This window comes from Haliotis cracherodii, unplaced genomic scaffold, assembly GCF_022045235.1.
Source record: "Haliotis cracherodii isolate W230 unplaced genomic scaffold, xgHalCrac1.p SCAF_10, whole genome shotgun sequence".
Lineage (NCBI taxonomy): Eukaryota > Metazoa > Mollusca > Gastropoda > Lepetellida > Haliotidae > Haliotis > Haliotis cracherodii.
This window is the reverse complement of record NW_027266265.1, coordinates 2,224,122-2,296,210: the sequence shown is the minus strand read 5'-3', so window position 1 is coordinate 2,296,210 and position 72,089 is coordinate 2,224,122. Positions and strand designations below refer to the sequence as shown.

Genomic DNA, 72,089 nt, shown 5'->3' with positions numbered 1-72,089 from the left:
CTTCAAGATATACACATGTGCTTGACTGTATTGATTTTGCCATTACAAGGGATCAATGTTTCAATGTTTCATCCACAAAGGATTTTTTTAATCTAAGTTCTCATTTAATAATACGTTTTGTCTAAAACAAGAAGAACTAATTGATAAATTTTGATGTATATAGTTATTTTTTTTTAAGGAATGGTACTGTATAATTATTAACCTAGATATCAGCACCTGTAGCAGTATCATGAGTTTGCCCTAATGCAGTATTTAGCTCATGAATGGAAAATACTTCATTATAACCCTCACCATTATTAGATTTAATATTAATTTTCTTTCTTTCTTCTTGTTCTTTAAATTTCTTAAATTTAGGGGTATAATTTGATGAGGGCGAATGTTTATTTAAAGTTTCTCCTAATTTGTTTGTTATATCACATTTATCGGTCAATAGTGTGAGATGATGAACATTAGATTTTGATCCTTTGCACCATATTCCACACTTTACAAATTGGTGTTCTGGGGTTGAATTTGGATAAAAAGGTCCGCCAAGAGTGGCGTTTATTTTGCTTAAATGTGCGACGAGCTTTTGCATTTAACATTTTAAATATATTTAAGTTATGGACAGTTTGGGTGGCGGCCGAAATATTTTTCTGCCTTTTTTCTAGCTTTCCTTGTTTGTTTACAATCGTTGTTGAACCATGGTTTACGAACACAGGGCTTTGTAGAGGACTTTGGAATACATTCATTGGCAATTTCATTTACAACGTCAAATAGTCTAGTAGCTAAAAGCAATTTTCAATGCCAACCTTGCATTTGAGGTCCCACAGTGTTTTATTGCTGATTTTATAAGTTAAAGATATGTAGATCAAGAAACAACTGGATGCCAACTTGGCACCCTTGAGGATTTTAATTAAAATGTGTTTTAAAATTTACCCTTGGAATCTCAAGCGCCAGCAGAGGACCGTATGGAGGCAAAACAAGTTGTTTGGTAAGTAGCCCAAAATGGAGTACTTCCTGTACAGACTGTTTACATTAGTTACTCATTTTCTACCTCATTTTCACAAATAATATGGCACAATGGTAAGTTATTTTTGTTGTCCAACTGATTTATGACATAGACATTGCAGTTATGCAGAGTAATTGAATGAGAGATAAGTGGGAAAAATAATTCAGATCAAAATGCAAACTAATGAAGTGTCGTCTGCTAGGCTAAGCATACCAATGCTATCAAAAGCTGCATTAAACTTTATTTGTTGTTGAAATTTATAACAACTATTTATATATGCATCAATATATTCATGTTTGCAAACTGTATGCAAAATATCTCATGGAAATAATGTCTCCATTCACTTGAATTGATAGTTTGATGAAAACTGTATATACTACTTTCCAAACCACTTATCATACTGCCATAGGGTCTCTATTGACTATGCAAGTAAGGAAGAGATTTTATTTTATTTTTGTCTCTAAATTGATTACTAAAATAAATTAAAAGGGTTTGATTTGTAGATACTATTTTCCTGAGAACTATTATGTTTGATATCAACCTACAAAGGACTAAAAAAAAGACGTATTTGGCAATATGAGCCCTAAAATGATTCAAATGAAATGTTACATAATTTTTATCAAATGCAGTATTGATAATTGGTACAGTCTGCACTGGAAATATGTTAAATAATTGATGTATGTCTGTCAGTGGCTACAATTTCATAAATCAATTTCATATTTATTTGAATTTTAAACTTTTTTGAAACATTATAGTTAATATTTTGCTATTCAACTACCTTTTAATATATCATTAATATTTTTGCATATTTTAAGAGAAATAATTAATCCTTTCTTTCTTCAATTTCAGTCGGGGGTTGAATGTTTATTCCAGCTGATTGGCTTTCTAATAACCCACATCAGAAGCTGACAGCTAATTCAACTAGTCAACGTATCATATCTATCATTGATGCTAGCAAGACCAGACAGGATGGCCTACATTTACTAATTGAAAAAAATAAATCTTCTTCTGATGTTAATGAATTATTTTACCACTAAAACTGTGTTTCTACTTACACATCAAAGACCCACCTTAAAAGACTTTCAAAATCTTGTTCAGATAAATGCCTGCCAGAACCATCCAAAAAGAGAAGGCGTCGTTCAGTTTCAAGCACTGACTTTAACTTTCTAAAACATTGCTTATTGTGTGGGAACCCATGTGAAATTGAAAAAGACTCTAGAAATCCTGGACGATGGAAGAGATCTCTTCTTTGCAGAACTGCAGATGATGGCCAAAGATCATTCAAGAATATAATTCTTGGGACATGCGATATACGCCAGGATAAGTGGGGAGATGAAGTTCGACTTAGAGTAGATGGTGCCATAAGTGATCTTCATGCTGCAGATGCAAGATATCATGACAAATGTAGAACAAATTTTATGGCCCCTAAATCTGTACAATTAGCTACTTCAAAACTGAAAGGAAACGAATCAATTTCAGATGAATCACTCTATTATGTGATCAGATCAATGAATGCTGATCCGAAACAAATTAGAAATTCCACAGAAGTATACAATCAGTACCTAGAGAGTGGAGGGGTCATGCTTTCAAAAAGACAGTTTATTGAAGAAATATCAAGGTGCTTTGCTGATGAACTGATTATTCTAAGAGGAAATGGAATAGCCAGTATTCTTGTTTTTCGTGAAACTGCCACAGACACCCTTAAGTTGGTTGTTGATGAAACTGAAGATGATGATTTGACTTCTTCCATGAAGAAACTTTCAAAACAAGTAAGAAAGGAAACTAAAGAAATACCACTTTCCAAAGAAGAATACCAGACAAGAATAGACTGCCAAGTTGCTGGGGAGAGTTGTAGCCCAACACTTCAGGAACTCTTGAGTAACATTCTTCAAGGTGAAGATCATGCACTACCAGTCCTGATGATTTGTAACATGATGACTGGACTACTAAGAAAGCAACCAACACCACTACAGACAACTCTTGGAGTTTTCATCAAAGCAAAAGATCTCATTCAAGAACTGAACAAGTTTGGCATTGTGTGTACTTACGATGAAGTTCTTCGATTTAAGAAGTCAGCCGCACTTGCATCCGATGATGTTACATCTAGAGGCCTGAGCTCTTCATCACAAACAGAAACTCCCCTTGTACAAGTCATAGTTGACAACTTTGATGCCAATATTTCCAGTCAGAATGGACTCCAGTCAAACACATGCTCTTGTTATGCTTCTTACTCAGACACTTGATGATGGCAAAGACACTAATGACAAAGGTACATTTCGTCGGATAAAGAAAGAGGAAATGACACAGAAAGTAGAAGATGACATCACACAAGAACGGTACACAGGTCCAAAAAAGCCACACATGCCCAAGGACTCCATCATGAAGACAGTGTTACCACTGAAAATTTTAGCCATGCAGGTAGTCTCAGCATCACGTGCAACTGTTAGGGATGTTCACTTCTTGTCTGAAGTTGTTCAAGACACATCCTGTCCAGAATGGAATGGATACAATAGTGCCCTAAACAGAAAAGAAGGTCAGACAGTGAGATCAAAAACAACATCAGTTTACACGCCTTTGATAGACATGAAACCGGCTGACCCTGACACCATTTTAACTGCTATGAAGGAAGATTAACTAAACAAGTTGGACAAGATATTGTTGTTTTCACATGTGACCAACAACTGTACAGGGTGGCAGTTCACATTTCATGGGCATACCCAGAAAGATTTCATAATTTCTTTCTGGGTCTTGGAGGAATGCATTTCCTTATGAACTTTATTGGATGTGTTGGCACACTGATGGCTGGAAGTGGATTGTCAGACATTCTTGAGAGCTCTTTCGGAAGTGTAGCAAACATGATGTCAGGAAAAAGATACCCTCAAAACTTACGAGCGTTAAGAATTCTTGTTGAAGAGCTGTTAAGAAATGTGATAACAGAAGTATCCAAGCCAGAAGACTTATTGAACAACTTGGAAGGCAGAGCAAGACATGCCAGAACAACGCGACTGTGGTTGGATATGATAATCAAACCAGTTTTGCTGATGCTACAGTTTGTCTGAGCTGAAAAAGAGGCTGACTGGCCACTCCATTTGCTTGCAGTGAAACTGATGATGCCATATTTCTTTGCTGCTGGACATCAGAACTATGCTCGTTATGGCCTCTATTATCTTAGATCAGCAGAAGATCTAAATCCAGAACTACTCCAGAAGTTTCTCAAAGGGGAACACGTCACGCGTCATACACCTGGTACTTGGAATGGAATATGGACAGACATGATGATTGAAACTACTTTCATGAAATATGGAAAGGGTCCAGATGGCATCATTGGCATCACCTTAAAGCCAAACACTCTGAAGACATTGGCCTTGCGTCTTCATATTTGCAGTGTTTTGTCTAATGATATCTATGACATGACAAACCAGGACAAATCGACAAATCAAGTTCATAAAGAAGAAATGAAAGGCCGAATTGCAGCAGATGCAAAAGATCGGGAAAACATTCGACAGAAGCTGCAAGAGTCAAGTGATCCACTAGATGTATCGCAACTCCCTACTGATAAACTTTTGCAGGTTGTGAGTGGCAGATTTGCAGACAGTACTGTGAATGTTGGCATTGGCAGTGGGTCAGAAGGAAATGGAGAAATTTGAAAGGTCATGGCCAGATGGATTTCATAGGCCCTTGTCAAAGAAGATAAAGACTATGGCTGTCTTGAAGAATCATGTTCAGATTGGATCTGCCACGTTATATGACACAAATCTGATCTACTCCAGAATCATTGGACTTCAGGCCTCAGGAAGAGACATCAACATTGCTGAGGTCTTAAAGTTTGAGTTGGCACCAGTGCCTACTTCTATGTTTACAGATGCAGGTGTCATGAGAACAGCCACAAACAAAGCTACTTTGAGGAATCAATTGCAGGTTGAATTGTCAGAAAGCCTCCCCTCGGACCATAAAAGCATTATCATTGATGTTTCTGCAATGCTATGGGTGGTTCACTGGCCGAAAGATGGAAAAGTAAAAGATTTCATTGACAATGTTGCTTCATATGTAATGAGGAAACTGAAAGACGCTGATGTGTACCTTGTATTTGACAGGTACTTTGAATACAGCATCAAAGATGTCACAAGATCATCACGGGACAAAGAAGCCAACAGACAACACAAGATTTCTCTGTCCATGCCCCTCCCACCACAGAAGATTCTACTCACAGTTACTTCAAACAAAGTTCAACTGATAGATCTAGTAGTAGATTATCTGCTAGAGATGAGAGAATCGTTGAAAGTCTGCTCACACAAGCTAGTATTAACTGGAAGTTCCTCTGTACCTGTGGAGGTCAACAATGGTTTACTGATTCATCGACAAGATCTCAAGACAACCCATGAAGAGGCTGATGTTATTATCATTCAGCAGGTGATATCTGTTGCATCTATCACAGTGGTGTGTGACGACACTGATGTGTTTGTGCTGCTACTGCATTTCTACCTATACCAACAATTAACATGTCAGCTATGCATGGAGTCAACATCATCTGTCAACAAGAAGTGCATTGACATCAAAGCCACAGTTGAGAAAATCTACTGCTGTCAAATTGTTGAAAAGTAATTGTAATCTTCATCATGTTGGGGACTTGTCTGCTTCCTCTAAAGAAATAACAGAAGAATCCATGTTATTTCTGTCATCATGTTATGGTCACACTGCATCTACAATGCATGAGCTACGTTTCAAAGTATGGAAATCAAAAGTTGGAAGAAGAAATGCTCTCTCATCTATGAAAATCATGTCATTGCCACTTACTCAGGAGACATTTGAACAGAATGCATTGAGGGCTCATCTGCAAACCTGCATCTGGAAACATGCTTTAGATGAAGACCCTCCGACTCTAGATCCTCTCAAGCATGGCTGGATGAAAGACACCCTCAACCAGACTTTGCTTCCAGTGCTGCTGCCACCAGGAACGCCATCAGCTCCTGACTACATTCTCAAACTGTTGAAATGTAGCTGTGAAAACTGCGCCTCAGCAAAGTGTGGATGTGCTGTTGCTCGACTTCCATGTACAATGTTCTGTGAATGTGAAGATTGTCATCAGGTCATAACCAGCACACCAGAACTGCACAGAATGTGTTAGATGAAAGTGACTGATGTGACTGATCTGATGTGTCAATAGACTCAAACAGACTTTGCCAATGACTCTCTCATAAATATTGTGACTCAAATTGATTCAAGAATGGGACCTGACTGATTATCCTGGATAAGGATTTGTATGATGCATGTTCTTCATCTGATAGTATTGTAAGTAATATACAATCCATAAATCAAACAATTCAGTCATGGGTTTATGTTATTTCCAACTCATGCATTATATTTATATATTCATTGAAACAATGAGTTAAAATACTTTTATGGATATTGTCAAAGCACTCCTTTATCCATACAATTTATTAGTAAACATCTGAAAGGTCTCTTAAAAAGGTTTACTTATCCTATTTCAAGATATTCAAAGTATTTCAATGTAATTATTACTTAATTCATATTAGAAATTTCAAAATCAAATAATTGTTTTTTATCTACTGTAATACATTGATATTTCACAATTCAACAGTAACATGGTATGGATTACATTTCGTCTGGATAAATGAGGTTTAGAAAATCATAAATCCCCATGTTTTAATACTTAAAAGAACTTCTACCACATGTCTGACCAAAACTTTTAAACATATATGTTGTATATCAAGTGTATTTAACATCTATATACTCTGAAAAGTTCATTATGTGTTTCTTTCTGACTACAAAAATGATGCCGAATATGAAAATTGGGCCAATTTTTTAAAAAAATCTTTTTTTTTCAAAACCCTCAAGGGTGCCAAAGTGGCATCCATTAGTTTATTCATATATAGTGTCTGAACAAATGAAATCATGCAAAAACAACTGTGGGACCTAAATTGCAAGGTCATGTCAACATTCTGCCGGACTAAACAAATTTAAATAGGATCAGCGACATCACTGAAACAATCAGGATTTATTTTGTTTATGTATAATGTTTGAAACAAAGGCCAGTTTGCCTTTGTAAATTTCCATTTCGTTGAAGGTGGAACCTCAGATGGAGTTATTGTTTTAATCATAGTTGGGAAATGGTCACTTCCACAAAGGTCATTGTGTACCGACCATTCAAATTCGTTGAGAAGGTTAGAATCAGTGACAAATCGAGAGAACAATATGTCCCAGTTGCAGGATGCAGATAAATGCTAGATTCATCATTAAAGATGCAAAGGTCATTATTGGAGGTGAAATCCTCAAGTATTTTACCTTTAGTGTTAATGTTTGTACCATAGCACCCCAGAGGAGGTTGTGGCCACTTTGATCACCCATGATTACACAGGGTTTAGGGAGTTCATCATAGAGAGCTTGAAGTTCTGAGAGGTGATGAAGGTGGAATATACAATAAGCACAGAGTACAAAAAAAGGTCAAAGTTAGTCGCATTGCAGCAGCTTGGAGGTTTGTGCTAAGCGTAATTGGACTCTGAATAACATCATTCTTAACAATGATTGAAGATCCTCGAGTGGCCCTATCATCCGGAGGAGAAAAATGTGATATGCTTGAAATTGACGTAAGTTAAAGTTATCTGTCTGCTTTAGATAAGCATCCAGTAGGCAGAATGCCAATGGTTTTAAATCCTGGACTAATAAATGGAATTCATTAAAATTAGTCCTTAATCATGTACAGTTCAACTGTATAATATTATTACAATATATAAACTATCTCTTCGGTGGATTTGATGGGGGATCTACCCCGCACTTTCTAAGAGGGCGGCAAGCTATGTGCCCAAGGATGGATGTTTTCGGACACATCCGGGCCATGTCCTCCAGGGGTCCAAACTTTGGATCGGATTTTCTGACCCCTTTGAGGCTCTGCCTCTTTGATAATTTTTAGAAGATTCTGATTTTGGTTTCGTTTTGCTTTTGAGAAGTTTCAAATCCGTTTCAGAACAAGTTTGTTGAGTAGACTGGAATGGTTATGAATTCTGAGAAGATGACTGTGAGTGAACAGCTGTGTGTTAGGACTAGATTTAGAGGTTTGAGTGGACTGTTCAGTTGCGACAATTTGTGGTGTGTCAGTTTTAACCCAAGTAAAGTCAGTTTGACAGTTTATAGACGAATTGGTTACTTTTGGGGTGGTTTCAGTAGGTGTTCTAGCGACAGAAACATAAGTTTCATCAACAAGTTATTTGGCATCAGCAAAGTTAATGTTCCTGGTGAATTTAATTTTAGTTATTTCCATTTGTTTTTTTCCCAAATTGGACATTCTTTGGAGAATGATGAATGAACAGGTTGCTCATTTTTTAATATTGCCATCACAGTTCTCTATTACATGAGAGGTCTCCCTACAGTGAGCACATGTAACGGGCTTCTTGCAGGTATTGACTCTATGGACGTACTTCTGGCATTTAAAGCATCTTAGAGGATTTGGGATATAGGTGTCAACGGTGACATTGCAGTAACCTACCTTGATTGATTTCGGAGCAGTAGGTAAGGAGAACGAAAACAGGTAAGTGTTTGTTTGAGTTGTTTCATTGTGCGGGTTGTAAATCGTTTTACATTGATAACGCCTTGATCTTTCATTTCAGATACAATGTCAAATTCACTCATATCAGCCAACAATCGACCACGGTCTCTCACAATGCCTTAACTGGTGTTCAGTGTTTGGTGCGCAGTGACAGAAACGGGACTCCAACAAGCATTTCTGTTGACATCAGGTTTGTAGCTTGCTGTTTTCTAAAGTATTCAATCAATAGAGAGCCTGAACGCAAGCGTTTAATGTTTTTGACATCACCTGCTATGCAATATATTCCCTTAGAAATTACAAAAGGGTGAGGTGAGGTGAAATTGTGTGTGTGTGTCTGCTTGTACTAGTCCGGACTGATACCGATTTTCAGTGCTAGCCCACTGAGATACCATGCCACAGTTTAACATGAATACCCCACTCAGACACAGTATACTGACTCCGAGCCGACCAGTCCTTGTTTTTAGCCCCTTAGTTCCGAGAGCCAGACAGGGTAACAACAAGTACATGTACCTTCCGCTCACCGGGCGGACGCTCTACCTCTAGGCCACGGAGGCGGTCTCCAAATCTCAAGTAAAATATAATTCTGGAATATAATGCGTGCAAATACAATTATTAATGCACAGCGTTCGGCATGACCAGCCGATTGATAGGGCCGGGCCCATCCTACCACCCGTCTAGGCGAAGTAAGGGTCAAAGTGGTGTATTGGGCAAAGGAACGCTATTCCTGGAACCTGTGCCTTCAACCACCAGACTCCCGTCCTCCGCCGACACAGGGGCGCAACCCACGGCAAACAGGTTGCCTAATTTGGTCACCTCTTACGACCAGCAATGGGGTACTGTGGAAACATTCTTCCCACACCGGGGGAACCGCTTTTGGCGTTAACCAGCACTCACCACGGGGAGGTTGCTCTTCACGAGTGCCGATTGGCAAAGTAAAAACAAGGTAATTCGGCAAAGAATCTTAACTAATGTTTCAGGTATATCGATGATATGACATCGTTCAATAACCATCAACGAGTCGAATCCCTACCATTGATTTACTGGCCTGAACAAGAAATATAGGAGACAAGTCTGTTTTATATTACAATCTTTTCATAAATATGTATAAATATGAAAAAAAGTGACAAAACACTCGCCCACAAGACTGTATGACAAGAAGGATGACTTCAACTTTCCCTTTATGTACATGTCGAGCAATATTCCTGCAGCTCCAGTCTGTGGTGTCAACTTTTCACAACTTTCGAGGTAGAATCGAGCATGCTCTTACAACAAAGATTTGATAAACACTCTTGCTGTCTGTAGAAATATTAATAACCGAAAGTGCACACTAGTCTTGAGATGTTCAATAAATGGATTGATTAGTTTATGTAAATGAAAATTCATGGCTCATTATTTACAGGCAGGTTGCCTTGTGCTGTACTATAAATATGTAACATCGATTTCAGAAGCTGACACATTTTGCCAATTTTACTCGTAAAGAGTGTACTGTATTGACCTGTCACTGGCATGTGTTTTAAGAACTGTCCTGTTACTTTGGAGATAAACAAACTGTGTTTTCATTGTAGGGCGAGGTTTGTTTTTAAATATGAACGCACTAAACGAAATTTGGAAGCAAATTTACAAATACGTAGTACATCTAGATTTCTACCATGTTTCTGCCCCAAATATATTCCAACACACATTTGGAATATATTAGAAAGCACAATTCTTGATTATTAAACCTATACATATAATTATTTGAAAATGGCTGAAGACAATGAATGAAACTTTTCTATCAATATCAGCTTCCGTGTGAATCAGATATGGTTATTGTAATTTGATACCTCTGAATCACCAATCAGAATCGAATATTTTCCGAAATCATGGTAGAATAGTATTTTAATCCTAAGCTACAAATACTGAAGTTAGTAAGTGTTAGCAAACCCAGGCCACCGATGTAAAAGTTAACATGAGAGGAAAGAGGAAGAGAAAAAGATGAGAAACATACACAATGCAACCTTTAAGCGAATAGTATTAAGATTTATATATCATACTTGTTGGTTAATATAACACGTGTGAGATTGGGTGTATTAGATGCCACATGAGAGTTCGAAGTTCAAGAATGCACGTCCGAATGTGTACAAATCCGGTAAACTACTTTGGCTCTAAAGGCAGTGTTAGTCGCGAGCTAGAAATTTCGCTTGTTGGATGGATCCAGTCCAAAGTCGAACTGAGCGAATTGACATTATCACTGAATGATTAGAATATTCCCACGAAACTGCATGTAGCATGTGTTCTGGAGCCATCGTTTGAAATATGTCTTGCAAATACCATATGATAAAAGCGCAGGGTCACACCAAACTGTATTAATTTGCAGTTTTGACACGCGGGTTTCTTCATCTTGGGTCAATAAAAAACTTTGGGGCCCGATGCATGCCTACATGCACGCTAAGATATTTCACATGCCTGACAAGAAGTCGAGGATAATTGCATTTTGTGTGGTAATAGGTAATAACAAGTACCATCTTTGGGTATGACGCAGCAGGGGATCGAAACCCCGATCTTCCGCCCTCTGGTCGGATGCTTTACTATACCAGTGTAAAATACACTCAATATTGTTCCAATATTTTCTGTAATTATTAGCGTTTTCTGATATCATTATTAGATAAATATAAATGGAATCAAAATTAAAATATTCATAAAGGTTTCATTACCAACAGTATATCTACAAACAATTAAATTTTGTAGACGTTCAACATGTCAAACTGAACACTGACAGCTACATAGCAGGCTACAGCCATGTAAGATGGACGTATCCATCAAACTCATCGCGCTGAATGGATGTACAGTTGATCATCTTGTTCGACTTGAGTCATTTGTTCGTAATGCCTTCGTAAAAAACAAAACATGCAGTTTCCTTATACTTTAATTTAGAGAAGGCCTGTGATACCACTTGGAAATATGGTATACTGAATTACCTCTATAATATGGGATTCCTTGGGCGCATGCCTGCTTTTATTTCTCAATTCCTTGACAATTGACAATTCCAGGTTCGTGTGGGATCGACTTATTCAGATATTTTTATCAAGAAATGGGCGTGCCACAGGGGAGTATTCTATCAGTTACATTGTTTAGCATTGAGATCAACTGCCTCGACAAAGTGAACACACTGATGGTTCCTTGTTTGTTGACGACTTTAATGTGTCTTGTCGCGGAACTAACATGCATACTATTGAGAGACAGCTGCATATGTGTCTCAACAAAATTCATAAGTGGTCTCAGGAGAATAGGTTTACGTTTTCACTGAACAAGACATGCTGTCTTCATTTCTGCAATAAGAGGAAAATTCATAATGATCCTGAAATATTCTTGAATACTACACCGATCAAAGTAGTTAAAGAGACATTTTTTTTATTTATTGCATTTGTCGTTTGCAAACTGTCGTTTATTCCCCAAATTAAAAATCTTAAGACCAAATGTCTAAAGGGACTTGATATTCTTAAAGTTGTGTCAAATGCTCATTGGGGTGGGATAAAGAAACACATGTGGATCTCTACAGAGCGTTAGTTCGATCTAAGCTGGACTGTGGATGTTTTATTTATGGTTCCGCCCGTCAATCATATTAACGGAAACTAGATAGTGTTCACCATCAGGGACTGAGGTTGTGCTAAGGTGCCTTCAGAACCTGTCCTTTCGAAAGTCTGTATGTTGAAGCCAAACAACCGTGTCTCAAATTAAGACGGATTAAACTTGCTCTTCAATATATCACTGAACTTAAATCGAATCTTTCTAATCCAGCCTTTGACAATGTTTATAAACCTCTGTATGTGGGTTTGTATGCCATAAAGTGTAACGCAATACCGCCATTAGGCATTCGCATGAAACCTCACATGTTAGATGCTAATTTAAATCTTACGTTTATTGCCAGGTTGCAAATGTCGGATATACCTCCATGGCAATCTATACAGATTGTAGTCAATCTCTAAGTAACAAGGCTGCTAAAGGCCAAAACAAATGCATTACAAGAAGTATTTCTAGAAGTTAGAGATGAATACCCTTCCTACACATGCATTTACACAGATGGCTCAAAAGAAGGGGAGAACGTATCTGCTGCTGCAGTTACAGCTGATGGTACGTTTTCACTTAGACTGACTAATGACAGTTCCGTGGTCACTGCAGAAGCAAGGCATTTCATCATTTTTTCTGATAGGCTATCTTGCTTGCAGGCGATAAATGGTCGAAAATCTGATCATCCTTTTTTAGCTGAAATCTTTGAACGAAACCTGAAGTGATATTGTCTTTTGGCTTCCAAGCCATTTTGGAATAAAAGGTAACAACAAAGCAGATGCAGCAGCTATTGCTGCTATTGAATAAAGAGTAACACAGAGTAATTTTTTAATTTGAAGTTTACACGATATACGGCTTTTCCATTGGACGAGAGAGCGTGTATGAACGACACAATTTGACGTTCATACGTTTTTCACGAGACCGTGTTCTTGAAATGACGTAAACACTGACGGACTACTTCCACATTCCTCGGGAAAACACACATAAGCGTTCTTTCTGATCATTTAGAACCTTTATTCTTGGTCTCAGCGTTTCAGTATACATTGAGAAATATCAGAGAGCGTGACTGCATGATTGTTCACGAATATCCTCGCTGCGGCCTATCCTAATGAACAAACGATGAAATGCACATCTAAACTATCGTAGTGTCGACTCGATCCGTGCCTAGGCTGACACTGACCGTCTCCAGCAATCTATGAATTTACCTTAGTGTCTGTTTGACGCATCTTTATTCACCTTTCAATGATCGGCCAGTTGATCAATGATGACTAACACATGTAACCGCCACACGTTCATTAACAACTTCTGAAATCTCTCCCGTCACGTTTATCGTGTCGGCCATTTTGACGTCTTGTACTTAATGTAAATGTATTACGACGCGCTGTCATTGTGACTTACTGAGGTAGTTCTTTACAGACCTTTCTCATCTAATGAGGATATGATTTGAACACACGTGCTGCTTAAGATGTTTCTGAGGAGCAAGTTGAATGTGCATCCATACGCGCATGTCACCTCTCTTTTTGAGGAACTATTTTACTCCGCGATATAGCTGATTGTTCTATGGCTGCCAGTGTAAACATGAAGTCACACATACTAAATAAAATTGTGTTTAGATCTTGGCCTACATCCTTTGAGGTAAGAAATTGTGATATAAAAATTATAAGAATTGACTCCAACGTTCATACAGTTTGGCCCTCACTCTATGAAGGTTCATACTCCAATGAACTCACACAAAGTGAAGGTCAATTCTTAACTAAATTACCTATACTGACTGTAAACCAGTTATAAGGCAATATGTTAATAAATGCTGGCAGTCAAATTGGGATACTCAATATCAAGTTACCATGAAACACATACTTTTAGACTGTGTGGATACTGATTTAATACCTGCGACATATTTTTATGTTTCTACTTTGAGACAGTTTTTAACTCAAGTTCATAGCCATACAATTATAGCATTTTTTAAAGAAATCAATCTTTATGACACAAGTAAAGGTTTTAACCCAAATAGTCAGTTTTTTCCGTTTGTCTGTGATTTATGACTGATATTGTATGTGATCTTTGATATCATGTTTTTATGGTTGCTCTTTATAAGTATATGTTTGAAATTTTAACTGGTTATCGCCGTGAATAGCTGGAAATTTGCTGATGTGGCGTAAAACAATATTCATTCATTCATTCATTCCTGTATGGGGTAATAGGCGAGATGGTCAGGCGTTTTTGTTCATTGCGTGCCATCGTACCCCAACGGCAGGGACAAGAAAATTATTATAAACATAGCTGGTTCCTTCAGAATCGCAGTGCTACTTGAAGAATGCCCATATATAACACAATGGGGAGAGACAAGATTGTCCGAGCTTGACCAGTCTAGGTCCATTGCCCTCCACACATACTAATTTAGCACTAGAACCGTGACTACCCGGGTAGAATAGGTCCTCAGCAACCCATGCCAACCGCGTGGATCGATGCTCACGATGTCAATCACGGGATTGTCTCATCCAAACTCAATTACTTACAGACTGCAGTCATATAGTCGGAATACTGCTGAGTGTGGCGTTAAAAACAATAAAAACAAAAAAAGAAAGAAATATTACATGTTATTTTGTACTCAACCAATGCAAGTATACCGAGATCAGTTTGGGAAGTGATGTCACACCACAGATTATCCCTTGTAGACTTGTGTTTAGAATGTACGTGTTGAACAAACCACAGCCATGAAACGCACTCCACACTCTCCAAACAGAGTTCAAGCTCAAATCCCATGGCACCACTCTATGTCCAACTCATATTGTGTCACGTGCCTCTGACGAGAGCACTTTAAAGAAAGCACAAGGAAGACTCCAAATGCGTTTCCAGATACTTCTGCCGAAGCATTCGAACTGTGTCATCAGCTTAAAGGAGGAATATAATGGTTGTCAATATTAAGCAATTTGTCGAAGGAGATTGTATCATTGAGACATCAACCGTCGATGCAAATGGATGTCATGTGAATTGTAGGATGTATTGTATCCTCAGCACAAAGTCCCATAGCAACCGCCGATATGCGTGTGAACAAACAAACATTGAAATGTTGTTTGATGGAATCTAATAGAATGAGGAGACGTTCTAAAAAGTAAACAAACGTGCGGTGGTGAAATGTAGAGACATGCTCGACAGCCCAGTAGACTCTTTACCTGCACACGTTGCAATTAACAAATGTGTATTTACATCAGTAAACAATATATGTTTTAAGTATATTCAGTCACTAGCTCCTTTCAGTTGCACTCAAATCTCATTTCAAAACCACGTTATGAAGGACCTTTGTGTGGTCAACCGAACACTGGGCGAGCGAGTGAGTGAGTGGAGTATGTTTGACGCCGGTCTTAACATTATTTGCAACTTGATGGGGAACGCAAGCCGACCTCAACCACTTTGGTGTAAAACATGCTGATGCATCATTAATCGACATTCTCCGAAGCCAATAGGGGCAGTCGGGTAGCCTAGTGGTTAAAGCGTTAGCTCGTCACGCCGAAGACCCGGGTTCGATTCCCGACATGGGTACAATGATATTGCTGGAATATTGCTGAAAGCGGCGTAAAACCTCACTCACTCACTCACTCCGAAGCCAATAAGGCGAACATAAGCACCACATGTAACGTTATGTATGTATTTGTGTTGTTGCCAAACTTCCCTTCAAACATCTCAGTGAGGGTATCAGGTAGTGTTAATTGTTTGTAGTACTTTTAATGAGCAAATACTTATATCGACTGACGCCAGCATAAATATTTGTCGGAACTAAAGGATATGTTTCATTGGGGTAGGTTGGTACAGGGCGCTGTTGAAGTCATCTGCATTATTTTCATTTCGAGTGAAAACTTTTCATACAACTATGAATACATCGACATTGATTTTGTGACTTGCGTACTTAACACTACATACATGTCATGTACTTCCTTCGTGTTGGAAACCGGCGCTTGTTGGAGATGTATTCTGTATTCTGTGGTTATCTATAAATTCTTATCTCCGTTAACTAAGACGGATATTTGCCATTCAATATTAAGAACGTTGTTATGAGTGAGTGAGTGAGTGAGTTTGGTTTTTCGCCGCTTTTAGCAATATTCCAGCAATATCACGGCACAAATGGGCTTCACACATTGTACCCATGTCGGGAATCGAACCCGGGTCTTCGGCGTGATGAGCGAACGATTTAACCACTTTGCTACCCGACCGCCCCAACGTTGTTATGAAGCCATAAGTAGTATTAGATTATACAAGACTATTCTCTGACGTGTCGCCTTTGTTTCGTTAAGACGTTTTACCTTTTGCTTGTAACAAGGATTATTTACAGTGACATTGTTAACCGCCAGAGTATATAGGTACATGTAAGAGGTCACCCTTCCATCGAAACAAGTTCAAAGTTTGAAATGGTTACCCAATATTAAAATCAAAAGTGTGAAGAAAGTTGAAAAGTGAGATAAATACCTGTACACAACCCCTGAGAGGGTATGTAAGAAGAATTTGAAGAATGTTTAGTCATACTACCGTTTTTAGTCTCAGTATACTTGTTTGTTTTATTTTTGCCTCAACTTGATGCTCGCCAGCAGCTAAGGGATGGTGTTAATCAGACGTGCAGGTAGCAGAAGTATTGTAAGTCCCCACGGTTCTTAGTATGGTGGCCTACCTTTGGTTCCTGGCGATCCCTAACCCCGTGTATATAATGTATTGTTATTTATTGTGATATTTTTTTTATGGTTCCATACTAGTTTTAAAATATACATCTGGAAATCTGGTTATTTTACTATCCTTTGCCGACATGTTTTATTATAAAATTGTATATATTACTGTCTAACTTGATTTAGTCACGATATGGCTGAAATATTGCCGATGTGACTATAAATACACACTACTTAAGTCTTCGACAATGCAAACCGTAACGGAATGACCCAGGTGTTCTCCACATACCCACATGTCTCCGTTGAGAGACCGACCATATGATATACGGATTTTATCGGGGAAAACATTCCCACAGAAAATGCTTGAACAAATTAATTATGCTTTAGTCTGTGGAAAAGAAGTGCCAAGCACTAAAATACACTAGTGCAAGATGCTTTTACTAAGACATCATTAGACTCATAGTTTACTCAACTCGAAAGATTGCACGGGAATCACGCACGCACGAGTACGGTGTTAGCGTTGGGCGTCTCAACGTGCGTGATTCCCGTGCACCCTTTCGAGTTGAGTTGATTGGTTCAACTTTGTCATATGGCCCTGTGACGCAGGGGTAGTATTATGCAGATGGTTGTTTCAATGAATGCTCGTTTCACCCGTGACGAACAGGTCTGGTTGTTGATGAAATATAGTGATAGCTAAATAGACAAAAAAATTATTCATGCACCGATTGTCTTTAAATGTAATATCCAGTTATGTATGACTGTTGAATAATCTTATACCAACTTTGACTGGACTATGTCCGATAGTGTTTCAGAAATTATAGTAAACGTCGGTACCTTAAATTACCTTCTAGACTATATCTGAGGCATCAAATTGCCAACATTCTAGAACAGAATAAACCACAACAAGATTACTTAAACAATGCAGAAAAGAAAAATGCAAAACACTTAAAATCACTCGCCAATACAATCGCCCCATCACGTAAAGGCAGAGCAACTGTAGTCATGGATACCACTGACTTGAACATCATCAACAACATTTCGGATGACCCATATCGACCGACAAGAGTGAGTGAGTGAGTTAAGATTTAACGTCACATCGGCAGTATTTCAGTCATATCGTGACGAGAAGTACGTTAATAATACATAGATTTATACAATATAAAAAGCTGTCAACGACGGACAGTACAATAACTAGAATACCACAGAGTCTATTTAAAACTAGTTGAGAATATATAAAAGTCATAAGTATTAGTGAACAACACAAAATGAAAATGGGCTAGAGATCGTCAGTAACTAAAGGGAGATCACCATACTAGGGACCATGGGGACTTACAGTGCCTTTGCTTCCTGCGTGGACCCCGGCAGGATTTATATCATCCCTTCAGTCACTGGCGACAGTATACCAATTAATCAAAAGATTAAAATGACGAATATTCTACGTTTAAAAGCCTGGCATGCAGAAAAACTTTCAATGATATGGGACTTACATACCCTCTTAGGGGGACAATAATTTTATGCTACTTCAACCCCCCCTCGAGGTCACAGCCACTAACAATCTAAGTTATTAATTAGCACTACCAATTTTTAAAACAATACAGTAACTACATCAAAATGCATGACTAAGTTCTATTTCTTTTAAGAAACATAGTATTAAATGAGAATAAACTTTACTACAAAGATCCTTCACTGTTTTTACACTGAGTGAGTGAGTTGGGTTTTACGCCGCTTTTAACAATATTGCAGTTATATCGCGGCGTGTCAGCTTAATGTGGGAGGAAATCCCGAAGGTCGCAGATGTTTACCGCTTCGGTGAAACCCACGAGCATGGGTATGGTGCTGACAAACCTAGAAACATAATCGGGGCGAACCGTGATTCGAACCCACAATCATAGGTTTCTGGCGTGCCCAAGGGACGCAACTCTGCACAGCGAATCGTGGCGCCTTAGACGACTGAGCCACCCGTGCCCCCGTTTTTACACTGAAATATTTATCCCTTGTGATGGAAAAATCAATACAGTCAAGCAGGACAATATTTAGTTTAATTTCATGTAATTTATTGATACCTACTTGGGTTGTTAACCAACAAAAGACGATGTCATATTGGCCAGTAGCAAGATCATTAATTAATTCGAGAATTCGGATGAAAAGTGGATGGTTCGAAGACATATTTTTAATCGCCTGAAGGCACGAAAGTGAATCAGAAAAAATAATGAATTGTTTATGATTAGATTGATTACTGATATATTTTAGTGCTGTAAAAATGGCGTGTGGCTCTGCTGTGAATATGGAACTGTTATCGGGTAATTGTGAAGATATTGTTCTGGATCCAATGACAGTGGCACTAGCAGCTGCGCCTACATCCTTGGATCCATCTGTAAATATAGATTTATAAGTGTCGTAAGTGTTTCTTAATTGATGGTATTCTTGCTGGTAAATTAATTGGTATGTATCTGATTTCTTAGTTTTGTTAATGTCAGGTCTACCTCTGGCTTTACCATTTGCCATGGAGGAGATGAGAAAAGTTGAGTAGGAGCTATATCTTGGAGTTTAATATTAGAGGCTGATATTGCAGATTTTATTCTGATTCCGAGTGGTGGAGTGAGTGTTGATTTCTTATTGTAACGATCTTCGTAGAGAGGATTAAATATGCATTCAAAAGCTGGATTTGACTAATTAGAAAATAAAATTTAGTGATGTATTGTAAAGATAATTTTAGACGGCATTGTTTAAAGGAAAGCTCATCTGCATCTATATATAGACTGTGAATGGGAGACGTTCTAAAGACTCCACTACAAAGCCTCAGGCCCTGATGATGTATAGTATCTAGTTTTTTGTAAATTACTTTTGCAGGCTCCACCATTGACGATTGAGCCATAATCAAGTTTTGTACGGTTCAAGACCGTCTAGTGGTAGAGCGTCCGCCCGGAGAGCGGAAGGTCCTGGGTTCGATCCCCCACCGCGTCATACCAAAAGACGTTAAAAAATGGTACTTGTTGTCACCCGGTCTGGCTTTCGGCATTAAGGGGCTAAAACAAGGACTGGTCGGCTCGGAGTCAGTATACTGTGTTTATGTTAAACTGTGGCATGGTATGTCAATTAGCTAGCACTATAAATCAGCATCAGTCCGGACTAGTACACCTCTTGTGAACTTTATTGAGACATAATTGTAATTGCCTTTCTATTGTGTGCATACCTTTACCACGACAAGATATATTAAAATCAACCACAAAAATTTATCCATCAACTGAATCATTTACAACTTTTGACAAACTGTTAATTATAAAGTGACAGACAAAATACTGCCTTGTGGGACACCATGATCCTGATCATAATGATCAGACAGAGTTGTACCCACTCGGACTTGAAATTGCCTGTCTGTTAAAAACTGTGATATAAAATGAGGCTGACGGCCTCTTTATCTAAAATCATGAAGATCTTTTAAAATACCATGTTTCCATGTTGTATCGTAAGCTTTTTCTAAGTCGAAAAAGATCGATACAGCATGTTGTCTATAATAATAGTTTACAATGAAATTTTAATGAACGATTCTAAACGCACTAAATGATCGATAGTACTTTTGTTTTTCCGGACACCACATTGTATATTGGTAATAAGATTATTTGTTTCCAAGTACCACACTAATCGATTATTTATCATGTGTTCCATAGTTTTACAAACACAGCTAGTTAGAGATATAGGTCGGTAATTTGATGGATCAGAATGATCCTGCCCAGGTTTGGGTATAGGGATACCAATGGCATTATGCCATGAAGGTGGAAATGTCCCTGATGTCCAAATATCATCGAATATAGTCAACATAGTTTCAAGACATGATTCGGGCAAGTGTTTCAGTAGCTGATAATGAATATTATCAGCGCCTGCTGCTGTATCATGAGCTTGCCCTAAGGCAGTATGTAGCTCATGTAGTGAAAATACCTCATTGTAATCTTCACCATTATCAGATGTAAATTTCACTTTTTTACTTTTCTGTTGGAGCTGATATTTTTGAAATTCAGGAACGTAATTTGATGAAGACGAATGTTGACATAAAGTTTTCCCAAGTCTATTGGCAATAGCAGTTTTATCAGTTAGTAAAGTATCACCATCCTTCAGATGGTTAACTGGAAAATGTGATCCCTTGCCTTTGTTCATATTTATCATGTTCCATACCTTGGACATAGGAGTACGAGAGTATATTTTTGATACATAGTTCTTCCATGATTGACGTTTATTTTGTTCAAATAGACGTCTTGCCTTGGCATTTGAAATTTTGACAGTGATTAAGTTATGGACAGTAGGATGTTTACGGAAGTATTTCTCAGCCTTCTTACGACATTTCCTAGCTTGTTTGCAATTATCATTAAACCATGGTTTACGAACACGTGGGTTGACTGATGACTTAGGAATTGATTCATCAGCAATTTTATTCAGTTGATCTGAGAACAACTGAATTGGGTCAATAATATTCTGAAAAGTTGTAGGTTGTATTCTATCTTTGCATAAAGATTGAAATAAAGGCCAATCAGCCTTCATAAAATTCCATCGAGATGAAGGTCAGTGGGATTAATGGGTTTAAGCACAGTGGGGAAATGGTCACTTCCACACAGGTCATCGTGGACTGACCAGGAAATTTCATTTAACAAAACTGAATCCGTCAGTGACAAATCTAATGATGAATATGAATACCTGTAGCAGGGTGTAAGTAGGTGTCCGAGTCATCATTAAAGATACTTGAAGAAGGAAGAAGGTATAAAGAGCAAATTGTGAAGGCAATATGCAGTGTAATTGCAATTGCTTGCAGATTCGTGAACAACGCCCCGCCGCACCAAAATAGGAGCACCTCCAGTAGCTTTATCTCCAGGAGGAGAGAAGGAATGATAGGAACTATACTGCCTTGAATCAAATTTATCAGCAATGGTGTGCTGAGGACACATTCTGCCCCGGTTCCACACGGGGGAAGAGCTATTAGCGTTACCCAGCACTCACCACGGGGGGCGGGGTTGCTCTTCACGAGTGCCTCGACCGACAAGAAGCTTAAGAAAGATCCAACTCCAGAGAGGCAACATGCTGAAAGAACTTCTAGACAACAATGAGATCAGCCACACCCTACATAAGAAGTTGGTCCTTCTGCATCCTAAACCACCCTATGCCAGAGCCAACATCAAGGTCACACAGATCCAATTAAAGCCCACCTCCTAGTCTGCTCAAGAAACACTGTCCACAACAGGTTACACACAACCAAATGTTTTCCCATAGCCTTCTATAGTAACGTTATATATTTAGATATATATTTTTAAATAATTATGCAATCAACAGCTATTGTCGGTACGTGTGTACACAGTTTAGCCTTATTAGAGCAGTAATAAAAACAAAAAATGACTAGCTCAGCAAGCTCCTTTTCCGAGTACAGCATGCTAAACACACTACCCCCAGTTCCGCACCGATTTTCACCTACTTGAAAATATATGTGGTCACATTCAGCATAAGTCATCATGTTTTAATTACTGGATGGATGTACATTTTCAAGACATACAAATCTTACACAATATCATCCAATCACAGCCTGCAGATATCTCTCGATCTGCTCTTCAAAAAAGAGCAGTCACAACTGCTTCTGATTTAGTGTAGAAGAACCTCTACTTACAGCAGTAGGGAAGGCCGCGGCCGCCAAGTCATTCATCACTGATTCAACAGAATTCCGCAACAAGATCAGCAGCATCAACCAGCCTGGTACACCATTAGCTCTTTACCAACGTATCCAGAGAAGAAACCCTATCCATCCTCATCAGAAGGATTGAAGAAATCCACGCTAGCCTGAATACCCACAGACAACATCATCCGACTCCTGCATCTTGAACATCACTTTACCTGGCAAGATAAGCTAGGATTAAGCTAGGATAAGTTAGGATTAAGATTATTACGGACAATAGAAATCTGATTAAGATTGGTTGGTGATGAATTCGTCGTGGTTGGTTTGTTAGCCTGTTGTTTAACGCCGCACTCAATATTCCAGTTATGTGACGGCGGTCTGTAAATAATCAAGTCTGGACCAGACCAGATTGACATCAGGAGCATCGATCCTTGCAACTGGGATACAATGACAAGCATCAACAAAGTAGCAAGCGATCCCGTTCGTTGCCTCTTCGATAAGCATAGCCGCCTCTTTCGGCAAGGATGAGTTGCTAAAGGCCTATTCTCACCCGGATCATCACGGGTCAATTTGAATTACTTATCGGAGTATTTGATTATAAACAGGTGTCGTTGGATATAGTCACGATGGGTCCCCTTGTGATCCGCGGGTGAATACTTTCAGGTAGACTATGATTGTTGCTTCCACTGATTTACCCACTTATAATATAGAAGAAACCAGTGAAACAACCTCACCTGTTTTATTGTTAGATTTATGCTTTCAGATTCAGAGTGAAAAAAAAGACTATGCACAGGACTGTATGACAATAAGGATGACTTTCCCTTTATATCGAGCAATATTCCAGCAGATTGAGCTTTTGCTGTCTACAGTTCACAACACAATCGACCATGCTCCTTCCACCAAGATTTCAAAGAGCGTCATGTCTTGCTCACATGATGGTTAATCAGGGTTGCATCATTCCGGGTCAAAGTAAAGCAGTCATAAAGTTGAGGACATTTTCATGTGTTCCCCTGAATTTGGGGTGTATAACTGACTTGCCTTTTCATGTGTCTATGACGGGTAACACCAGTAGGACAGGATATGCTCACCTTTTGGCGAACACCTTGTATCATCACTATTTGATAGTGATGCACGCTTATGCTACAGTCGGGGTCTTTAAATGGACTCTGGTTGTGTTTTTGTCGCTGAGATTTGAATGCGGATGTCCAGTGAAAACCATTGAAATCGACTGTTGTGTACAACAATGACACATGACTAAAAATAAAACGTTTACAGACTTTCTAACCAATAAACTGTATTGGGTCTTTTTTGAGCATCTCAAAGACGACGACGCAAGTATGGTCACCACAAAGGACGAAGGCCAAATGATGCCATTGACTTAGAAGATGTGTTGCAACTAAATTCAGGAACCATATGGACTTCACATATTAGGAATAAAACAATAATAGGTGTCGTTAAAAGAATTCAAACGAATCCAGCAATATTTGCTGACGGATGGTTCTACAAACAAGAGAGTTTTGACAGTGATTCATAAATACATGCTAAAGATATACATGTAGTTAGAATCGTACAACCGAGTTTGGTTCTAATGATAATTAAGAGAAGGGTTTTGTCACTTTTATTGGAATAGGAAACATCAAAGCCAGAGAAAAACCGATCTCGATTATCGACACAGATTCCATTGGGGGTTCCATTCCCCATGCGTTGACAGTTTATATAGATGGACTATTGAACATCAGTGATGACATCGGTTGTTGGGGAAAGGGATAATCATGTTCTACCCCACCAGTAGCACCTGCATATTTACATAAAAGAGTAAGTGTGTCTTGCCTGATACAGCTCTGCACATCAATACGGCGGCCTGTAAACAAACAAGGTCATCAGGTAATCACTGAACCAGAACCAAATCGATCTTTTAAGTTTTGAATTACATCTCTGTGCAAATGCAGAGAGACATGTTGTGTGTACAGAGTTACTTGCCAGTTCCAGTTTTGTATTTTGATGGCTTCGGGACAGGTAATAGCAACAAAATCTTCCTTAAGAATAAGGAGGTCGATTAATAGTAACAACGCGGTACATTCTACATGTTCGAACATATCTGTTATATTAGCCACGAAGTGTCATGCATGTACTTCCTGTTATTCGTGTACACAATGTGTGGGCTAGGACACGGAATGTTATGGCTAACAACTCCTTTATTATACATACACCATGTTTCATTGCTACAGCTTGCCCGTTTAGGTGAATGAAAGAGTGGAAAGCCATACCCGTTTCTAATAGAAAATTAACAGTCACATCAACAACATAAATATTTCTTCATGGAGGTGATTGATTTCGCTGTTTGATTCATAACAATTATTGTTCCCCTCAATACCCAAAGAAAGTCGTCTTGGCTCAGTTTCACAAGCTATAGCTACCTGTTGTGTCCAGTTCGGTGAAAAATTCGAACAACTGCAGCATGTCTTCACCAATCTCAACCTTTACCCTACCAAGTAGTCAGGAGGACCATCTCCACCACACACCATCCCAAACCGAAACCAACCAGAAAATAATCCGCCCCATCACAATCACCCTACCCTATATTGGCAATGCCTCTCATCAAATCAGCAGATTACTTAAGCACCAAGGAGTGAGCTATAAGATTAATTGTGAATCGAGCATTGGTGAAACCTCCGGCCCGGTAAATACCCACATCAATGAACATAAGACTTCAACAGACATCTTAGACCACCAAGCAAAACATTTCTTTGCCATCAAATTCAGTTTGACAAAGTCCAAATCCTCTCATCCGAACATCAGGACTTCACAAAAAGTAAACTCTCTGAAGCTATAGAAATCGTCCGTCCAAAACCGTTTACATCTCGTCTGCCTAGGAAGATCTAATCAAACAATAGACTATTTTAATCAGGATTCAATCAGCTTGTCACAACTGTTTAATCCTTTAATCCTAATCCTTATGTGTTTCATCATCATCATCATCATCATCATCATCATCTTTTATTCCAATAAGACCGCTCACAGTGGTACATGGTGTACAGTTACAATATGCAGCAAATATATTACAGAGGCTGTTGATATATGTTTACAGCATTAAATATACAATGGATAAATTTACTCAATTTTCTTACAGTTGAAATCTTTGGGCAAAAATATTATGAAAATATGGACATTTGAGCAGGTAGTGGTATTCATCTCCCACAGAGGAATTGCATAAATGACATAGTCGTCTTCCAAATGGTATAATTTTCAGAAACTAGATGTCCAAACTAAGCCTCTTAGTACTTATCCACTTGTAATTGTGAGAGTAAGAAACCCAAGCGGCATGACGCAAATTTATCCACGATGTTTTGTAAAAATATCAACAGGGGTATTATGAGTGAACTGACGGAGCGAGCACGTGCAGCACGTGAAGCTCAGCTTGACGCGGGAGCGATCAACAGCACGGCCCGCGATGTGGGACACGCACTTGTTAATGCTGCAAGCACTACATTTGGTAAAACGTATACTGACCATAAAAAGAAACGGGACAAGCCTTGGTTTGACCAAGAATGTAGAATCCAGCGTAAAAAGATTAAAAAAGCTAAAAATCAAATTAGAAAATCAAATTCACCTTTAAATAGAGCTCATTACCGCCAAATGTCTAAGAATTATAAAACGTGTATTTTTAAACGGATTAAAAGTTATAAAAATACTATACATATCGCCTTCCGGGAAAACGATAAACGTGCGCAGAGAGAATTTTGGAAAATAGAAATGATAGTAATAAAACAGAAATTACACCAGATATACAAAGTTTTTATGCCTACTTCACTGAAATTAATGAACTTTCAACATATGATACAACCGTCGATGACAACTGGCTAGGCAACCTTACATTAGATACTACAGTTCTTAACACCGAGATTTCAGCCGAAGAAATTACATTTGCAATTAAAGGCCTGAAGAGGAGCAAAGCTCCAGGACAGGATTTTATAGAGAAGGATTATTTTTTATAGATGCTATTGACACTCTAGCCCAATTTCTTACCAATTCATTTGATGTTATATTATCATCTGGACTGTTGCCAGATACATGGCTTACGGGGATTGTAAAACCAATCTATAAAGGGAAGGGCAATCGCCTAGATGTTAATTCATACAGACCCATAACTATATTGAGTTGCTTCGGCAAACTTTTTACCCGAATATTGAATAACAGATTAACTAAATTTGTTGATGATTATAACATTTTAAATCCTGCACAAGCAGGTTTTAGAAAAGTGTTTTCTACTTGTGATAACATTTTTGCAATGAAAATGTTGAAGCAAATAATAGAAATATCAAAAAAGAAATTAAATTCGTTTTTTTATAGATTTCACTAAAGCATTCGATAAAGTATGGAGGGTTGGTCTATGGCATAAACTTCAAAGACTTTGAATTGAAGGAAGGTTTTTCACCCTGGTCAAGAATATGTACCACAACATCAAATCTAAAATTAGTATAATAATAACCAGTTTTCTGACGATTTCATTTGTCATGATGGTGTACGACAGGATGAAAACCTTTCCCCTCTCCTGTTTTCAGTATTCCTAAATGATCTCGAACAATATCTGCTGAACAATGAATGTAAAGGTGTTGATCTTGAAAATCTGATCGATACTAACCTAACAGTATTTTTCTGATGCTGATGGCACAGTTATAACAAGTGATAACCCTAAAGACCTACAAAGATAGTTAAATCAGTTTTCCTACTTCTGTGATCTATGGAAGTTAAATGTTAATCTAACAAAAACAAAAGTGGTGATCTTTTGTGCCGGACCTGCAAACAAATGGAAATTATGTTTCACTATCGGCTCCGACCCTATCAAAACTGTAGATTCATATGACTACCTTGGCCTAAAACTACACAGGAATAGACGATGTATACAAGCAGTCAAATCGCTGTCAGAAAACGCAACTTAAGCCATGTTCAGCTTACTCATGAAGTCCCGAAATGTTACTTTGACATTCGATTGTCTCTTATCTGCATTTGATGCAATAGTCGTGCCTATACAATTATATGGTGTCAAGATCTTTGGGCACGAGAATCTAACTATTATAGAAAGAGTTCATCTAAATGTCCCAGATACTTTACAAATAGATGTATGCTATCCATACAGAAGTTGAAAATGTCCCATGGTTAAAATGTATTAAGAATGTATTAGATAATTGCGGCCTGTCATATGTATTTCAAAACCCATCGGTATGTTCCACGCCATGGCTGGCCTCAATGGTTGAAAGTATAATAAATCTCAATTCCGTCAGAACTGGAAAATCCACTGCCGAATCAATCTCCAAAGGGTCGTATAACAAGTACTTGAAGAATCAACCTTCATTTGAGATATCCATTGCTCTCAAAATCAATATTTCTCCCTATATTGAAATTCAGAACTTCTAACCATAGATTACCCGTTGAAACTGGTCGATGGTTTAACATTCCCAGGGAAGACCGCCAGTGTCCACTCTGTGATTCAATCGCTGTGGGAGATGAATTTCACTATTTATTCCGATGTGAAGCTTTTCACCAACAGCGATATGAACTCTTAAATAAGCATTATCTTCAGTTTCCAAACATGTCCCAATTTAAGAAAACTATGACCACAAACAGTGTAAAAGGCCTATATACATTCCCTAACAATGTGTTCAATTCAATTGGTCAGTTGTACTAGTATCCACGAATCTTATTCTTGTTAAATGCTGTCATTTTGTACATAATAAAAATTGTGTATAATTGTATCTCATGTACCACCGTGGGTGGTTTTTCTGAGAATAAATGAGTTTGAGTTTGAGTTCGAAAATCGGTGTGCTATTTTATATATGCCATGTGACGTCAGCCTAGCAACAAGGTTGCTCGGGTCATCGAGTGTGCATAAGCTCCTCTCAGTTAACTATCATCTTCACACGCAATGTCGTTGAATAAGCCAAGGGATGTTGAGAGCTTTCAATATTTGTTCGTGAAACGTGTTCCGAGAGTACATAAGCACGCGTGTTTGGTATTACACAATGTGTAGTACAGCTGTATGTTTATTAAACGGGTGATCTCTTCACGGGCAAGTGATGATAAGGCATATTACACAGGTGGGTGAAATCGATAAGATGTATGTTTTATAACAGCTCTGACAGCCGAATCCTCCAGGGACGGAAGTTACAACATCGTTATCAGTACGAACTCAACAAGCGCAGATGTGTTGAATGTTGTACCAAACCCATCCTCACGTGCATATTCAATGGCGCGATATGCTGGGACAGGCGTTCCGCTAGATCCAATTTCATTGCTTTTTGTTGTAGCTGAACAAAGCGTGAAACTTCGTTATGGTCAATAAGTTGTGCCCGAAAACAGGACAAAAATACAAACATAGTTCTCCTCGTCAGGGTGAGCGACAGGCTAGTTTTCCCGAAGTTATCAATCACACTCCTTCAGTACCTATGCACACAATCCGACGCCGGTAAATTTTTCACCATTTGAGCTTTTTACTCTCAGTAATCGTACAACGAACATCGTGTGCGCAAACATCAGTACTCGTACACCAAATACAGCCATGACATGCAGTAAAAACCTAACGCATCAAGACGTATGTTTGTATGTCTTGCGCAATTGTCCGCAGACGTATATTGAGGCCAGTTAAATTGTTTCTCTGTGGACTTAACCAAGTAGGTTGGAGACGTGTATACGTGTGGTATGTAGTTCTTGGCATTTCGGCAGGACAGCATGACTTGGCGCCGCAAACGTCACTAGATACAATACAGAAATTGTGTCCCTAAAATATCTCCGTGATCTTCCAGCGAAATGTCAATCCAAGATTTGAAGACACCTTTTCAGCTACAAACAACACAATTCCACTTGGCCAATAATTACTTCCGGTGCAAGGAATGTCGTTGCGATCTCTCGAATCCCCGTTGGCATTGCTAGAATGTTTGTTTGTTTGTTACTAGAATGTGTTCGGCAGCTGTTGTCCTTCATTTTGTGGACAGGACAGGAAAGGTGAGTGAGTGAGTGAGTATTGTTTTAGAGAAATGATAAGGTGCTTGACTTTGTATTCATGTTGGGATAAACAAATGCCATTGACTTGAGTGATAATGTATTATCCTTGATAAGTCGTGCGAACCCAACTTCTTTTGACGAAGTGATCAATAGATCTTTGAACGACACGTAGACTTAATCTCCCCAAGTATTGTTTACAAAACATGCATCGTGAATTTTCTTTGAAATGCAAGGGTATTGTTGTTTTGGGCGCATATAATGTGAGTGAAGCTTCAACAAGAAATGTGTACTCCTTTACATCGAATCGATAGAAGTTGCTGGCATTTACTTGATTGAATATCCAACCTTAACATGTTGTTTAGATATGCAAATGTACTACTTTGTACTACAATGTTAATTTACACTTCAAACAAAGAAATGCAAAGCCAGATTTGTGTGAGGTAGGAAAATACATTTATACGAGGAACCGTACAAGGTATTGAGCCAACATATTGTGGAGAGAACACTTGGTGATTGTAGTCATCTCAGTTATCGATACATAGGAAAAGTCTAAGGTGAAGGTCAGCTACTATCAATAACGCGTATGTCCCCCGTTGGAATCGATAGCGGCCTGACATCTCCTGCCCATGGAAGAGACGTGTATGAGAATCACATCCTGGGGAATGGAAGCCCACTCGGCCTGCGACGCAAATGCCAAGTGCTGCAATGTCTGGGGTTGTGGTTGACGTCAGCGTAGCCGCCTATCCAATTCATCCCACAGGTGCTCTATCGGATTAAAATCCGGTGATCCCGGGGGCCAGGGAGCCAACATCAACGTTGTTGTTGTGTAGACAGACTCTCTTGATCCGTGCTGTAAGTGGTCGAGCATGTGGTCGAGCGTTTTCCTCCTGGAATATACCATTGTCGTTGGCTGGAACCGATTCCACAGCCTTGTGATGGTGCTGGGCGCTACATTGACAACCCTGGCTACAGCTGATTGGGATTCCCCTACCTGCAAGCAGCATATGACGTTGTTTCTTTGCACTTCTGTTAATCTAGGCATGTTGTTGAACTGTCACTGTTCGATTGATGCAAATGCCAGGTAATCAAAAACCCTGCACTCGAATACCGTTCCTAGTGCTGCTGCACGTGCAGTACGTGCATCACTCGAATACCGTTACTAGTGCTGCTGAACGTGCAGCTCCATGGCCCTTTTGTTTAATGCACAGAGTGCGTCCTTCTTATCGTATGTGTTTCTCGACTAATGGTTTGCATGTCCTTGTTGTGATCATTTTGATTCGGGAAATTTGTCACTGACACTATAACACATTAAACCTCACTATATTGCACCTCTTCGTCCGCTAATTTTGCTTTTATGTTTTATGGCCAAACATATCCGTACTGCGTTTCCTATTTTTGAAGAGTATATTATAAACACGTAAGCACACTGTTATTGTATTGCCTGGATATCCGGATGGTTGTGCTGGCTGGGTGATAAGATTAAGTATATAACGTAGCTAATAGTTCCATGTTTATCAAAACAGTTAACATGGACAGCTCACTTAAACAGGGGGGCACGGGTGGCCCAGTCGCCTAAGGCGCCGCGATTCGCTGTGCAGAGTTGCGTCCCCTTGGACACGCCAGAAACCTATGATTGTGAGTTCGAATCCCGGTTCACTCCGATTTCTCGTGCTCGTGGGTTTCACAGAAGTGGTAAACGTCTAAGACCTGCATCAACTCACTCACTCACTCACTTAAACAGACAAGGTATCGCTTGTGCTGGCCAATCCAGGGACCCGTAGTATTTATCAGCTGTCGAATAGCTATTTGGATTCACATCCATGTATATCTGCCACAATCATAATGACGCTCACTGTTATACAATAAAGCGCATGTCTTAAGGTTCATCTGTACTACATCTGAACAAGTTGAAATTGCTAGTTGCACGGAAATCGTCAAGGGGGAGTTCGTGTGTGATTGTCCATGCATACATCATAGTTTGATGTCTAACGATTAAGAGAAGAAATAACGTTGCTTTCAAATATGGGAAAGTATGTGGTTGTGTATCCTCCTATTGATCATTCCCAGAATAGGTGTCCACGTGTCCGATCTGCAACACGTGCAAGCCATGGGAACAGCAACTGTCCATAACTACTGCTCTTAATTGGAAACGACAGTCACATGGTTTATTGATTACAACACGGTTTCAACACACATCGATCCAGAATGTCGTCAAAAGTTGTGGCATATCTTCTGCTTTCGGGTAGGTCAGAATTCCATCATTATTTCTTAATCCCAGTTTGTCCGCTTAGGGACACAGTTGTATTCAAATCAGCAATTGTTTTCAAAATCGCACAGGAATGTTGTACAAGCCAATTTTGAGAATTTTCTATTCTTTGAAAATTGACTTCAGCCTCTTTTTATAGCTACAGCTTTTTAGTCATATTCAAAGTAGAATTTATCGCGATTCATAATCAGATTAAGATTGGAAAATGTCTGACGCCGGTTATACTCAGATTAGAATATGAGTTTCAAAGAGAGATAAAAGAAATCGTTTTACGGTTTTGAAGAAGTGGCATGTATATATGCATGTTTGCAGTGTATATAACAAATACATTAAAAATGGTATCACACTATTTGTTATGTAACGCCGTTTTTACGAATATTCCTACTAACTGACGGTCGCCAATGCGTCATCAAGCCCGAACCAGACGAAACTCTGACTGACATTACGAGCACTGACCCACGTTCACCGAGCTTATTCAGCCGATTTAATAGAGGAAATGTCATGTGCCGAGTGAAATATCGCGTTTCTTGGATCAAGTGACGGGGGTAAAGGGGATATTTTCATTTAAATCGTAGCCACGAATAAGATATCTTCTATCCCTCGTCACTCGACACATGGCATATCCTATTGATTATATATTTTTTGTGTAGTTGTGTACCGGAAAATTGAATTATTTCATTACCAATGTAAACTTTGAAACGTAAATTCTCCCTACCTAATACGCAAGGACGCTTCACCAGCCCTTATAACTGCGATATAGAAACTAGTTGCGTGTTTAAAAACTTTAAAAAAAAAACACTTAAAAGTAACAACAAATATGCTTTATAGTACATTTGGATATCATTATATACAAATTCAACTTAAACCAAAAACATTCTTGAACACGAGACAGCTGTTGTAAGCGAAAGAATACACGCTGGACAAATAACAAAAATGGTGCTTTGCGAAACGAACAGTATCGATTGACGAGTGAAATGAGAAACTGACAGTTTATAACGAAACATAATTTATCCAAGAAAGTACGGGCGAGACATTTACAATATAAATGTAGACAATTTGCGGAGAGGTAACTCTTGTATGACAATAGCTCCGTCCAAGTGTTATGTTTCACTAAAATATCAAGTGTTATGTTCACTGCAGTGAAAATATCACTTTGGAAAAAAAATATTTCTTTCAACTTTGGAATATAATACACTTACAGGAATAAACATATAATTCGTTCACCGGACATGCAAAACTTATTGTTGGGGGTCCAAAAATATATTCTTCAAAAAAATAAACTTGACACTGACTTTCAAAATGTAATATAATGCGATTGTTTCAAAATAGGACACAGAAACCATAATTGAAACACTGTTTGAAGATCAATGTACACAATGTTCAAAACATTAATCGTGTCACCTAGACAGACACACGTACGCGATACAGTTAATGTCACAGGGGTACAGAAAATGTCAGTATCGGTTGTGCCCACCGCGTGCATCGATCACCGCTTAACACCGACGACCCATAGATGCAATCAAGTTGTCAATAACACGCTGTTGGATGTGCTGCCATTCATGCTGAAGTGCATCAAGAAGCGCCGGAAGTGTTTGGGGCGGTGGATTCCTTCTGCGAACGCGTCGATCCAACTCGTCCCACAGATGCTCAATCGGGGACAAATCTGGTGACCGGGCTGGCCAAGGTAATGCCTAGATGTTGTTGTGCTGCAAGAGGTCCTGACAAACACGTGCAATATGCGGTTTAGCGTTGTCCTGCTGGAACTGTCCGCCATGAACGTTGACGTGAGGAAGAACGTAAGGCAGTAGGATCAAGCCTCTGTAACGCACACCTGCCAATGCACTTGCCACATGCACGAGAGGCGTCCTACCACCCTGATGAATTCCGGCTCATACCATGACACTCCCGCCGCCAAATGGGACAACCTGCTGCACACAGTTGGGGGCGTAACGTTCACCCCGACGTATGTAGACACCTGCGCGCCCATCAGCACGTGTGAGTAGGAAACGGGACTCGTCAGTAAACAGTACATTTTTCCACCTTGCACGTGCCCAACTAACCCTCTGTTGGCACCAAAGCAGACGGTCCGCCAGATGACGTGGGGTCAATACATGACGTCGAACAGGTCTTCGTGCAAAAAGTCCAGCCTCCCTCAGTCTGTTTATCGTACCGTTTGATCTGTGTGGTTGTAGACGTGGCTGTGGTAGTGCGGTCTCGGAGGTGTCGCAGCCGGATGTATCGATCTTGTGCTTGGGTTGTCACCCTTGGTCTTCCTGACCTTGGTCTGTCGTCAACTCTGTTGGTGTTGTTGTATCGGGTCCACAGTGCGGAGATTGTCTGTCTGGATACGCCAAAGTGCCTGGCCACTTCTTGCTGAGTTGCTCCAGCTTGTAATCTCCCAATTGCATTGTTCCGTTGAGCTGCATTCAGTCTTGGCATTCTGTCACCGCCTCTACTGCCGTTATCAGGACTGTATGAACAGCCATTGATGTGGATTTGTATACCCATTCAGCAGGGGGGCCTGCATGCCTAAATGCAGGATCCTGTGCTGCACGTTTTTTACAGGCGGTTGCGTTTGGATGAAGCTGTAAAATTGATCCCCAAACGCTACGTTTATGTGCTTTGCATGTGTTTTCGCGAATTATAGACACATCATCTTTCTGTTTGACTTATTTGGTTCTCATTTAATGTAATTATTTTAGATATATGGCAAAAAGTGGTTTTACATGTACATCTATGTGAAGTTTCTTTTTTTTGAAGAGTATATATTTCTGGCTTTCCCTTTAAAATACATTCAAAGAAAGAAAGAAATGTCTTTAAGCATACACTGATAACTACATCTGTCCTAAACAAACATTCTGGGTCTCTACCCTCACCCCCCCCCCCCCCCCCCCCACACACACACACACCACCCCCCCCACCCCCCCACACACCCACACACCCACCCACCCACGCAACATACGGGTATGTAGCGGATATGTTAATCTATATACTATGGATCAGTTTGAAACGACAGTGGGGTATCGATCTGAACACAGTGGATTGTGGACAGCGTCGTGAGTAGTCTTCTCAGTCTCATCCAGCGAAATCCTAATAATGCTGTCGCCTGTTTGGGCACATATTATGCTTTCTGGTGAGTAAGTTTCTATTATCTTTGATTGGTGTTAACTTTTGAATAACGATAACAATGGTCAAGGTGGTATCCAAAGTTGACAATTAAACGATTTGAATATCAGTAAATACACGTAACATTGTCTTAAAGGCATATTTTTTTCAATTTCTTGGACGAACTAAAGTACTAAAGTAAATATAAGTCACCATCAATTCACACAATAAAGTGGACAGGATATTGTTGACAAACGTGATGTATCAGCGTACAATTGCTTTGTAGAATAGCTACCAGGAATTAGCTATGAATTTGTTTGTTTTTATTTGTTTCTTTGTTTGTTTCTTGTTTAACGCCGCACTCAGCAATATTTCGGGCATATGACGGCGGTCAGTAGATAATCAAATCTGCACCAGACAATTCAGTTATTGATTTCATGAGCATCGATACAAGCAATTGGGATACGATGACATATATCAACCAAGTCAGCGAGCTTGTCCACTCGATCCCGTTAATCGCCTATTATGACAAGCAAAATATTTTTCACGGCAAGGATTGGTTGCTGATGTACTTTACCCCGGATCTTCATGGGTCAACTATAAAGTTGAAAGATATCGATATGATAAATTTCGCGATTACATATATTTAAAGCAGACTACATGTATAACATATATATATATATATATATATATATATATATATATATGTTTAAAGCAGACTACATGTATAATATATATATATATATATATATATATATATATTTAAAGCAGACTACATGTATAACGTATATATATATATGTATGTATATATATATATATATATATATATATATATATATATATATATATATATATATATATATATATATATATATATATACACACATATATATATATACAAAATGAGGCAGACTACAAACCAAGGGACACCCATCAGTGTCTCCAATTCGGTTGCTGCTCACCCCAGGCATACAAGAACTAACATTCCTTATTCACTTGCGCGGAGAGTATGCACCATTGTGTCGGAAACGGATAAAACGGACTTAAGATTGAAAGAATTAATGGGATATCTCAGGAAGCTAGGATGTCCGCTTCGCGTCATTAATGACGCTACAGAAAACAAGTCGTTAAAGATTCCAAGACATACTCTCTTGAAACCTAATGAAAAATCTGTGGCCGATCAAACTATCCCGTTTGTATCCACCTTCAATCCTTACGTCATTTGTGGAATTTTGTTGCACGATCCTTCGGCGAAACAATGCCATGTGACGTCAGCCTAACAACAAGGTTGCTGGGCCGGGGTCATCGGGTGTGCATAAGCTCCTCTCAGTGATTTATCAACTCCACACGCAATGTCGTTGAATAAGCCAAGGGATGTAGAGAGCTTTCAATATTTGTTCGTGAAACGTGTTCCGAGAGTACATAAGCACGCGTTTTGGTATTACACAATGTGTAATATAGCTGTATGTTTATTAAACGGGTGATCTCTTGACGGGAAAGTAATAAGTGAAGGTACAGCTTTGCTTTTTGCAAATGGCAAGGGTTTGCCGACATGAACTGCCACAGCAAAGATGTGGTGTATGTCATGAGATGTTCGGGATGCGGCGAAAACTACATCGGTGAAACCGGCATGGAATTAAGAGATAGACTCACTGTACACAAACACCAGATTAGAGACCCTAATGTTCGATGCTTAACCCTCTCGGATGCGTTTCTCTCTCTAACTCTCTCTCTAACTCGGATGCCGAGGTTTTTTTCAGACGCACATTTTCCTAAGATCGGAAAAAGGAAGGTTGTGCGAGGATTGCGCTCACGCGGCACTGGATATACCTCTGGCTATAAAATTACGCAGAGGTGGAGAATATTAAATTTCCTATTTGATGGTGTAAATTTAGCTGCAAATATTAAACCGGTTTTAAAAAAGACACTTCTTAGTGTTGTAAATTCCTCCGCTTTTTATCGTACACCGATAAAAGTACTGTGCGACGATTTATTATATTTAGAAGCTTCAAGGAAACAGTGAGCGAACAAACTACTGCCTAATATCTGAACGACATAACTACATGACAAATGGAGTTATATGCGTATGTATAACGACATACATTCAATGCCGTAAATGACGAAAACTGTTTTTTCTCTATAACGTCAAAAGGCGACAGAGAGGTTACACACGTACAAAGAAAAGGGGGCATAACTCCGCTATGCTTAGCACTTGTTTATTGTAACTCAGGTCACTTGATGAGAATTAGCTGTCGGTAAGGACAATATATTTTAGTGGTGTTTTGTTTACGAGAAACCAAACTATGCCAACACAAATATCGATATTGAAACTGTATACGTTTAGGTATAAAAATACCCATAAGAAATGATAAAATCGTACTTCATAAAATAAAAGGTAATAGAGAAATGTTTGGCCCTGTCTAACCTATAACTTAGTCCTTAGATTCCAACATTCTCCTGATTGTGTAAGTGTAATTTGTTGAAACCATTATTAATGGCGCACTAGCCTTATCATCAAATGTAATGAAATACCAAAAACATAACACCATCCCTTTTGACGTCGTGGCTGGATTTATGTCTTTGATAACGTCGGAGAAAGATGACACTGGTATTTTGATTAATATATATCTGCCCTAATTTTCGCTCATGGTAAGGAAAATATCGATGTGTAAAACGACTACGCAACATAAAATGACTGCTTTCACCAAGTAATTAATGTCTTGAATATGTCAATAATTAGATAGTTTATCGTGTGTCATCATTGCACAAGACACGCACCTGTTTGGTATCAATTTACGTTATGCAATACCCAAAAGAATATTTCAAATCAACCAAAATTATATTCAATATTGGACATATACTTGTTCATTGTTATGTTATTATTTATCTACATCTTCACAATAAAATATGCGAAAAAAACTCTATTGGTATAGAATCATCGGGGTAATCTTATAAGGTTGAACCAACAGGGTACTTGCATGTTTTTTTATATACTTTTTACAATTCCTGGAGAAATAAAATAAGCAGTTTAATATCCTGTGATCACAATAGTGAAAAAAGAATGAACCCATTGATTATATAATGCAAAACGAAAGGAATAATTCGTAAATTGTTTGTGACACGCGCACCTGGCGAATCGTGTATCAAACGACATAAAAAAAAACAATTCCAAGACCAAGACAATTCTTTCAGAAATGTCTGCATATATTTAATTTTTTTTTTATCAATTTTGTGTATATATTCAGTTTTAGTTTTAAGTTAGTAAAATGGAACGGCTATTCATGGACATTTGTTATATGAACTTATAATATTGACTATTACACATCCCAAGAAATACGTACATGCTGCAGTTACATTTACACTCCATCTTGTAACACTTGTCCAACGGAAAGAAATATCGTATTTGACACTATAAACCTATCAATTCTTATGTAATCAATCAAACAAACAGGAGATTATCAAAGGTTCGTTCATACATGTTGTGGCCTATATTTACGTATGGTATCATTTTGAACATAGACAAATATAAAAAGTAAAAGTATTTGCGTGAAAAAATGTATAAAAGATATGCAAAACCTACATCATAACTGAAACTGTAAACAGCATGGCACACTGATCGTGTGCGCTCTCATTCAAGGACCTTCACCTCAAAGAAATTACGAAATATGTTCAACAATGTTGACGAATGACATCACTACCGGTGACCGACTTTTACAAAATGAAGTGTTCACTGTCATCAGTACGCAGGATTTTACGAGGGGACTTTCGTTGATTCAGGGATGGTATATACATAAATGTGATATATAAGTAATCAGAAACATTCTGACAATCTATATACTGTTATTTGTTGTGATAGTTTTCATTGAAACCAACGAAAATAGTCAGAAATTCCGATAAATACCGTTGTCGTCCATGATTTTGCGTCAGTCATGGCGTCACACAGGACGATAACTTTGACAATTTCTGTTGACTAAGACAAAATTGTTATGGATGAGCAACTTCTTTATTACAATTAGGGCGACTTTTTGCTATCGAGCTATGATGTTGGTATTGGTCAGTATGTGTTTGGTTTGCGGTAGACACTGGTCTGGAGCTTGTTTTGGTGATCTTTCTGGACTCGGACGTCAAGGAAAGGTAACTGGTTTTTAGACTCGGATTCCATGGTGAACTGCATTCTTGGGTGTTGGGCGTTCAGATGATTGAGGAGGGCTATGGTGTCATCGTCTTAATCCCATACCCATCAATTACTGTACATCAACCCCATCTCTTGTATAAACTTGTTTATCATAACTACCTAATCAATCAGTGTACTTCAACCTTATCTGTTATATAAACATCTATCTATTGTTATGCATATATATCATGCTCATACCTAGTTTGTACATCATTTGCTTGAAAACGGTGTTAGAATCTACACCGAAACGTCGCCCTAAGTGTAATAAAGAAGTTGCTCATCCATAACAATTTTGTCTTCGCAACCATTCCAACTTCTAAATGCCACTAAAAGAAATTTCTGTTGAACATATCAAATCATTGCAATGTTTCTATTTTAAATTCCCTAATTCTTCCTACCAGTCTCTTCCCAAGCATATTCTGAAAATGTTGAGCCAACAGCTTGAACAATAGAGGAATGGATAGCTCAAAATACGAGAAAATACTACACTGTGTAAAATCTGAATTTTGCTTTGTTTACATTTCAAACAGGTACAGTTTTTCAAGCACAGCGTTCGTTTTCACACCTAATTTATTTTGCTTGATTTTCATCTAGACCATTGGTCATTTGATTCTAAAATGTATGAGGAATTCAAGGATGTATGTACAGCAGCTCAGTTTAAAATATACGCGATGTTACAGGCGTCTCATCATCGGTGTACCGTACACGTGATTTTGTAAACACTATCAAATATGTCGGAAAGTTCACTTCGGCGTTCGTGTTTGCGTATTTTCCAAAACATTCGAAACGAGTGTAGGGTTATCGGAGACGTTTTGGAATGATCATTGGTGATTTGATAAAAGACAGTTACCCGTCATCACTAATATGCTATTTTTGAAATTCATTTCTCCGAGTAAATATCCAAAATTTAGATTTCAAAACATGCTCTAAATAACGCCGTGAGTGGTGATTTAGTAATGTGTAAAGAATTGCGACATTTACGATGTACCTAATTTTCAGAGGTCATTTTCATTACTTTTACTTGGCCTAAAATGCAAGTGGATGATATCACAGAACGGGGAATTCCCCACGTTATTTAAAACCGTGAAGTGTATTTGTGTGGGTGATGTATTTTCAAAGTGAGGGTTGTAGAGGAGGGACATATATGTCTCTGTGACATCCGGGGGGTTAAGTGTCGGCAAACACATTGATGATTGTGGAAACGGGAAATTTAGTAATTTAGCAGAGACTGGAAAAAGAACAAATGTTTATCCAATTGATGAAACCCAAATTGAACTCTAGAATGTATTAATATATTTGTCATTTCAATTAAGAATTGACCTTCACTTTGTGTGAGTTCATTGGAGTATGAACCTTCATAGAGTGAGGGCCAAACTGTATGAACGTCGGAGTCAATTCTTATTATTTTTTCATCACAGTTTCTTACCTCAGACGATGTAGGCCAAGATCTAAACACTATTTCATTTACATACGTGTGACTTCATGTTTACACTGACAGCCATACAACAACCAGCTATATCGCGGAGTAAAATAGTTCCTCAAAAAGAGAGGTGACATGGGCGTATGGATGCACAACATGCTCTTAAGAAACATCTTAAGCAGCACATGTGTTCAAATCATATCCTCATTAGATGAGAAAGGTCTGTAAAGAACTACCTGAGTAAGTCAGTCACAATGACAGCGCGTCGTAATACATTTACATTAAGTACAAGACGTCAAAATGGCAGACACGATAAACGTGACGGGAGAGATTTCAGAAGTTGTTAATGAACGTGTGGCGGTTACATGTGTACGTCATCATTGATCAACTGGCCGATCATTGAAAGATGAATAAAGATGCGTCAAACAGACACTAAGGTAAATTCATAGATTGCTGGAGACGGTCAGTGTCAGCCTTGGCACGGATCATGTCGACACTACGATAGTTTAGATGTTCATTAGGATAGGCCGCAGCGAGGATATTCGTGAACAATCATGCAGTCACACTCTCTGACATTTCTCAATGTATACTGAAACGCTGAGACCAAGAATAAAGGTTCTAGATGATCAGAACGAACGCTTATGTGTGTTTTCGTGCTAAGGAATTCCCAGGGGTTTCCCCAGGAATGTGGAAGTAGTCCGTCAGTTTTTACGTCATTTCAAGAACACGGTCTCGTGAAAAACGTATGAACGTCAAAATGTGTCGTTCATACACTTATGAACGTCAATTTCACGGTCATGTGACCGACCTCTCGTCCAATGAAAAAGTCGTATATCGTGTATACTTCAAATTAAAAAAATATTATATAATGAACCGCAAAAGAAAAGTCACCCTAAGTAACATTGCGTGAAAAGTTGTCTGGGTACTTTTTGTCAAAGTTTCTAATATTTAACATTATCTTGTCCGGAAAAATGAAATTTGATGATAAAAAACAAAGCAGATGACGGGTCAACGGCCATGGTAACTAGATGCACTTGGGTTTCTTGCAAATTGAAATGCATATGCGTTCCCCCATTTCTTGCCCTATAAAAATCCACCCAGATCGGATAACATTCGTTCATTATTGAATTGCTACCACATGCCAAGATTGACAAGAAATCAGTGACGCCAAACCTTTGGACGATTGCAAGCTGTACAAACCGCCCGGCAATAGCCAGTGCATTTCAAGTCCACGGAAGGACCAGGCACCAGCAACGGTACCAAACCACCAACACATGGCCGACCACGTAGTGTAAGACCAAGGGTCACTACCCGACGTCAGGATCGTGCAACAGCATCTTCAACATCGCTTTGTTTCCGCTGCGGAAACTGCTCGACAGACCATGGCGACACATTAGTGCAGACATCGTGCGTCGACGATTGACGAACAGACACCTCCACTGTCACAGGCCACACTGAGGACCCATTCTGACACCACCAGCTGTGGAGAAGAGTCCTCTTCTCAGACGAGAGCCATTACTGTATCTCAACAGCAGATGGCAGAGAGAGGGAGAGAGAGAGTCTGGCGACGCCATGGGAGAACGTTCTTCGGATGCTTGTGTTGTTGAGAGAGACTCGTGGGGTGGTCCGAGCATCATTGTGTGAGGTGGAATTGGTCTTGCACAGAGGGTCGGCCCTGTGGTCTTCCAGAACATCGGTCCAGGGAGAGACAAAGGTGTCACGGCAGCTCGGTACATTGATCAAGTCTTCAGACCACACACCACACCTCATTTGGAACGTCGCCGCAACCACGAGTTTCAGCATGATAACGCCCGTGCCCACACTGCGAGAGCAACAAGAGACTTCCTCCAGCAGAATGGCATCAGAACCATGCAGTGGCCTGCCCTCAGTCCCGATTTAAATCCAATTGAGCACCTGTGGGACGAAATTCAGAGACGGCTGAATGACGTCCGACCAAGGCCGACAAGTGCAGCTGAACTGCGTCAGGCGTCCCTAAGATTGTGGGCTCAGGTGTCTATGGCCCTCATCAACCGCCTCATCCATTCCATGTATCGACGTTGCACGGCAGTCATCAATACACATGGCGGACACACGAGATACTGACTTGTGATGCCATTTTCTCAGAGACTAGTGTTGTGTTTCACTTTAAGAACATCACTTCAGGCTTTCTTCCCATATCAGGCTGACACGCCGTGATACACATGTAACTGTAATAATGTTCAATGCGGCGATAAACCAATCTCAACCACTCTTTATCATGCAAAGAAACTATAGTGTTTGCGTAGAATGTTCTTTTGATCACCTAAAGTTCTACCGTGATGAAACATTATCAAGCGAAATCTATCACAATCGATATTCTTAAACAATGCACATTCGACGACCTAATTCAATCATCATGTTGTGACAACCGCATGGAAATGTGCTGATGCTTTCTCTGTACTCTCAGTTTGAAAGGCCTAGGGCATTTTTCAACATCAAAAGCATAAGAAGATTACGGGGGTAATCGTGTCTTGAATTGTATGAAAGACGTTTACACCGTTGTAGATCTGGGTTGAATATATACTCGCTGCTTGAATTCAGACGACGTTTTGTCGTCAACTTTCAGTGCAATCGATTGCCAAAGCAATAGTTAATTAACACATCTTTAGGTGTGTAACCCATGAAGAATAACTGACTATACGATATTTATCTGGAAATATCCATAGATACCTAGATTACAGATTCATATATACTGAACAACAAAAGTTCCTGTGACATTGAATAAGATTTAATGCAAAGCTATATGTTTTTACCAAATCTGAAACAATTTCGGTTTGCAACAGATAAAAGACTCCTGTAAGTGTTCAAATGGTTTAATTTGCCATACTGACTTCAGAAAATGCGTGACATCATAAAAAAACATGAACATTCCAAAATGTCAATTTACAAATCAATAGCGTATGTGTCCATCTCTGGTTTCGATGCAAACAACACATCTTCATCTCATGGAATGGACCAGGCGTCGCACAAAGTCCTGTGGGATATCTGTCCATATCTGCTGGAGCATGTTTCAAAGTTCCTTGAGTGTCTGCGGAACACGTGGCTGACGTCGAAGGCGCCGATCCATCTCATCCCATATGTGCTCGAATGGTGAGAGATCAGGGAGCGAGCCGTCCAGGGGATGACATTCACGTTGTTTTGTTGAAGAGATTCCTGAACAAGTCGAGCATATGAGGCCGGGCGTTGTCATGTTGAAAGGTAATGCCTGGGCCATGGCGACACAAAAACGGTAGAACAACAGGGCCGATGATCTCGTCGCGGTTGCGCTGTCGATTGAGATTTCCCTCTACCACTATCAAACGGGTCCTCTGTCTTGCTGTATTCCCACCCTATACCATGACGCTGACGCCCCCGAACCGATCTTCTTCCATGACACAATGAGTGAAGTAACGTTCAGCTCGACGCCGGTACACTCGAATCCGTCCATCGCTGTGGCTAAGGTGAAAACGAGACTCGTCAGTGAATAGGACTTGTCCCAAGTGCATGGCCATCCAGCGTAGACGCTGTCTGCACCACTGTAGACGTGTTTGACGGTGGTTTCCTGTCAAAATGGGACGTCTGGCGGGTCTTCTGGCGACAATCCCTGCACATTTGAGGCGACGACGTACGGTTTGTGAAGATAGTCGTCGAAGGCCAGGGATGCTTCTTGCGGTCACTGTTGCTAGCTTGAATCGATTTCGTAGGTGTGTTGTACGAATCCAGTTGTCTTGTCGATTATTGGTTACGCGTGGCCTGCCACTGCGAAGTTGGTCTCTGACTGCATTCGTCTGTTGCCAACGTTGCCATAAACACCAAATGGTGTTTCTGCAGACTTTAAAATGTCTTGAAACATCACGTTTGACTCGATTCTGCTTCAAGCATACCATTGGGTCGCAGACGCTCATTTTCGGACAGGCGTGGCATTTCGTAATGTTGAATAATTGCGTAATTTTGTTGTTTTTCTGAGTTGTTGTTGTCAGCACAATGCTAAACAATGCATAGGGAATCCCGTTAACGAACATGTTTTTATACCCATTCTTGGGTAGTGAAATGCCTGGGGCTTGCATAAAAGTCAACTTTTGCATGGAATGCATGCTTTTATGTAGCAGTTGCGTTTTTTGTGACTTGATTCCATACATGTACTAGAATATTGAAAACCAAACTTTACTTGTTTGAAAAATACACTAAAATATTGGTGTCACAGGAACTTTTGTTGTTGAGTATAGATATGTGTTTTGATTTTCCTCTATTCAGAGATTTTTTTTATTTCTATATTCGAGCAGACTTCGTTAACTCCAATCACAGGGAGCACTCGAACCATTGTCGAAACAAGCAGACTACCGATATAGACCCAAATGCCGATTTTGATTCTGTCTGAGCCATACAGTACCATTGATTGCCTTTCATAACGAAATGACAGGACCGGTCGACTGTCAACGACTGTAACCGTGACTTCTGTTAGACTAGGGTTAGAGTAGTGTCTCTTGGATAAAGGGCAGTTACTCTATCGGACAGACCAGTTGGTGGCCGCGAAAGGCTGATGTCAGCACGATGCTAAGCTGTGAAGTTGGAGGCTAGTTTCGTTATCTGTTTGAGATTTTGTGAATTATGCACATGCCTAAAATATTTAATTAATGACCAAATATCAAAAGGTCTTAACAAATATTATTATTATATACTTCAGAGTGAAATACAGAGTTTTGTGAAGTTGAGAAAAGTGATATTTTCATTGCAGTGAACATAACACTTGACATTTCACAGCAGTAAACCTAACACTTTGGCGGACCTATTGTCAAACACGTGTTGCATTCCATTAAATTGTCTCCCTTTATCACAAGTGTCCAGCCCGTACACAACCTACGTCATATTTACGTTAGTTCCACATTGACAAGGCAAAATAATGACAGATGGTCATTGATGGAGTTAATATCATTTCCTTGTCGTTTGTTATTCTCTTAAAAAAGTTTCGTTATTAACTGTAAATTTCTCATTTCGCAAAGTGGCATTTGTGTTACTTGACCAGCATGTATTCTTTCGCTTCCAACAGTGGTCTCGCAGTTTCCAAGGATAATTTTTGTTATAGTTGAATATGTATATAATGATATCTATATGCATGATACAGAATGTTCGTGACTCTTAATATTGGTTGTTACTTTTATATATATTTTTGAAGAATACAGAATGTTCGTGACCCTTAATATTGGTTGTTACTTTTATATATATTTTTGAAGATTTTGCAAACTCGAAACTATCTTTTGGTCGCAAAAACAAAGGGGGGCGAACTGTCCCTGTATATAAGGTAGGGAAGATTACGTTTCAAGATTTACATTTGGAATCTAATAATTTAGGTTTCCGGTAGACAACTACACAAAAACTATATGATAAATAGGATATTCAATGTGTCGAGTGAAGTATCATTATTTTCTCTTGTCAATTCGTATCTAATAAAATAATTATATCAAAACATGTTAACATTGTGTCGTCTTTTAATTAACCAGTCACTATATCTTTATTATTACAACAGTTATTATTTCAAGTCTGAAAATTGAATTTTGAAGAAAATTAGTCCGACTGTTTGATGACAAGTATCTCTTTAATAAATAAGCATTAAAGCCTGGGCATTGTGTTCCCGTGTCCCGTTTTAAAACATAATGAGAAGTACAAATTTTCAGCCATACGGTCCCTTATATCATGTCTGGTCACATATTATAAAACGAAAGACTCGGTCATGCACGAACACACATCTCATCCTCCCCAATTGTGCCCATGTTTTTGTTTGTTGCAGTACTTCAGTGGCACAGCGTATTGTGTTACAGCAACGCAAAGCGCGCATGGCAGCTTGGGGATACGGCCGGGGCCCATGAACAGTCGTCAGATGATGCCATATACCCTAAACTAACCGACCCCATAAAGGTTGGGTCCGGCCATACCTCGCTGAACTATAAAGCTTTCAGTTTTGATGGACTAACTGATTATGTTCAGGTCGGCATGAGTAACAACGACCAGTTCAAAATATTCTCTTTATTCATGCTTGTATATCCTACAACAATCTCAGGAACACTCGCGCATTACAAATACAGTTCAGGGGGACAGGATGGAATTGACGAGATTGTTATCAGCATTAACAGTAGTGCGGTCACATTTCAAACGACTTATAACAGTTTCAGCTGGACTTTCACTCACCCCACAGCAATCACTGTGAATGCGTGGCACTGTGTTGTATTCAAGAGGGATATGGACAGAGGGACGGTTGCACTGGACCTTGATGGTGAACCCAGCACCCACAGTGCTGCTGTTAAAGATACGGTTGAATATCTTGGCACCCCAGGGGAATTGTGGCTGGGGCGAGACATTAACAGTGGTAATTTCTTCACAGGTAAAATGACGTGTGTGTTGTTCTATGACTTCGTGTTTGAAAATAGTGAGAAACCAGAAGCCTACGAGGAGTGCAATGGACTTACCCAATCACCAGGTGAGTTGTAGCCACCGTACAATCCTCCAATTTTGTTATAATAATGCTCATTTATTCGACTGGTTTCTAATTATTATTTCTAGGGTATCGAAGATCAAATTTCTGTGAAGTTATAGTGTGACTGAATTTGAATATGATATGACACTGGCAAATTTTCAACAATATTGCGACCATAACAGATCAAAAGGGATTGAGTTTTGTTTACGGCGGGTTTAGCAGTGTTCAGGCATTAAGACAAGAAAATGGTCCACAATTGTTTTGCCCGAATCCGGAGATAACCCTCTCCATGACAGAAACGGTAACATTATTATCAATCATTAAACGTGGGCTCTTCCCAAAGAAATAGTGTGCTGTCTTCAGAATATTCTTTTCTTTCAACGAAAAACCAGAGAAAACACTGTGTGTGGAGAGACTGCCGCGCTTAAATCTTCTGACAAAATATACTGAACCGCAAAAGAAACGTCACCATGGATAGATATTTAAGAAACCTTATTTGTCCAAACATTGTAAACATACTTTGAGACATATTAAAAAGAGGAAACTTGGCAAAACTGATCATCAAGGTTGAAAGTATCTGAGAAAATGGTATCACAAGTCATTATCTCGTGTGTCCGCAATGTGCATTGATGACTGCCGTGCAACGTCGAATACGTTGATGAAGGCCATAGGCACTTGAGCCCACACTCTGAGGAACGCCTGACGCAGTTAAGCTGCAGTTGTCGGCCTTGGTCGGACGTCATTCAGCCGTCTTTGAATATCGTCCCCAAGGTGCTCAATGGGATTTAAATCGGGACTGAGGGGCAGGTCACTGCATGTTTCTGATGCCATTCTTCTGGAGAAAGTCTCTAGTTGCTTTTGCAGTGCGGGCACGGGCGTTATCATGCTGAAACTCGTGGTTGCGGCGACGTGCCAAATGAAGTGTGGCGTGTGGTCTCAAGGCTTGATCAATGTGCAAAGCTGCCGTGACACCATTGTCTCTCCCTGGACCGATGTTCTGAAAGACCACAGCGCCGACCCTCTGTGCAAGACCAATTCCACCCCACACCATGATGCTCGGACCACCCCACGAGTCTCTCTCAACAACACAAGCATTCGAATAACGTTATCTACGGCGTCGCCATGCAGACGCTCCGTCATCTGCTCCTGAGATGCTTTAACGGCTCTCGTCTGAAAAGAGGACTCTTCTCCACTGCTGGTGGCGCCAATGCTGGTGCCCACTGAAGACGGTCCCGGCGATGACGTGGTGTCAGAATGGGTCCTCAGTGTGGCCTGTGACAGTGGAGGTGTCTGCTCGTCAATCGTCGACGCACCGTGTCTGCACTAATGTGTCGCTAGTGTGTCGCCATGGTCTGTCGAGCAGTTTCCGCAGCGGTAACAAAGCGATGTTGAAGATGCTGTCACAAAATCTGACGATCCTGACGTCGGGTGTTGACCCTTGGTCTTTAACTACGTGGTCGATCATCTGTAGTGTTGGTGGTCTGGTCCAGTTGCTTGAGCCTGAAAATGGTCCTTACATGGAAATGCATTGGCTGCTTGCTGGGCGGTTTGTACAGGTTGCAATCGTCCAAGAGTTTGGTGTCGCTGATTTCTTGTAAATCTTGGCATGTGGTAGCAATTTTATAACGAATGAATGTTATCCGATCTGGGAGAACGCATATGCATTTCAATTTGTACGGAACTCACGTGCATCGGGTTACAAAGCCGTTGCCGTGATGCGTTTGGGCGATCGGTTTAAATTGTCATCTTCTTTGTTTTTTTATCAGGTAATGTTAAATTTTAGAAACTTTGACAAAAAGTACCCAGATATTGAAATGACAACTTTTCATGCAATATTACTTGGGGTGACGTTTCTTTTGCCGTTCAGTATATTTAAGGCAAACTATAATATAAAGATATAACAATAGTGTGCCGATTGGGAAGTCACTTTTCTCGTTAAAACAGTGTTACAAATGAGACAACATGGTATTGTTATAAAAAACACAATAATGTCATAACACAAGTTATAAACAATGTCATTAACACAAGCTATGTTATTTTCACAAATCAAGCGATAATAAGAACATTTAAAGTCTCCTAACTTTTTATTCCACGATAAGATATTCTTAGACATCATTTGACGTCTCCAACTTAATGACCTCACAGTCAGATCCAACTCCTGAAATGAAATATCCATGTATCGCGTGTAATATTCACCTGAACGTGTAGCTTCGTAATCAATTCGTTACCTTCAAGCAATATGATTCAAAACATGTTCTTTAGTTACAATCGTGAATGTATGTATCACTGCTAACATGCTACATCTATGAAGAAATGGGAGAGGGTACGGGCACAGTTATGTCACTGAAGCGTGCCAGAATATACTGATGTTGGGATCGAATCCCAGATTCATCCTGATCACATTTCTAATATAACCCTGCACCACCTCGGATTTTCCCGTTATCTGCCACTGAAATACAGGCATTGAACCAAACTCACTCACTGAGATATTAAATAGGGGTTTAAAATGGTTAGAAGGTAACTGAGTTCAGGTTTTCAAATGAAGCTAGTTGATGTCGAATTATCTAACAAACGCATGCCATGTCGTTGTCGTTTCATTTGATGTGGCAACACTGCAGACTCTAGTTGTTGTTTATCACAGTTATTGTCTGTCTACAGTCGACTCCGTTTTGACAATTTTTGAATTTGAAAAACACAGTTATTGATTGAAGGAATTAGTGGAAGTCTGTTTGTTACAAAAGATGCCTCATGTCGTGTCATAATTCATTTGGAGTCACGTTCATGTGACAGGTCCGTCTATGTCAGGTCCGTCTATGTAATTTCTCCTGAGTCGGTCGATATGGAACCTGCGCTGGTTCCTCGCTGTTGACAACTGATTGTTGTCTGTGTCACAGAATGAAATAGAAGTACACTTGTAAAATGAATAATGACTTCCGTGCACTACTGAATATAGACCGTCTTCTTTATTCCACAAGGAATAATCGACATATATGTCCCTCTGATAGACAACACACAAACTCGCTACCTGGTTTCCTAACGAAGCGGTCAGCAATATTTCAACTCAATGACGGCCGCCAGTAAATAATCGCGTCTGGACCAGTCAATTCGTAGATTGATTATTGATCCATGCCGACGGGGTACCATGACACCTGTCAACCTGTTCACTGAACCTGACCACCAATTCCACGAAGTCGGCTCTTACGACCAGCATAGGTTGAATAGAACCTGTGGATGTAGTGTGAGGTGACCTAATGAATCGTGTGGTCAGATTCGGTGAAGATCCAGAAGCCTATATATAGCTGGACTGGTGCCAGGTAGGGCGCTAAATAAAAATATTCAAACGTTCCCGTGACCGGGAACATATCTGCCCAGTGCTTGGGACTTATTCCTTTGATTATCGTCTGTGCTAATTATCAGCTGGCTTTCATTTGTCCATTGCCATTTCCATTCTATTACCTATCAGTGCTAATTACCCCCGGCCTCCCGTTTGTTCATTGTTCATAACCTAGTATCAATCAGTAATAATCTAAATCCTGGCTTCCATTGCTAATTACATATCTTCGCCAATTCATCACCTTTGTAATCGTATTACTTTTGTAGCATTTATTCACCTGATGAAACGTTGTGTTACTCACAACAAATAAGTTGATGTCCATAAATTGTTTTCTTTATCCAAATGTTTGAAATTTCCCCGAAAAGATCCCCTGGTAGCGTTGTGACATCCTAGTACTTCAAGAACTTCATCAGATCTAACTGTGACGGTTCGGACTGCCTGATCAACTGATTTAGTGTATTGTCAATAATTACTGTGTGCTTTCTGGCAATATCTACATCTCCGCATGGCAAGGATTCTACTTCAATTGCGAAACGATAGTTCTCACAAGGCTCTTTGACAGGAATTATGGACAGACCATCAGCATTTTGGTGTTTTGCTTCAGGCCTGTTATCCAATGTAATGTCGCATTCACTTAGTTCTTCGAGCCACCTCGCTATTTGCCCTACTGGGACTTTGAAGTTAAGCAAACATTGCAGACTACTGTGATCCGTTCGTGCAGCAAAAGGATGACCTAACAGGTAATGTCGACTAACTTTTTACGATCTTCCTCTCTGATCTTTATCTGGCAGTAAGGAGAGTCGTTGAGGCATTCGTTTATCAGTGGTAGCAGAAAATCGTCCTTCAAACAGATTGAAGTTAGTGCATGTAGTCCATGTACCAGCGTACGCCCCTACCTCGCTTGCGTATGAGCACAAGACTTTGTGCTGAAAACCATTAGGGGAAGAGGTTTGGGTGACGCCTTCCTTCAGCATCCTCTGTTGAATCAGCTCGGCATTTCCTGTATCAATGTTGTGTTCCAGTGCTGTGAAGTTGCCTAAGTCTCAATCATCCTAAATTGATATGAAGTTCAGCCAACTTCTTCTGATCTGGTATTTTGAGATTGACAGAAGAGCGATGGTACAAATCTTCAAATGGGGAGGTGGATCTGGGCATGGCGTTGGATTGGTATCTTTAGCGTCCCTGTCTGACTACACAAACCCGTCGTGTTGGTTGATGATTTCACTTTGATTCGGCTCAGGCAGATTGCTTCCATCCCCAAGGCCAGGCTTATCTACTACACTTCATATAGTTTAGCAGGGGTCTCGGATGGATTCACCATCTAGAGCACAATTTAATATTCTGACGGAGTTTGGTGGAATGCTGACCATTGATGGAAGGCTGATCCGACATTGTGCTGGACCTCACCTGGCCTTTATCATCATTGGCACTTCTCTTCTTCCTATGATTAACAGATGATAATCCAGGTTATTACTGTTGCAATAGTCTGATCCTAGTAGCACGTCATCGTCTTTAGGTGATGCACATTTGGGCAACTGATAGGTTTTCCCCTTGATTCTAAGTCCTGCCACATCAGTGATGAAACCTGACTTCAGGCTTTCCAATGCCTTCTTGTTGCCCAGTGTTGGTTGGATGCAAGTGCCGGAAATTTGGAAGTATGGGTTGGTTAGAGCTTGGTATTAGAATTTCCGGTCTTGACTTCCCAAGGCTCATTCTTGGGACTTGGGGAACTGGTTGGGTATTGACTGGTGGTACAATGCTCCTTTCTTCGAAGTTCAAGGAACTTCAATAATGGAGTTTAAATCTGCCTCATCTCAATTAACTGTTAAGAGTTTTGATTGGGCGTCCATTTACGGATGATTTCCTCCGAATTTTGCTTATGGTGCCATGTTCATGTCTGCCATTTTCCTAAGTTCCGCCTCCTCGCCTATTAACTGATTAACCCATTACATCATGCATCTTTCTGCGCTTTGAGCTCCTCTTTTAGCCAAAAGATATCCTCTTCTACTCTAAGTCTCTGCTGATGTGGGGTCACGGGTGGCCAAGTCGGCTAAGGCGCCGCGATTCGCTTTGCAGAGGTGCGTCCCTTGGCCACGCCTGAAACCTATGATTGTGGGTTCGAATCCCGGTTCGCCCCGATTATGTTTCTAGGTTTGTCAGCACCATACCCGTGCTCGTGGGTTTCACCGAAGTGGTAAACGTCTGTGACCTGCATCACTTCGGGCTATCCTCCCACATTAAGCTGACACGTCGTGATGTAACTGGAATACTGTTAAAAGCGGCGTTAAACCCAACTCACTCACTCACACTCTGCTGATGTTCAAAGAAACCGCTGTTGAAATTTGTGGTACTCGTCTGCCCTGCATAGTTGCAGCAGGGCTTGCACCAGGCCTCTTCCCTGCCATAAGCATCTTACAAGGCATGATGGCGTTCTTGTTCTTGTGTGTATGCATCCTCTTCAGCTCTTCTCAGCACTTGCATTTCTGACTGGAGTTGTCCCCTTCTTGATACAGCCTCTTCCGGTATACCAGCTCCCATTTCCCTGGAATATTGAACACTGTTCGGGGAGGTTCCCAAATAATCCACTCTCCTTCCTTTTCAAATGAAACAGTGGGATGTGATTCACTGGGTAGTGACGAATAAGCACTGGGGAAATGGAGAGTCGTAGATGCTGTAACAACTGATGTTAAACGGTGTTATCATTGGAGGTCTTTTCCCGGAAAATGAGTCTTTGTTGTTGTGGCGAAAAACCAAGAACGCTCCATGGTTGTTATGGTGTAGAATGATATCTCTGACACACTGGAAAAGACCAGGTGGGTGACGTAACTGATCGATTCCGATGGTGTGGAGGCATATCTTTCGTATGCTGTCTATAGGTTATTATTTATCAACGAAGACACACGAACAATCGGGATATACGTTGATGTGGCTGCTGTTTCACAAGCACTGGATAGCCTCGGCTGGCCTTCTGGACATCACCGTCCACTACACCACCATGCGAGTTTTAATGTCTGAAATATGCAGATTTTCTTTGTGGGCATAAGCATATCATCTTTTACTTCAAGTTGTTTATAGTACCATGTGTGCAGGTTATACATTGCCTTACAAAGAAAGGTTATTTATAGTGTCACTATGCCGTTCAAATATCAGCTAGTATTCCGTTCTCTCAGAATGTCGTATAAGAAAACATAGTTAAACACAGTTATCGTTTTACGCTTAAAAACATGAAAAAATTCGGTTCATGCGCAAAACCAAATATTGGACCTTTTATCAATATCTGCTTCTCCATTACAGTATATTTTACATGCTGCACCCAACACTCTACGTGTTGAGTCCCAAGTTGAAATGCGAAAGTCAACCTAGAAATCGATATGTAAAGCACTATAATGTGAAATGAGTAAATGTCCATATAAGATCAATGAATACTTAAGAAATTATATTACAACATAGTGCATGAGGTTTACAGTCAGTGCTATCACGGATGTCCAGTTTTTGTCACAGTCGAATTTCTTGAGTAAGGTACCTCATCCATTCTTAAATCTAGGATTCTGTGTTGTACGCAAGCGATAAGTCTTCTGATAGGTATCCCGTCCGGAGTGGGCAAGAAGATACGACGTTAGTCAGTTCGTGGAGGGCCCTGAATCGCCCTCGTCTCACTTCCACAGAGGTACAGCGATCCTTCAAGAAACTCGAAGTATACTTGTAGTATATCTGCACCCCTGGTTAGGTAACACTAATGTATAAAGCCGAACAACTCAGGAACTCTAGCTGTCGCAGACCGTCAATAAAATCAAAAGAAACAAAAGCACTTGAATTGTTACGATCGCTTCAATGAGCTGCCACCAACACTCGTCGGAAATGAGTTACTACTCATTTACTCATCAGTTACTCGTACAGAAAATAAAGGTTTAGCGCAGCACCAGATGTTTGGTGTGGGAACTTATACAAATTGACTGCACATATGAATGTGTGACGGCTGATCACAGACTGAACAGCATGCCATATATGCAGAGAACTCTATCCTCTATATCAAGGAATAGCGTCGTGATCAAGGAATGACTGGCACCAGTCAACGGACGAAATGACAAGATGGATCCCACATTTAGAAATATAAGCCCACTTGGCGTGTCGGGCATGTCGCAGTGCTAGTTTCTTTTCATTGTGGTGTTGTATGCGGAGATGCAACTCGTCAATGAGCGTTCCATTGAGTTCATAGCTGGCGATTGTGGTGCCACTGTACACTGTGGTTCCAAACAGACAGAACGGTTACACCTGCTGAAAGCGATCACAGGAATCTGACGCTAAATAATGAAATGTACATATCTTTATCATCAAGCACCCATCCCGTGTATACACACCAAAGGAGCACACAACCTGCAGCCACTAGTGATTCTGCTAGCGAGTCCAACCACATTGTTCCTTTGTGAATCAGTTAAATGCGTTCGGGGAAAATGTGACAATCATGAATTATTTTTACACACTCATGTAATACCTATTACATCTAAGACTACATACACCCCAGCTTATTACTGGATTCCTGGGTTTTAAAGGAATCTATAAAAACAGATATAATGTAGGGCCCAGCAAATCCTTTTCAAAACTACAAAGACTTAATGTGACACAAATCTAGCAAGGCCTAATTTCATAGTAGCAAACCAAACATGATACAGTTGTAATTAATCACACAAATAACTTAAAGTTATTGAATTTAATAACTTTTTTATTTTTCCGCCCATTGCACATCAATCCCTCATGATAAATTAAAAGTTAAATTACATTTTCAAATCAATATGGCTTGCACTTTCAAGAAGGAAGTTCGTATATGTGATAAATATTTAAATGATGTGGTCCATTTGTTAAAACTAAAAGTAACATCCACTCAGAAATATTCAGAAAGACCATTTTATGCGTGTGACTGGACTAACTGTCTGACAATATCATGACCGAAATAGATATAGATAAAACATGTTATGTTCTCATATCACTATCGATTATCACAAACTGTCGTCAAGATGCTCTGACAGTTTCATATTACCTTCAGAAATGAATTTGAAAACTGTTGCATTATGTAAATATCACTAAAAATACATGTAGTAAATGGGCTTTGTTTTTTCTGTTCTAGGGCCCAGTGACATCATCGATGTCGACACGATTGAAACTACAACCACAACTACAACTACGACCACAACGCCCACATCTACTACTACAATCCCCACAATAACCTCAACTTCAAATCCGACAACAACTCTAACCCCTTCAACAACAACAACAACTACGACCACAACACCTACAACTACAACTACAACTACAACTGTAACTACGACTAGTATCCAAGTCGTCCACCAACCAGTCACACTGTGGCGACTAGACAACACAACATTTGGTTACAGCATAAGTGGGACAGCACCACAATACCCTCTTCAGTCCGAGTGTGCCAGACTCGCCGATGGCTGTCCCGAGATCCCTTCCCGACAGTCTCTGATGCTTGATGGTGCTTCTGTCTCCTACTTAGACCTGAACGTGACTTTTGGGATCATGCAGAGCGATTTCCAGATCGCCCTCTTTGTAAAGCCGGGCATCCCGTCTTCAGGAACAATACTACACTACAGATACACTGGGACTGAAGCTGGCATTGCAGATGTGAAGCTGACTGTGAGATCGTCAAACGTGACCCTAACATTATGTGATTCCTCTTCGTGTTGTGACTCTCTGGATCACACGGTCGCTCTAACAGCAGATGTGTGGCACTTTGTCATCATTGAAAGCAATGTTAGTAACATTGGAATTGTCATTGGTGCCTCGTATGTGACACGTGTTTCCACGTGCGTCAAGGGATCCCCTAGCACAGCAGAGCCAGGACGCCTCCGTGTGGGCCAAGCTTTAAATGTACAAGACAGTCTCCGTGGCAGTATCACGTGCTTGGCAGTGTACGATTATATATCCAGTGGATCAGACAGGAAATTGGGCCATATTTCATTCTGTCAAAATCTCCTTCCGTCCCAGTCTATATTTGGTACGTATGTAACCCTCCACATTCTAACCACGGGTGATGAAAAGGTTGCATGAGTTGAGTTATGATCTCCATAAAAGAATCCCAAGATGGCTTACGCAATCATGTAGAATATTTTATGCCTTGATGCTGATCAAACACCTTCCTGTCCCTTGGCCTCTTGCAACAATGCACCACACTCAGCTATTTCTATGCCAGCTAAGTAGAACCGACTGAGAAAAGTAAAAATAGAAATAAATACAGTTTATTGTTAATTGGACACGTGGCATGTTCTGTTAACATTGTGTTGTGATTTTGTATTATTGTTTGGCTCTGTCGGAGGAAAACAAAAACACTGTACGTCGTCAAGAACCGACTCAAATATTGAAGCAATACTCTCATCAACCCCACACACCCCTTAAGGATATTCTGACCAACGTGCAACGGTCCCTTATAAGAACGGAAACATTAAGATATTACAAACCTAATACTCGATGTATTTTGAGTTAAAAACAGACTCGTGTATCCAAGTGTGATACACTTAGTGTTTCAGTAGGCTACATGGTATAAAGACTCTACCATGCTGTCAATAACAATAAACAGACCACATTTACATTACAATGTTGATATCACTGACGGATACGCCGGCCTTGGTGAGCTGTCAAAATGGATGTATTCGTCGTCGTCTACCATGTGTTGACATTTCATTTCTCAATCATTTATTAACGTTATTATTAGAAATTAAATTTAAACTAGTGATATGTTGTTGTTAACTTATTAAGTTCAGATGACACAACCTCAACCTTTTCCCATGTTTGTCAAAGGGAGCCTTAAAACATGTTCCTTGAAAGCTTTTCCCTTTAATAAAATAGCATTAAGTCTGGAGCCACAGATAATAAATTGATTGGACACGTCAATTAATCAAATGGAATTCTTTAGAACTACCGTGATGATTATAGGGGCTCTTGTTAGTGTTTCACAAAATCAATATACAAACTATGTTTCATGTTGATTAATTGTTTGTCATGAGGAACAAGAACTGAAATACCAGTCGATCGGTATTTGAAATCGAATCACGATAACAAAGCAACGGCAAAAACACATTAACCAACCATATAATTGGTTTGTCTTACTCTAGCTCTGTCACGTAAGTTCAATAATCTTGAACGCAACTGTAAACCCCATTTCCCCTCTCCTTCCCATCTGCGGATACACCAACCCAGCCTTTTTAAAGGCTAATCCTGCTCTGGCATAGCTGTTAAACGAACAGTCCTAAACTCATTGGTTAGATTAGTCGCAAGTTTGTTCAACGTGTTCTTATTTGTGAACAGCTTTCTTATATATTTTAATGCCTGTAGGTGTTTGCATAAAAGAGACAGTTATTCGCTCTGTGTTATCATAAACAAATAGTGCAAGTAGTGAATCCATAATCCTTAGTATCCCACAAGCGTATGAACGGCTTGAAGCTGAATAACATTTATTTGATTACCAACGAGGTTACGGAAAATTTGTCACGAGTGAAATTTCTAATAATTAATGAGAGACACATTGTCCGTAATCACGAGTACCAAGTGGGTTACTCTATTTATTACCCATTCTCATGCTTATAAATAAAGCGACAAAAATAAGGAATATCTGCTTAAAACAGTCGATAGTACGATTCCGACTATTAATCTTAAAATTTAAATCTGAACCCGTTATACACCTGATGTTATATATTTTATTACGTCATTACATTGCAAAGCGACCTCATTCAGTTTGTTTTGTTCAAACTGTCATTTTTACAGACCAGCAGTAACAATCTCCATCACACGCGACTGAGGTCAGATGAAGTAGATTTATATGTATATATGTAGACAGTAACTTCAGTAAAAAGCAGATCCACATCACGATTCCGTTTATGAAGGTATCATAGTAATTCATTCTCTCTATGTTTGGGACAAGGGATTCATTGCTGAAATAAAAAAATTAAAAGGCACGCATAAATTGCCAGACCAGTTAGTTGCATAAAATGATTTCATTTTTTGGGGAAATTGTGCTGTAGTGATATATGCAATGTCAGTCCTTTGAAAACAGTTATCGAAAGCATGTTAGAATTCCACTAATCTGAACATTATTGATCCTGGCACCACATTTTTGTATTTCCTTTATATAAAATATAAAAATATCAATTTGAATGTGTGTCCCAATAGGACGTTTTAAAACTGAATGAACCGTCATCTGAATAGTTTGAGACGAATTCCGGATGTTTCTGTCATATAACGGTCTACATTGTTTGAATACTGCATACCGCTGGTTGCCATGCTTGATTATGGCATAGAGTAAAAATATTGAAATTCCTTGTTCATTTTGCAACCGAATTATCGAGGAATGACTTGATAAATTTAAGTATGTGTCACTGCCAACTGGTTTTAAAACGACTTCTAAAGTGCGTGTACAACAATTATAAACCTATTCATTGGGATCGCTATTAAGTAAGAGACTTCTTTCTATAGGCATTAAAACCTATTGTTAAGTATTACTTTCCAGTCGGGTTAAATCTTATAAACAGGGACGTTGTAATGTCCCAGGGATATTATATAATATCCTGGGTATTTTATAAATATAACTTCCGTTCAGACTGTAACATGTAATGAAATGTAAAATCAAATTACAAATGTTTTCTCCATATTCCCGAGGATCGAACTCGCAACCTTCATATCAGTAGCCCAGTGAGTGTACCACGAGGCTACACTCACTGGTTTTTAGAATGTCCTTTTCAAGATCCGTTCGCAAGCAACAGATATTTACGCGCGTTTCCTAAGGTTCATGGAAAGTATGTTCGAAACAAAAATGTTGAAAAATGTTGTTTTAAGTTTCTTTTTTCGGTTTATAAGCATGGAAAAACACTTTCCCTCGGTTTTGGTAGACAGAGCATGCCCTGGGGGTCGGGAAAAACCGCGGGGGCTTCGACCCCTTGGTTTTTCCCTCTCCCCAGGGCATGGTCTGTCTACCAAAACCTCGTGAGCGTGTTTTCTCCAATACGTAACATACTGTTGACAGCATGGAAGATTCACAGTGAACTTGGCGCTTCCAAGTCCTAATTGTGTCTCAAAGGACACTGCACAGTTGTGTTTAGTCAAACTCACGGTATTGGAAACATACGAACTGGCTATGAATGAAATCTTTGGCGATTCCCATAAATAAATAAGCTATATTCCTCTTCAATACACATGTTTTGGCATACCAAAGAAATTGATTAAGAATACTTTCAATGTTTGGTGAGTAAATCCAACCACTTCAAAAGATGGGGAAAGGGGGGAGGTTAAAAAACAATCTACCCATTTTAGTTGTGTTATATTATGTTCAAAACGTAAATTTGTCCCTTCACATAAGGGTGCAGGTAATTAGGTGGAAGAGCCCGTCAGTTAGCCCTGTTCGAGGTTATTCAATTTACATCACAGATTACGAATTGATTTTAAGTTCAGCTCCAATAAGAGGTGAATTTTAGATTTGTCATCTTAGAAAAGAAATAAATGCATGTTCTTAAATTTTGCTCTTTTACAGATACCGAAGTATGCTTACAGACACCCACCATGCGGCATAAATATTATTCTCTGGAGCAGACAAATGTCGAACCGGATGTAAATGTGTCAGCCATAATGACGTCATCAACTACCAGTTTACGACAGTGCGGGAGTCTTTGTATTGCGACACAATACTGTCTCGCTTTTACACTAACCGGCTTTTCACATCAGAGACAGTGCAAGTTGTATGATTATGTAACACGAGACGACGGGCTTTGCACCAAAACTAATTTGAAGTACTATGTTATCAGATATATAGATTAAGCCAATAACGGAGACACATAATATGATTTGAAGGCGAGCAGGTGGGAAACCTGTTTCACTTAAACAAATTGCACCAGAATTTATGTCACCACAATGAATTCTACAAGGTCCCTAGATCAACATACTAAAAGTCCCAAGCAATCCTAGTTTGAGAAATATATCTAATTTGCATAATTCACTATGGCCACCAATAATGAATATATCTTCCATATTTCAGATGAGGTTCTATTGCGAATTAGCCATATTGTGTTTCTAAAACGATGCATGTACAATACTCCAATATTTGCATAACTCTAATGTAACCATTAAACATCAATATTTATCTTTTAAATGACAAGTTTTGCCGAGTTCAAATATCAATATTGATTATATTGTCTGTATCTCCTTATTACCATGACAATAAACACTATAACAAGTTTTGTTTTCATTCATGTTGGAATTCAAACAAGAATGACGACATGAGGTTCTCTCAGAATTTACCGAAAAAACAGTTCTTTCACAAGTAGTGGGTGAGTTATCGTCATTGTAGTTCATTTATTGTCATTGTAGACCACTATAACTACCAAATACCAATATTTGAATGTAAATCTGACAACGTTTCACCAACTGCTTATTCAGTTACATGGTTGTGTGATTTATGAACATTATTACGTAAAGAATTAGTGGCAAAGTTGTCATGGAGAATGCTGTAGCTAGATGTTGCAGGGTCATTATACCTCGAAAGTCTCAACAGGTCTGTCATCATCATCTCAACATTGAAATGACACCGTATTTCTGACAAGTGCTTCTTCTGTGTTTTAAGTCGCATTTGCAATTACAGCAGATGATGTCCTAGAATGCTGAAAGTGCTGCAAGCTGATCTGTCTGTATTAGTAAGGGACGTCCATCTATCATGTGTCGTCCTCAATCCAATGGGTTCATACTGAACCCTTTCTACTCCATTACTTGGTAGTAGACACGGGAACTGTGGTATCTTGTGGCTACAAAGGTTGGCAGAGTTTGTGGTTCTGCATGTGGTAGGTTCTTCATCACCCTCCAACAGAATCACTTATACCTTAAGTTATCCAAATCCTTCCTCCTTACATCCGGCATATAAAAACACAAGATAATGTTCGCTTGTTTTGCATGTACACAACTGCACCCAGGTCTATCCAGTTTGTCACCCAGATGGGGACCATTATATGAATCATCCCTTCCTTGCACTGCAGGCCAGTAAGGCAACCCTTGCTGATGGAAAACCATTGAAATAAAACAACGAGAACCTGAAAATGTCTAGTACATTTATAGTAGTGCGCTTCTTCACCGCTACTCTGACCAAGAGGTTCTACGTTATATCACGTATATAAACTATACACCATCTATATTTTGTATGGAAATATACGCCTGCTACTGTTGTCTTTAATGGCCACAACGATGATCCATCAACGTAAGATGTCGCACAGGGGCCTGTTCAGGGGAGAACGAATATTTCACGGGGGAAATGGTTATTTTATCGTAGAAGGAAAAATCTTGAACACAGCAAAACATAAACAGCGCTTTGTCTGGGTGACAAACTGGAAGGAGCTGGGTGCAGCACAGTCCATGCGGATTCCGACGCTGTCAAACTGTCCTGTGAGAGATGATACAGACATGCCCATCCTCCTTCTCCATCATGTTGAAAGTGAAGCACATGACTTGTTCACAGCACGAGAATACAAGCCAGCTTCAAGAAGGAACTTGGTGTGGTGCATAAAGCAATCAAAACAGCTGCTGTGCAGTGATTTATGTCTTTGTGTCTTAAACTGGAGGATATAAGAAGGAAGTGTTGGATAGCTTACGATACAAGTGATTGTTTGGGAAGCTCATGAAGAACTTATCACGCGTAGAGCCACAAATTCTGCCACCATCCTCTGCAGCTACCAGATACCACAACCCCCTTGTCTACTACCAGATAAAGGAGTGGAAAGGGTTAAATATGAATCCATTAGAGTGGAGATGGCACTTCATAGATGGACGTGTTTACCAATACAGTCAGAACCGCCTGCAGCACCTCCAGCACTCCCGGACATCATCGGCTGTAATTTATAAAAAGACTGTAACGCACAAAGATGCACTTGCCGGAAATGTGCAATGCTGTGTGCGGGGAATACAATGACACAAGCTGCACCAATAAACAGTTACCAGACTTCTCAGAGGATGACAAACTTGTTGAGACTTTCGATGTACATGTATGTATATTATGAGCCTGCAGCCTCAAGCTACTGCATTCACTTTGACAATTTCCCCTGTTTATCACGTACTAATGAATGATTGTGAATCACATAATCCTGTAACTGAATGAGCTTTTTCAGATTAATATTCAAGTATTGATGTTTGGTGGATACATTGGATTTCAACAGATGAACTACAAGGGAGATAACTCATCGAATTCTTGTGAAACAACTGGTTTGGATTATTTCTGAGAGGACCTCATGTAGTCATACTTTTTTCCAACTAATCTTTACATGAATAAAAACAAACTTGTATTAGAGTTTATTGTCAATAAGTAGATACAGACAAAAACAATCATTACTGGTATTTACACTCGCCAAAACATGTCATTTAAGTGATAGATATTGATGTTTGAGTATTGTACATGCATCTTTGGGTCTGTTTATCCCAATGTAGAAGTTCAAATTACTCAAATATGTCATCAGAGACCAACGGTGTATTACATGTCTATCTATCCATCTCTTGGTGGCCATCTTGGATCTTTTGGCTACCAGGGTCACTGGCGACGGAGTTTCTTATGTAAGGTGTTAATCATACTTCCGTGAGTTAGTGCGCCAAGTAAAAATTATGCCTCGCACACTGATAAGAGTTAAAAGATTCAACAATCTGAACACACATTTAGGAAATGTGTCGGCCATCTTGATTTTTTTGTAGATTTGTCAATAGCAGAAAACGTTCAGTAATTGTGAATATCTATTTAGAAACACAATATGGCTATTTAGCAAAAGAACATATTTTTTTTCATCAGAAGATTGAATCTCATCTGAAATATGGAAGATAGATTGATAATTGGTGGCCATTATTGAATTTCGCAAATTAATTATATTTCTCAAACTGGGGTTGCTTGGGACTTTTATTATGTTGTTCTAGGGACCTTGTAGTGTAATATATTCTGTTGCAATGTGTTCCAAGTTGCGTGAAAAAATGGCCTAGGTTGACTGGACTATGGTATTTCGGTGCATACAGCGAACTACCATTTTACGTATTGCGTTTGTTTTTAATTTTAAGCCACAGACCAAAGAAAAACAGCACTGAACATGAATATAGGGGACGTGGGATAGCCAAATGGTTAAAGTGTTCCCTCGTCAAGCCGAAGGCCCGGGTTCGGTTCCTTACATTGGAACAATGTGTGGACCCCATTTCTTGTTATATTGCGTGAATATTGCTTAAAGCGACGTAAAACTCAACTCACTCACTCATGGAGTCACATTACAGCGGGATTGCATTGGCCTATACTGTTTCATTGCATGACCAATATGCACAATATGTAGCTAGAAGCATCATGGACTGAGGTACGACTTCACCAGATTAGATGGAAGGAATACGGCAAACCATATTATGGATTTACGATTTTTTCTGAGATTTGTAATCAATTTGCAAACAAGATTATACCTATTACAGGACCAACACAATCGACGTTGATGATCCAGACCCGTGTACGTCCCCATCTTAAAGCTATGCTATCTACTGCCACACGTGCTTGTCTGTGTAGACTAGAATCGATATATGTATGGTGCAATGTAAGATTTAAGCTGAAAGAAATAGTGATCGTATAGTAGTATTCGTATTGTAAGGTGACAGTTTTGTACTGGTAGAAATTGATAGTAAACATCTTTCTGCATTATCCAAACATAAAGACACCAATATTTGAACAGCTTTAATATGTTAAATGTTAAAAGTACAGTACACCACGTTTATAACGCACCCGCTTTAAACGAACGGACGGATATTACGAAATGTGTTTTGATCCCGTCCTTTTGTTGAATATTTGCTGCATATATGCTGTATATATGCTTTAACGAACTGCAGCTATAACGAACTAAAATTAGTGGTCCCTTTGAGTTCGTTATAACCGTAGTCCGACAACTCTATGATGTTCGTTGGATATGCTGGATGTCCGTGAAACAATGTATTGTGGAAATAAATAAAATTGTTTGGCACCCCCTTCCAGAGCAGAAAATGTTATATTTTGGAGCAGGGACTGAAATGGCTGGTCACTAAAGATAATTCAATTTGAACATCTTTAACGAGGCTAGACTATCAACAGACAATACCATGCCACAGAAAGTATTCAGCTGAGAGAAGCAAGCTATCAAGAAACAGGAATGTTCCTCAAGGACCTGCTGCTGCAGGGTGTATCTTTGAGCTGCTTCCTCGGGATCTTACTCTCCTGACCAAGCATCCTCAAACTGTTATTTGTAAGACGAATTGATTGCAATCCTGGCCTCCTGGGAGCTCCAAGATGACGAATAGAGTAGGGAAGTCGTATATTATCATTGATAGTAATGTGTTAACTATTTGGATTCACGAAAAAAATCTAATTTCCCAGGTACAAGTGCTGATGGGGTTTGTTTGTTTCTGGAGTCGTCAAGTCGGAGGGGTTTTTCGAGTACCGTCAGATTCGCTTTTGATTCTGCTGCTTCCCGGTACATTTTGTTTGTTTTAATGTTTCAAAAATATTTAAATTGCATCATATATTTTTTGGGATGCAATAATGCCCCGCCCAAACGAAGTTTTGAGGTAGACATAAAAACGAGTAGTCTGAGCATCATCGCATTAACACCCAAATTATTACCTTGAACTGTGTGCAGCAAATGAGAGTAGCCTCCCTTGGACCATGCCACCATGCCACCTCTCACATCGTCACAGCCTGTAACAGTGCCCCTCTCCCGGGATGATCTCTCAGAACCGGGTTTATCATTCTGAAGGTAGATGTGACCGATGAATGCAGACATTTCTAACTTGCTGATTTTGTGGTTCGTAAATACGGAATGGCGTCCGACCAAGGCCGACAACTGCAGCTGAACTGCGTCAGGCGTTCCTCAGAGTGTGGGCTCAAGTGTCTATGGCCTTCATCAACCGCCTCATCAATTCCATGTATCGACGTTGCACGGCAGTCATCAATACCATGGCGGACACACGAGATACTGACTTGTGATACCATTTTCAGAGAGACTGGTGTTATGTTTGACTTTGAGAACATTTCACCAGTTTTACCAATGTTCATCTTTTCAAAATGTCTCAAAGTATGTTTGCAGTTTTTGGACAAATAAGGTTTCTGATATATCTATCCATGGTGTCGTTTTTTTTTGCGGTTCAGTGTGTATAAAAAAGACATACTTACAGTACTGGACAGAGGTTTCACGAAATAAAAGAAAGAAAATAATGCCCTCCTTAAAAGTCTAGGCCCAACATCCAGATGATTTCACAATGTTGCTCAACACAGAACAAACATTTACCTCTGCAGATGAGAATGTATACTGAGTCAAATTAAAAACTTCACATTTTAAAAAGTAATCCCATATTTGGTATACAACGGACAAATGTATCACAGAAGGTAATTTTAAATCATTAATGTCCAAAGAAGGATTTTAATTAACGGTGGTAACCATAATTTGTTCCAAGCACCTACGGTATTCGGTAATAACATCAGCAGTTTAAATCATAAGTCCCAAGCACGAGAATCTGATGGCACACAAGTTCAGTAGCGTGTATGGCCACCATGTGCGTTGACAACTGCCACACAACGCCTCCGCATGGACCTGGTGATGCTTGTGAACACATGATTTGGAAGACGACGCCATTGTTGCTGCAAAATGGTGCCAAGATCTCGCAAATTCTGTGGTTGGTTCTGATGAGTGCGCAGACTTCTGCCAAGGGCATCCCAGACGTGTTCGATGGGATTGAGGTCGGGAGACCTTGACGGCCAGTCCATGACGTTGACTCCCGCATTCTGAAGGAAATTCCTTGTCAAAATTGCTGTTTGGGGTCTGGCATTGTCGTGTTGGAAGATCAAACTGGGTCCATGTGCTGCCTTAAAAGGCAGAAGTTCTGGTACCAGTACCTGGTCGCAGTAAGCAGCAGCGTTGAGGTTGCCACGGATGAGATGAAGCCTGGAACGTGCATTGCCACAGAAAGCACCCCACACCATGACACTTCCGCCTCGACATCTGTCAACCTCTACACCCTCGCCCTATCATCAGCAAATCGAAGATTAAATCGGGATTCATCACTGACGACAACTTCATTCCAATGCCTCTGAGTCCATCGTAAGTGTCGCTGTGCCCACAATTGACGTTGACGTCCGTGTAATAGAGTCAGAATCGGCCCGCAGTATGGCCGTCGTGCTTGAAGATGAGCAGTTCTCAGACGGTTTCGAACAGTTTGCGCACTACTAGCCTACCCCTAAACAGTTCATTTCTGGTTGATGTAACCGTCAAAAATCGGTTACGGGGGTGACGTAAGACAATCTGACGATCCTCTGCATATGACGTCACACGTGGTCGAGCTGGCCGAGGGCGATCAGCAGTGGTACCCGTTTGCTGTAGACGCGTCTGTAAATCATAAACAGTCCGTCGACTACAACCCATCGTCCTTGCGACTTCAGCTACGGACGTTCCCGTCTGTAACATGCCGATCGCACGTTCACGTTGCACATTTGAAAGGCGTGGCATGACAAATGGCCGTACAGACTTTTGTTTTCTTGTGTTTTCCTTTTTCCGTTAATGACTGCTAACAAGTATGGCTGAAAACACGTGCGGTATTAAGGCCACGTGACCAGTTGCACGGGAAAACCACTTTTGCCACTGTAGTGCTGTGCACATGATTTTGATCGATTCACCTGCACAAAAACGGGTGTTATCTGAAGACAATACGTGGCCATTACTGTTTAAATACACAATAAGGGCCCACAATGATAACTGGTCAAAATGTTAACATTTTAGGATTGTGAAGTTTTTAATTCTGTTCAGTATATATTACCATGTCAATCACCTTCAGCCACGATTTGTGCGAGTGCTGTAATTATTGATTTCTCATGTAGAGTTTGCACATATTCTAAGTTAACGGTGACAAAAAAGACGTCGCTTACAATATCAAGCCTACAAATACAATTTGCTAGTTTGAAACTGTAGTATCAACAAAGAGTTTGCCGCTATGTTGATGCCTCGCGTCGATGTTTTCTCCTTTCCAGCTGTGAAACGTGTTTCTTAATCACGTTATTACATATCAATAGTTATGCCGTGTTCTTTAAACACATTTAATATCACCATTATCTCATACCAGGACTTCTGAGCAGTCACATTTCTGAGCAGAGAATTCTTTAACTGTCAAAGACATGGTAAAGGGTTGTCTTGTTTACCAATCGAAAATTATGGTTATAAAGTATCATAACAAGCTTGAGGAGCCAATGATAATATTGATCATGCGAAATTATGTAAATACAAATGTATAACGATGTGTCATTAGCATGGGCTGAGTTTGAAATATCCGATTATTGCACGGTTGCATTGCGCCATTACTCTTATTTCGTTTGTTATAAGTTAGTGTTTCATATTAACCATTCCGTGTTTTTGCTTCCCCATTAAACGTCTGGGCAGCAGTGTTTGCCTTTATGGGCGTGGTGGAAGAGCGGTCTAACCCACACAAGAAGAGAAGAGTTCAACACAACGAGCATCTTTAACACTGCTCACCTTCATATACACACGTAAACAGACATTATTCACGCTGTAACTGAATTATACAGCTTGCTTCTTCACTACGCTCCGTGTAAGTTTGTCTGTCAAGAATATAGATCCTCGCACAAACCCTTACTGTAAAAATGGCCACACAGCGAGCTCCAAAACAATGGCAACTCACTACAAATGAAACTATTAACTCATTTGAAAATTGGAGGCAGAACCTCATATATATATATTATCCCTTGACAATAACTTCGTACCGTTTTTGGCAGAGGGATTCACATGGCAGAAGAAAACATCAAATAACCCTCTCAGAGGCCTCACTGACCATGGGGAGGAAATTGCCGAAGCTAGACGTAAAACTGCAGCTCAGAAGAACGCTCAACTCGATCTTATGCTTGGTCAAGTTGCCAATTATTGCTCCATAATTTCCCGTAACTCAGTCATAAAAAGCTCCGTGTCCCTACCCGATATCTGGCAGAAAATACGACAGCATTATGGATTCCAATCCACAGGTGCACATTTTCTCGACTTTGCAAGCATTTCTCTCAAACCTTCAGAAAAGCCTAAGGATTTATTTACAAAGACTTATGGCCTTCATTGAGGATAACCTTCTGTCATCTGACGGTGGTATTACTCACCATGGTGAGCAGGTTACAACCGATGAGGATTTAACCCCAACTCTTGAGAACATTATAGTTATTCACTGGCTCCAACTAATCCATCCGGGCTTACCTCAGTTAGTGAAACAAAAATATGGTTCTGAGCTACGAAATAAAACCATAGCATCTCTCAAACCTGAAATTTCATAGGCACTCTCGTCACTACTAGATTAGCTCCGTACCATTGAAGACACAAAAGTCCTTCGCTCCTCTTCCACTGGCAGCTACAGGTTTCAGTCTCAGTCTCGCAACCAGACCAAACGTCGGGCCCTGACCAGTTGCATACTCTGCAAGTCCGCCGGTCGTTCTGCTTACTCATCCCATAACATTAAGACATGCAGATTTCTACCTGAAACAGACCGCCTGAGTCTTGGTCTTTCACGCCTTGTCACTGAAGTTTGTGAAGACACAGATGACCTGCGATACTCAGACGATGAACAGGAAGCTCAAGTCCACAGTGTGAATGTTTTATTCGATCACCCCTCCGTCAACAGAGTAGACGTCATACAATCTCCCGTTCTTTTCGCTCACTACCACCAACATGCAATTAAGCTTACACTTGACACGGGCACCATAACAAATATGATCACAGATTCGTTGGCACGAGCCATACACCTGCCTATCAAACCTGCATCTCAGTCAGCTCGTCAAGCCGATGGTATTACACCACTTAAAGTCATTGGGGAGACACACTGCAAACTTACTAGGGGAGATCATAGTTTCACCTTGGATGCCTTGGTCGTGAAAGATCTTGACGTTGATATCATAGCTGGAATTCCCTTCATGTCCCGTAATGACATATCAACGAGACCTGCCAAACGCCAGATAGTCATTTCTGGAAATGAAGTGATCCATTACGGACCTCCACAGGGGAGAGATGCGACAATCAGAAGGACTCGGGCGATCCTACTACGAGCCCCATCTAGGCCAACAGTTCTTCTACCTGAAGAGTATGTTCAGCTGGAAATGCCAAGAGATGTCACTCCTGACTCTAAATGGGCACTTGAACCACAACTTGATATCCCTCTCAATTCATGTCGTAAGTCTGAAAGTGCCTGGCCTCCTGTTCATGAGATTGAGTCCGTCGGTCGTACAGTAAGGATTTCTAATACATTTCCTGACCCCCTGGTCCTGGGGAAGAATGAACATTTGTGTCAAATCAGAGAAGTAACTTCTCCAGTACCCAGAGGGAGTGAGGCACTTCCTTCCACAGTGAAACCTCAACCGACTATCAACACCCCACCCTATTCAAGCCAGGTACTCCTTGACCCTGACAATATCCTTCCACCCACGATTCGACGAGAGTTTGAATCCCTGCATCTGAAATATGACACCGTTTTTTATCCTTCACTCTCAAAATATAATGGTGCTAGTGGCAAAATTGAAGCTGTGGTCAATATGGGCCCCACTCTCCCCCCACAAAAGAAAGGTCGCCTCCCAGGATACAATAGGGAAATGCTCCTAGAACTTCAAAAACAATTTGATGAGCTTGAATCTTGTGAAGTTTTTCAAAGCCTGAGAAGGTTAGTGTCAGCGTCGAATACCTGAATCTCTCCTTTCTTGTCATAAAAGCCATATGGTGGGAAGCGTCTTGTGAAGTGGCCCGTTACAGCAAACCTCAACCTTCACTGATGCCAAACATTGAAGACGTCTTACATTATCAAGTCTGACTTGTTAAAGGGTTTTTACCAAATTCCTCTCTCACACCAGTCAATGAAGTACTGTGGAGTTGTTACTCCCTCCAAGGGCGTGCGTGTGTATACTCGCTGTGCCATGGGAATGCCCGGATCCGAGACTTGCCTTGAGGAATTGATGTGCCGTGTGTTGGGTCATCTGATTGAAGAAGGCCGTGTCATCAAGCTAGCCGATGACCTGTTTTGCGGAGGGGCTGCTTCTGATGAAGCTTTTTACAACTGGGGACACGTGCTACACGCCCTAAAAGAGAATAACCTCCAACTAACAGCTTCCAAGACAGTTATCTGCCCAAAGTCTACAACGATCCTCGGTTGGATTTGGTCCCAAGGAACCCTTTCTGCAAGTCCACATCGGGTAACAGCACTATCATCAGTCACTCTTCCATCAACTGTACACGGTTTGCGTTCTTTCATTGGTGCCTTCAAAGTGCTCAGCTAAGTTCTAAGTTCTCCATGGCTACGCTAGTGTCCTCAACCTTTTGGATCAGGCTGTGGCTGGAAAACAGTACCAAGACAAAGTAGAATGGTCTGATAGCCTCACTCAAGCATTGGTTAAGGCCAAGTCAACTCTTAAGGACTGCAGAGCGATTACCATTCCTCATCCAACAGACAGTCTTTAGATAGCAGCGGATGCTATGCAGTCCATGACAAAGACAAAACCAAAACAAGAGAGAAATACATGATCGTTCAGATCTCTGGTGAGTCTTGCCGAGTCAGGAAATTTACCAAATCGCAGTTCAGGTCAAAGACATATGCTGTTCCGATCAAGAACTGTTACCCTGTTCTCCCGACTGTAATGGTTCCTGACTCTCCTGGTCCTATACGTGGACTAGATTACACCACTGAGGATGACTCATCCCATCTGTGTCACCCACCGCTTTCTGTCTGTGAACCCTCACCTATGATGGACCCTCCTCAGTGTCTACCTCCCCTCCCAGAACAAATAGTTCAACCACATCAGCGGCCTCCTGAATACTGCCCTACAGATCAAGCCCCAACCACCAGTTCAGGCCAAGGTATACCCACTGCCCAAACGTACAATGACCAGACTGTGTCAAGTGACTATGGCCCCAAAGTGAGAGTGAACATGTTTCACCTAGTGACGTTGAAACTGTCACACCCAGTGAAATGGACTGTGTGGTATCAAATAATGGTACACGAAGATCAGGCAGAATTCGCCACCATCCTGCTTGGCAGACTACTGGGGACTGGGACATTAATTGACTCTTTTGTACATGTGCTTTATTGTGTTCATTTTGTAAGTATCTCGCTCTTAGAACCAGAGGGAAAGAGGAGAGAAAGATGGTCACGCCATTACTCTTATTTCGTTTGTTATAAGTTAGTGTTTCACATTAACCATTCCGTGTTTTTGCTTCCCCATTAAACGTCTGGGCTTCCGCCAAGTATAACGAAGCAGCAGTGTTTGTCTTTATTGGCGTTGCTTTTAATATTAGGTGCAGTCGTGTTGCCGTAACACTTATAGAGGTAAAGCAGGACAGTCCTCACCCTGTCAGGAAGGTTCACGCTGGTGCATGGTGTATGGTGCATGGTAGATGCGTCCCATTACGCTTTAGAAATCACTCAATTGACCTGTTCTCCTCTTCTGTGGTTTCATCTTCAAAAAATAGCATCGGGAAGAAGTTGAGCAAATTGTGTATAACAGTTACGATAGAATTTAGACAATTGCGGGTTACGTTTTTGAATTTTAGAATAAGAAACATCATCTTTGTCTATTTGATAAAATCGATAGAATGTTACTTTTGCTATATTCTCCGAAAAGCGTAGGGAATATACGATAATAACAGTGAAATGCAAATAGCTATCTGGTGATGGTAATGGATGGATAAAATTTGTTGGTTGCAATTGGTGTGTTGATTTACGCTGCACTCAGCAATATTCCAGCTATATGACGGCGGTCTGTAAATAATCGAGTCTTGACCAGACAATCCAGTGATTGATATTATGAGCATCGATCCACGCAATTGGGATCGAAGACATGCTTCAACCAAGTCAGCGAGTCTGA

At 40.0% G+C, this 72,089-nt stretch overlaps 1 protein-coding gene across 1 annotated transcript; it reads left to right on the top strand.

Annotated features, from left to right (window-relative positions):
- The first annotated feature begins 31,593 nt into the window (after positions 1–31,593).
- LOC139445015 (uncharacterized) lies at positions 31,594–60,056 on the top strand. Its single transcript, XM_071226076.1, has 4 exons — positions 31,594–31,638; positions 46,165–46,851; positions 55,305–56,195; positions 59,718–60,056. The coding sequence occupies exons 1-4, from the start codon at positions 31,602–31,604 to the stop codon at positions 59,999–60,001; spliced, it is 1,899 nt and encodes a 632-aa protein (XP_071082177.1). The 5' UTR covers positions 31,594–31,601; the 3' UTR covers positions 60,002–60,056.
- Positions 60,057–72,089: the final 12,033 nt, after the last annotated feature.

Excerpts from the sequence above, each read along its gene's own strand:
- LOC139445015 (XM_071226076.1), top strand. The coding sequence starts at position 31,602 with ATGTCGTCAAAAGTTGTGGCATATCTTCTGCTTTCGG. Across the intron at positions 46,852-55,304 it reads TGGACTTACCCAATCACCAG|GGCCCAGTGACATCATCGAT; the intron begins GTGAGTTGTAGC and ends TTTCTGTTCTAG. Across the intron at positions 56,196-59,717 it reads TCCGTCCCAGTCTATATTTG|ATACCGAAGTATGCTTACAG; the intron begins GTACGTATGTAA and ends GCTCTTTTACAG.